Source organism: Mytilus galloprovincialis, chromosome 9 (genome assembly GCF_965363235.1).
Source record: "Mytilus galloprovincialis chromosome 9, xbMytGall1.hap1.1, whole genome shotgun sequence".
Classification (NCBI taxonomy): domain Eukaryota; kingdom Metazoa; phylum Mollusca; class Bivalvia; order Mytilida; family Mytilidae; genus Mytilus; species Mytilus galloprovincialis.
This window is the reverse complement of record NC_134846.1, coordinates 83,680,468-83,750,920: the sequence shown is the minus strand read 5'-3', so window position 1 is coordinate 83,750,920 and position 70,453 is coordinate 83,680,468. Positions and strand designations below refer to the sequence as shown.

Here is a 70,453-nt window from a genome sequence, read left to right as displayed (position 1 = left end):
ACACGGTAATTAACAACTTGCAGTTATTTTCCATGAACAGTTTTAACGTTTTAATCAATTTTAAAAAGTAAATTACCACTGATATTCGATATATTTATTATTGATTTAAATAAAGTACTTGTATCTTCTTTCAATAAAAAACACGTGTTATGTTACAATGTTTATTGCTAGTCAACACTATACTAGAACTGCATAACATAACCGGAAATAAACATCCGACTCCATACAGATGTATCGGGATTATTCTTCGTTGAATTCTTAAATTCGTGGTTCGCTCTGAACCACGAAACCCACGAAAATTGGTATACCACGAATAAAAATGAATCCACAGTAGTCACCAAATTTTGAATTGTTTAGTGAAAGAACGTCATCTATATAGCGGGAAGTAAAGTTAAAGGATATTGCTAACTTCTTATCTTTCTTCCTAAGAAGTTCCTGCATGAAGTCAGCCTCATATTAATAAAGAAACAAGTCAGCAAGTAGAGAGGCACAGTTTGTTCCCATTGGGATGCCGACAGTCTGTTGAAAAACACGTCCTCCGAACGTAACAAATATGTTGTCAATCAAGAAATCAAGCATATTGATAATATCAGTTTCAGAGATTTTTTTGTTTGAATCAGAGTGATTCTTTACAAAGTAGGATTAATCCCTCCCTAAGGCAAGATACTTGTATCTACGTTGGCCATTCTTTTTTATAAAGCAAAGTAATACCAACTCTTTTAATTTGTCTTTTAGTTTGGAATGTGGAATACTTGTGTAAAGAGTAGAAAAGTCAAATGTTTTAATACTGTTACAAGATGAAAGAGAGTTAGATTGTATGTACTCTAAAAGATCCTTGGAATTTTTAATTTTAAGTATCCACATCTGATTCACGCCACCTCTAGAATAGGCAGTTTCACAATAACTTTGAAGCCCGTCTTTGATTGCTGATAAAATAGATGTTAATAATTTAGAAACCTTCTGCCTGTCGAAACATTTATTTTTTGCATTCCTCAAGTCCTTACTTCTATGACTGTCCATGGCGGTAAAAAACTAAATCTTTGTGATGAGATTTAGTTGATTTCAGTCTCTGATTAATGAATTGATTTGTCCTTTAACTAGATGCCAGCTTCTGCGAGTTCCTTCAGTTTTTGGTTGGGTTTGTGTTGCTTAGTCTTTAGTTGCCTATGTTACGTTTTCCGTGTGTTACTTTTCCACGTCAGTTTTAATCTAGCGGCGTACTGCAGTACATGATATATAAGGCATGAAGATGTTATTGTTACAGATCAGCTAAAGATACCAAAGGGACCGTCAAACTCATAAATCCAAAACAAACTGACAATGACATGGCTAAAAATGAAACGGACAAACAAACAGCACACACGACACAACACAGAAAACTAAAGAATAAACAACACGAACCCCATCAAAAAACTAGAGGTGACCTCAGGTGCTCCGGAAGGGTAAGCAGATCCTGCTCCACATGTAGACGATTAACGCCCATAGAAGACTGGCTCATCAACTTTCTGCCCTGATACTGGTGATTTGGTTTAAGATCACCAGACCTAGTGATTTGGTCTATGATCACCAGACCCAGTGATTTGGTCTAAGATCACCAGACCTAGTGATTTGGTCTAATGCGGTAGCTCACCTTCGAGGAAAAAATGACGGGATTGTGGTTACGACCATTGGAACGTGCATTGTCCATCGTTTCCTCTTATCTGAAGTGTGAGTTGATTAAAAGTGTCTCGTTTGTTGACAATACATTACTAGTCATTTGAATTGTGTCAAGCCTGTGACATTAATGTCTCGGAAATTAGACACAGCAAACCTACATGCTGTCGTTGGTTGTGGCTCCAGCGTCTTCGTCATTTAGATCGTTAGGTTCTCGTTTGATATTTTTTTTTTTACATTTGTCATTTCGTATCTTTCATAACTTACTATACGATTAAGGTTTTTTTCTCATTGTGGAAGAGCATTCAGTTATATATAGTTGTTAACTTTTACGTCGTTACCGAACTAAACTGTTTTGACCTTATAAATGTGTTAACCTCAATGAATTGTTATAAAACTTGTACAGGAATTAATCTTCTAAATCAAGATAAAGCATCTACAAGATCTACAGAAAAACAGAAACATGAATTTTTTATAGTTAACATTTTACTTTTACGCTGACAGCAACAATTTCAGGCGTGACAGAGGGTTCCGTTGAATCATTTACGAATTTATCATACTACTGCTTCTATTTAAGAACCAAGGAAAATAAACGGCCGGACCAAGTTGTGTTGGGTTGTAAGTCTCCCTTATGTCCGAAATATTATTAATTTGATTAATTGATTGAGTCGACAACTTGTTTATTTGAAGATGAGGTAAAACAACGTGACTATTATGGGAAAAAAACAGGTCTCTTTTTAAATCGATTTCCATATTTTGTTTGTTAAATGTGATTCGGTTGTGCGAGTTATTTTATATGAAAAGGGGGAACGGCAGTCAAATATCTGAAAACGTACTTAAAAAATAACAATATTTCGGACATAAGGGGATATACACCCGCCCTTTAGTGAGGCAGTTTATTTTCCTTAGTTCTCAAACGAAATCAGTACTATACTAAATTCGTGAAGGATTCTACGGAACCCTTTGTCTCGGGTGAGATTGCTGTTGACTCTAAAAAGTTTATTTTTGCAATAACATACAAGATTTAAAAATAGATTTTTCTGTAAATGCTTTATCTTGATCTAAAAGATAAACTATACAACGATACACGGTTAATAACATAAATGGAGATTTACAAATTAATCAGGACAGAAAAGTTTTATTAACTGCAAAACAAAACTCTCAGAAATTTTCTTCGTGTCTTTTTGTTGTTGGTATATACAAGTACCCGGCCATGTCCACTCTGTGTATTATTTCTTTTTGCATCAATCGGAGGAGTTTTTTTTTTCAATTGATTTTTAGCTCACCTGGCCCGAAGGGCCAAGTGAGCTTTTCCCATCACTTTGCGTCCAGCGTCCGTCGTCGTCCGTCGTCTGTCGTCCGTCGTCCGTCGTCCGTCGTCCGTCGTCGTTAACTTTTACAAAAATCTTCTCCTCTGAAACTACTGGGCCAAATTGAACCAAACTTGGCCACAATCATCATTGGGGTATCTAGTTTTAAAAATGTGTGGCGTGACCCGGTCAACCAACCAAGATGGCCGCCACGGCTAAAAATAGAACATAGGGGTAAAATGCAGTTTTTGGCTTATAACTCAAAAACCAAAGCATTTAGAGGAAATCTGACACGGGGGTAAATATGTTTATCAGGTCAAGATCTATCTGCCCTGAAATTTTCAGATGAATCGGTCAACCCGTTGTTGGGTTGCTGCCCCTGAATTGGTCATTTTGAGGAAATTTTGCTGTTTTTGGTTATTATCTTGAATATTATTATAGATAGAGATAAACTGTAAACAGCAATAATGTTCGGCAAAGTTAGATTTACAAATAAGTCAACATGACCGAAATGGTCAGTTGACCCCTTTAGGAGTTATTGCCCTTTATAGTCAATTTTTAACCATTTTTCATAAATATAAGTAATCTTTTACAAAAATCTTCTCCTCTGAAACTACTGGGCCAAATTGAACCAAACTTGGCCACAATCATCATTGGGGTATCTAGTTTAAAAAATGTGTGGCGTGACTCGGTCAACCAACCAAGATGGCCGCCACGGCTAAAAATAGAACATAGGGGTAAAATGCAATTTTTGGCTTATAACTCAAAAACCAAAGCATTTAGAGGAAATCTGACATGGGGTAAATATGTTTATCAGGTCAAGATCTATCTGCCCTGAAATTTTCAGATGAATCGGTCAACCCGTTGTTGGGTTACTGCCCCTGAATTGGTCATTTTGAGGAAATTTTGCTGTTTTTAGCTCACCTGGCCCGAAGGGCCAAGTGAGCTTTTCCCATCACTTGGCGTCCGTCGTCCGTCGTCCGTCGTCCGTCGTCGTCGTCCGTCGTCGTTAACTTTTACAAAAATCTTCTCCTCTGAAACTACTGGGCCAAATTAATCCAAACTTGGCCACAATCATCTTTGGGGTATCTAGTTTAAAAAATGTTTGGCGTGACCCGGTCAACCAACCACGATGGCCGCCACGGCTAAAAATAGAACATAGTGGTAAAATGCAGTTTTTGGCTTATAACTCAAAAACCAAAGCATTTAGAGGAAATCTGATGTGGGGTAAAAATGTTTATCAGGTCAAGATCTATCTGCCCTGAAATTTTCAGATGAATCGGTCAACCTGTTGTTGGGTTGCTGCCCCTGAATTGGTAATTTTGAGGAAATTTTTGCCGTTTTTAGCTCACCTGGCCCGAAGGGCCAAGTGAGCTTTTCCCATCACTTTGCGTCCGGCGTCCGTCGTCGTCGTCGTCGTCCGTCGTCTGTCGTCCGTCGTCGTTAACTTTTACAAAAATCTTCTCCTCTGAAACTACTGGGCCAAATTGAACCAAACTTGGCCACAATCATCATTGGGGTATCTAGTTCAAAAAATGTGTGGCGTGACCCGGTCAACCAACCAAGATGGCCGCCACGGCTAAAAATAGAACATAGTGGTAAAATGCAGTTTTTGGCTTATAACTCAAAAACCAAAGCATTTAGAGGAAATCTGACATGGGGTAAATATGTTTATCAGGTCAAGATCTATCTGCCCTGAAATTTTCAGATGAATCGGTCAACCCGTTGTTGGGTTGCTGCCCCTGAATTGCTCATTTTGAGGAAATTTTGCTGTTTTTGGTTATTATCTTGAATATTATTATAGATAGAGATAAACTGTAAACAGCAATAATGTTCATCAAAGTAAGATTTACAAATAAGTCAACATGACCGAAATGGTCAGTTGACCCCTTTAGGAGTTATTGCCCTTTATAGTCAATTTTTAACCATTTTTCGTAAATCTTAGTTATCTTTTACAAAAATCTTCTCCTCTGAAACTACTGGGCCAAATTAATTCAAACTTAACCACAATCATCTTTGAGGTACCTTGTTTGAAAAAGGTGTCCGATGACCTGGCCATCCAACCAAGATGGCCACCATGGCTAAAAATAGAACAGGGGTAAAATGTAGTTTTTTGCTTATAACTCTGAAACCAAATCATTTAGAGGAAATCTGACAAGGAGTTAAATTGTTAATCAAGTCAATATATATCTGCCCTGAAATATTCAAATGAATTGGACAACCGGTTGTTGGGTTGCTGCCCTCCAATTGGTAATTTTTAAAGAAATTTTGCTGTTTTTGGTTATTATCTTGAATACTATTATAGATAGCGATAAACTGTAAACAGCGATAATGTTCATCAAAGTAAGATCTACAAATAAGTCCACATGACCTAAATGGTCAATTGACCCCTTAAGGAGTTATTGCCTTTTATAGTCAATTTTTTTTTCTCTGTTACTAATGGGCAAAGTTCATTATAGATATAATTGTAAGAAGCAAGAATGTTCAGTAAAGTAAGAACTTCAAACACATCAGCATCACCAAAATACAATTTTGTCATGAATCCATTTGTGTCCTTTGTTTAATATGCACATAGACCAAGGTGAGCGACACAGGCTCTTTAGAGCCTCTAGTTGGTTATTATCTTGAATATTATTATAGATAGAAATAAACTGTAAACAGCAATAATGTTCAGCAAAGTTAGATTTACAAATAAGTCACCATGACCGAAATGGTCAGTTGACCCCTTAAGGAGTTATTGCCCTTTATAGTAAATTTTTAACCATTTTTCATAAATCTAAGTAATCTTTTACAAAAATCTTCTCCTCTGAAACTAATGGGCCAAATTAATCCAAAGTTGGCCACAATCATCTTTGGGGTATCTAGTTTAAAAAATGTGTGGCGTGACCCGGTCAACCAACCAAGATGGCCGCCACAGCTAAAAATAGAACATAGGGGTAAAATGCAATTTTTGGCTTATATCTCAAAAACCAAAACATTTAGAGGAAATCTGACAGGAGTAAAAATGTTTATCAGGTCAAGATCTATCTGCCCTGAAATTTCCAGATGAATCGGTCAACCTGTTGTTGGGTTGCTGCCCCTGAATTGGTAATTTTGAGGAAATTTTGCTGTTTTTGGTTATTATCTTGAATATTATTATAGATAGAGATAAACTGTAAACATCATAATGCTCAGCAAAGTAAGATTTACAAATAAGTCAACATGACCGAAATGGTCAGTTGACCCCTTTAGGAGTTATTGCCCTTTATAGTCAATTTTTAACCATTTTTCGTAAATCTTAGTTATCTTTTACAAAAATCTTCTCCTCTGAAACTACTGGGCCAAATTAATTCAAACTTGGCCACAATCATCTTTGAGGTACCTTGTTTGAAAAATGTGTCCGATGACCTGGCAATCCAACCAAGATGGCCACCACGGCTAAAAATAGAACAGGGGTAAAATGTAGTTTTTTGCTTATAACTCTGAAACCCAAATCATTTAGAGGAAATCTGACAAGGAGTTAAATTGTTAATCAAGTCAATATATATCTGCCCTGAAATATTCAAATGAATTGGACAACCGGTTGTTGGGTTGCTGCCCTCCAATTGGTAATTTTTAATGAAATTTTGCTGTTTTTGGTTATTATCTTGAATACTATTATAGATAGCGATAAACTGTAAACAGCGATAATGTTCATCAAAGTAAGATCTACAAATAAGTCCACATGACCTAAATGGTCAATTGACCCCTTAAGGAGTTATTGCCCTTTATAGTCAATTTTTAACAATTTTTATTAATTTGGTAAATTTATGTAAATTTTTACCAAATATTTTTCTCTGTTACTAATGGGCAAAGTTCATTATAGATATAATTGTAAGAAGCAAGAATGTTCAGTAAAGTAAGAACTTCAAACACATCACCATCACCAAAATACAATTTTGTCATGAATCCATTTGTGTCCTTTGTTTAATATGCACATAGACCAAGGTGAGCGACACAGGCTCTTTAGAGCCTCTAGTTAAAGTGCAGTCTTATGTTGTAATGTTACACCACTGTCTTTGGTTATGAGAGGGTAAGGATCCCGCTAACAAGTTTAACCCCGCCACATTCTATATGTATGTGCCTGTCCGCTGTCAGGAGCCTGTTATTCAGTGGTTGTCTTTTGATACATATTTGTTTTTCGTTCACTTTTTGTTCATTAATAAGTTCGTTAGAGTTTCCGTTTGAATTGTTTTACATTTATCATTTCGGGGTCTTTTATAGTGGACTAGCCAGTATGGGCTTTTCTCATTGTTGAAGGCCGTACGGTAACTTATAATTGTAAATTTCTGTGTCATTTGGTCTGTTATGAAAAGTTGTCTCATTGGCAATTATACCACGTCTTCTTTCTTTATATTTATATAAAAAGAAGATGTGGTACGATAACCAATAAGACATATCTCCAAAACATACCAAATCACTGAGAAGTAAACAGCTCTATATTGTCTTTAACGATTAGCAAAACTTCTACCGCATAGAAAGCTATGAAAGATCCCGAAAGGTGAGAAGGTAAGAAGAAAAAAAATGAGAAACATAACAATCTTAAAGACAAAGACACCGACGACTGAATAAAGATTTGCTTTGTCTCACTTCATTAATGTTACAGGCTTGATACAAATCAAATGGCTAGTACTTTATTGACAACAAATGGAACATTTTAATCATCTCACACTTAATTACAGGGAAACAACAGATAATATATGTTCCAATTATCGAAACCATAATTCCTTCTGCATTCGACCAAACCACTGGGTTTGTAATTTCACGATGACTCACGTTGAGCAGGATCAACTCACTCTTCGAGATCTTCGCCGGATTTTGATGAATTTATATTGGCCAGTAATACCGATCTATTGAGTTATCCAGCTACAACTGGTTTTTTTTTATGGTTTTTATTGTGCAGTGACACGACGGTCCAAGGTTTGGGTTAGGGTTGAGCGCATACAGACATGTTTGACTCCGCCACATTCTTCATATGCCAGTCACAAGTCAAGAGCCTGTAGTTCAATGGATGCCGTTGGTTTATGTGTTTCATATTTGTTTTTTGTAAATTGTTTTGTTATAAATAAGGCGTATACATTTTTCGTTTGAATTGTTTCACATTTCCACGTTGTGGTCTTTCATAGCCGACTATACGGTTTGTTAAAGGCCGGACAAGTGCCTATGACTGCTGACATCCTCTTCATTAAAACTTTTGTAGCTAGTTGTTTCATTGGCAATCAAACCACATCTCACAACTTTATTGAGTAGTGGCGTCGGCGTCTTCGTCATTTAGATTGTTAGGTTTCCCGCTTGTGTAGTTTTACATGTCATTTCGGATTCTTTCATAGCTTTCTATGTGGAAAAGGTTTTGCAGATCTTCTTGTTTTTATTTAGCTAGCGGATATCTCCCCGTGCACAATTTACTGCGATTCTACATACTAGATACTTGGGAAAAGGACATTTTTTTGGCAATGAGTAAAACTGTTTTGTAAATCTCCATAAATAGTTATAGGAGCTAATATTTTAGATCATACAAGATTAAAAAAAATATTTTCTTTTTGTAGATGCTTTGATTTAATAGATCAAAATAAATTAAGCATCTACAGAAAAAAACACTATTTTTTTAAATCTTGTATGTTACAGAAAAATTTACTTTTTATAGACAAAATTACAATTTTACACTGACAATCTCATACAACAGAAAGTTCCGTTGAATCCTTCACGCCTTTTTCATTATACTGATTCCATTTGAGAACTAAGGAAAATTTAACAGCCTGACTAAATGGTGGGGTATATCGCTTTATGTCCGAAATATTGTTATTTTTTAGTACTTTTTCAGATATTTGACTGCCGTTCCCCCTTTTCATACAAAATTACTCGCACAACTGAAGCACATTAAACAAACGAAATATGAAAATCGATTTAAAGATAGACCTATGTTTTTCCAAGTAGTCACATGGTTTTACCTCATCTTCAAATAAACAAGTTGCCGACTTTATCAATTAAGTTGAATTCATCATGTCGACTTTTTATTACTATGTCATTACATTTATATTAGCAAGTCGACATTGTTATGCAATTATTTCTTTATCATTCCGACAAGTAAACTCCACATGATGATTAGATTCCGGCTTATAACACACAACATAACTAATAATTCCGACTTATTAGCAACAAAATATCTTTACAAGGGGTGTACCATATGCGCTTCCATGATTTGATTATGAGTATCATATGCGCTTTCATGGTAAGCAAATCCTGCTCCACATGTGGCACCCGTCGTGTTGCTCATGTTATTCCAAACCCGGTAAGTAGTCTAATTCTATAGGTCTTATTTGTGAAAAGGGAACGGGATTGTAGTTACGCCATAAGGAACATATTCGATATCATCTGTGAAACGGATATTTCATAAGGTCAACCAACTCGTTATGGCGTCTGTAAAATTTATGAAGGGATGATTTCAACTTCACCATTTGGAACTCTTGGTTTAATACCTTCCTTTTCTCTCTATCAAGGAAATCATTATAGGAAATACATCTCCGGAATATCTTATCAGTGGGTAGATATATTCTCCGTATGCAGGCGCTGCTGGAATCTTGCTACATAAAAATGGAAAGTTCACAATTGGGAAGCTGAAATCATCTCTTCTGTCGTAAAGTTTTGTTTTCAACCAACCCTCATTTTCAATTTCTAGATGTAAGTCAAGATATCAGGCAGACTTAACAGTGTCTGTTGTATCCTTTATCTTAAGTTCGATGGAATAGATGCCTTCAACATAGTCACCCAAATTTTGATTTTTTTTTTAATGAGAGAAGATCACCTATATAGCGGAAAGTAAAGTTGAAGGATATTTCTAACTTCTTTTTTTCCTTTCAAAGAAGTTTCTGTATCAAGCCAGCCTCATAAGAATAAAGGAACAAGTCGGAAGGATGAATGCACAATTGGTTCCCATGGGAATGCCGATAGTTTGTTGAAAAAAACACGTCCTCCAAAAGTAACAAACATGATGTCAATCAAAAAATCAAGCATCTTGGTAATGTCAGTTTCGGAAAATTTCTAGCTTGAATCACAGTGATGTTTTACAAAGTAGATTTATCCATCCCTAAGATCCATCCCTAAGACAAGATATTTGTATCTTTGTTGGCTATTCTTTTTTATGGAACAAAACAATACCAACTCTTTCAATTGGGAAATGGGGAATACTTGTGTGAAGTGTAGAAAAGTCAAATGTTTAAATACACTCATCATAGATACCAGGAATAAAATTTAATATTTACGCCAAACGCACGTTTCGTCTACAAAAGATTCATCAGTGACGCTCGAATCAAAAATGTTATAAAAGGCCAAATAAAGTACGAAGCTGAAGAGCAATGAGGACCAAAAATTCCTAAAAGTATTGCAAGATGAAAGAGTCTTAGATTGTATGTACTCTAAAAACGCTTTGGATTTTTTTTAGAATCCACATCTGATTCACGACACTTCTAGAATAGGCAGTTCCAGTTCAAAATAACTTTGAAGCCGGCTTTGATTGCTGAAAAAATTGATGTTTATAATTTAGAAAGAGGTTTCGTGGAGCACTTTGAAGACCCAGGAATATTCTGTTGTTTGTATGGACACTTATGTGATTTAGGTATCCAATACAGTGATGGAAGACCCAGTCTTTACCTTTGGATGAAATTCCAAAGGAACATATAACAGACCTATGATTATCCAGGATTTCCTCTTGGTAAGTGTCGTGGGGTATATCTAAATTAATAACGATGTGTTTGAATACACACCAATGTAGTTTATTATCATGTGCTTTAAATGCCTGTCGTAAACTAAGAACCTGTAATGCAGTGGTTTTTGATTGGCGGAGAGAACCACCAAACTTTCGGCAGTAAAAAAAAGACAATCATAATCACGTGCGGGGTCCGATCTTAAAATATCGGTGTTGGCAGGATAGTGAGACGGTAGTTCCGACTACTTCAACCTCTCGGCCACCGAAGTCTCGCGGTTTTGGTTGACTTCTTGACTGTGGTAATTGTGTTTCAAATTTTATTTGTAGCATACCGGTATCTGGCCAGTATTTTTTTCTTCTGATTTATTTCATATTTGGTAATGAATCGGGTCTTTTATAGGTTACTATATGGTTTTGATTATGCTTATATATAAAGACCATACGTTGACCTGTGATATGTTCAAAGTATTAGTCATCAGTCTTTATTGGATAATTGTCTCATTAAATAATATTATAGATAATCTACAAATCATCTATCTAAATCAGACAATATTCAACAGGACATCATCCTTTCAATAGACAAAATATTGACTGATTATAATCTGACCAGTGACAACTGCAAAATCATTTTTAAGCAACCATTACGAAAAGATCTTAAACGATAAATCTATTAACTAGCTTCTATAAAGTAACAGCCGGAAGGTGTTGGAAAGAGGGCACGTTGGGTAGGGTCGTAAGTTTACGTGTATTTTATAAAGGTGTTAAAATGGTTCTGTTTTGTGCAGCGACCTTGACACATCATGTTGGTTTTATCAAAACGCACAACTTTTTTTGAATCCACAACATACTTTTTGAAAATTAGGTGGTTAGATATTCCAGCATCCAGGTAGTTACTACATCAAGAACTTTTTCGTGAAATCAATGCTGACCAAGAATTAGAATCCACGACAATGGCGATGATTGCAGTTTTTCTATTGTTAGCAGTCTTTCTGGTGGTTCACCTTTTGATGAACCAGAGGTTTGTCAAAGAAGTTCTCGTTCTTTTTCTAAAAAAGTTTATCGGAAGGTACCAAGACCTTGTTAATAAATATTCCATATCAACTTCACAAATAATACATGATGGTCTTGATGTATAGATTTTGCGTACTGATGTTGTTTATCATCTTAACAACGTGTTTTATTGTTCTTTCGTTTGTCTTTGTTCTATTATTAATATAACGTTTACTGTTGGATTGTTCTATGTGATATCCATTTAACGTGGCTCGGTACTTAAACATCCCGTCAATGTGTTTGTATTGTCTTTCATTTTTTGCTGGTGTGTTTTGTATATGCGACTTTTTGTATTTCTTTGGTTCTTATAACGTGACTCTGTACTTTTAAAGATCCCGTCAGTATGATATTGTTCTATTTTATGTCATTATGATAAATTTCTATTATGAATTACAAAATACGTTGAACCATAAACGTCAAAATCATTCAATCGCGTAGTGGAATAAATTATTTGTGGATTCTTATAAATTCTATACAAATTTTGGACTATTTTAAATCTCGGTCTATTTCTGAGAGTTATTCTTACATAGTTTTGATTTTTTAACCCTGTATGCGAACATTGCCTACGTGAAATTTTAAAATTGTTTGTATATACATTGAACGACAACTATATGTGACGTATAAAAATTTTCTGACGTCAGACACGCGAATCAATGATTGTGTTTTTAGATAAATGTTAAATTGTTCTTTTTAAAATTGTTACACGATGATGACTGATGTACCCATATTTTGACAATTTTATTCATTATGTCTGTTTAGTTCACGCATCATTGTAAATATAACGGAATTTGATGAGACTGTCATCAAGGTGAGAGGGTTAGCGTTATAAACCCAGGTTTAATCCACCATTTTCTACATATGAAAATGCCTGTACCAAGTGAGGAATATGACAGTTCTTGTCCATTCGTTTTTTATGTGTAATGTTATTTGATTTTGCCATGTGATTATGGACTTTCGATTAGATTTTCCTCTAAGTTCAGTATTTTTGTAATTTTACTTTTTAGATATTTTGAAAATCTTACGACTACGGTAAACTTGTTGTATATGTTTTTTGAATCTAACATTTGCATATTTTTAATTTTGTAAATTTATTACATGTCCTTATAATGCTTAAAGACAATACTAGTACATAAGATTATCTATTTCGTCATAGTATTTCTCTAAAAGACACCAGAAGGACATTCAAACTCAGATCGAAAATAAACTGACAACGCCATTGCTAAAAAAGAAAAAGACAAACAGACAAATAATAGTACACACGACCCAAGAAAGAAATCTTAATACTAAACAACAAAAAACAACCACAAACTCGGGATGATCTAAGATGTTCTGGAAGGGTAAGCAGATCGTGCTCCACATGTTGCACCCGTCGTGTTGCTCATGTTATTACAAACCCGGTAAATAGTCTAATTCGATAGGTCTTATTTGTGAAAAGGGAACGGGATTGTAGTATCGACATAAGGAACATATCCGATATCATTTGTGAAACGGATATTCAATAAAGGTCAACCAACTCGTGATTGCGTCCGTAAAATTTACGGAGGAATGATTTCAACTTCACCATTTGAAATTCTTGGTTTAATATCTTCCTTTTGAGCAGCAACCCTCTATCATGAACATCATGATAGAAAATACAAGCCCGGGAAAATGGTAGATATATTCTCCGTATGCATGAGCTGCTAGAATCTTGCTACATAGAAGTCGAAAGTTCGCAATTGGGAAGGTGGAATCATCTCTCCTGTCGTAAAGTTTTGTTTTTCAACTAACCATCATTGTCAATTTCTAGATGTAAGTCAAGATATCAGGCAGACTTAACTGTATCTGTTGTATTCGTTATCTCTAGTACGATGGGAAAGATGCGTTCAACATGGTCACATAATAGGTTTCGTGTAGCACTTTGAAGACCCAGGTATATTCTGTTGTTTGTAAGGACACTTATGTAATTAAGGTTTCCAAAACAGTGATGAAAGATCCAGTCTTCATCTTGGGATAAAATTCCGAAGGAGCATAGAACAGATTATCCAGGTAAGTGTCGTGGGGGTATATCTAAGTTTATAACGATGTGTTAGAATACACACCAATGCAGTTTGTTATCGCGGGCTGTAATTGCCTAAACAAGTAGCCTGTAAGGCAGTGGTTTTCGGTGATAGATTTATTAATCAATTGGTGATAAATTATTAGTCATCAGTCTTTATTGTATAATTGTCTCACTAAATAATATTACAGATAATCTACAAATCATCTATCTAAATCAGACAATATTCAACAAGACATCATCCTTTTAATAGACAAAAGATTGACCAATAATAATCTGACCAGCGACAACTGCAAAATCATTTAAGCATCTCTTGTATAATATTCTATTAGCTAGCTTCTATAAAATAACACCCGGAAGGTGTTGGAAAGTTTATAAATGTGTTTCAGTGGTTCTGTGTTGCGCAGCGACCTTGACTCATCGTGATGGTATTATCAAAACGCACGACTTTTTATTTAATCCACAACATACTTTTTGAGTTAGGTGGTTAGGTATTCCAGCAGACAGGTGGTTTTACATCAAGACCTTTTTCGTGAAATCAATGCTGACCAGGAACTTGAATCCACGACAATGGCGATGATAGCAGTTTTTCTATTGTTAGCAGTTTTTCTATTGATAGCAGTTTTTCTATTGTTAGCAGTTTTTCTATTGATAGCAGTTTTTCTGTTGATTAAGATCTCTTCGTAACGTTCTTCGATTACCTTTTTTAACAAAATGTGCAATGCAAAGAAGGGTATGTTTTCCCGACTGGATACATGTATCATCCTGTAAGTGTTAAAGGCAGAATATTCTGTGTTAAGTGTTTGTTGTTTTATATATACGTATTTAAGCTTTTCTCGGATTCCATTGATATCTTCTTAGTCTCTCTCTCTCTCGTTAACTTTAGAGAATATACTGAATGTGGGACATTGCCAGCATGCAGGAAAAGTCATTTTTTTAATTTTAAAAGAGTATTCAAATGTTATGTAGTTGTATGACAAGTTTTGTGTACTTATTACTTTATACTGTACAAATTCCTTGTGAATCAAGGAGACATATTAATACAATCAAAACGTTGAATGGATAAAAGAATCAAACTCGTCAACTTCATTGGCAATAGTGCTACTTTTGTTTGCACCTGTCCTAAGTCATGAACATGTTGTTCAGTGGTTGTCTTTGTTTATGTGGTTCATAAGTGTTTCTTGCTTCTTATATAGATTAGAGCGTTTGTTTTCCTTTTTGAATAATTATACACTTTTATTGTGGGGCCCTTTGTAGCTTGGCGTTTGGTGTGCACCAAGGGTTTGTGTTGAAGGTCGTACTTTGGCTTATAACGGTTTACTTTTACAAATTTTGACTTGGATGGAGAGTTTTCTTATTGCCAATCATACCATTTTTTCTTATATCTATAATATACAAATTTGACCAGACAACGAAAATCAGTCCTTTTTCACACGATATTCATCTGATCCCCGCCCTGGTCAAAACATATATATGAAAATTGATTTGATTTTTTTTTTTTTCGCTTAGTATGTGCCATTTAGGAGTGAGAACAAAGTCTGATCATTCAACGTCAGAAAAGTATATTCGCATACAACGACATATTTTCATACGGACTTGTACGGTATTCTATACAACGTTTAAAATTCGGATGAATATTTCGGTCACGAAAAGGTAGATACTTATTCCTTTTTAAATTATGTCACATTATCATGTGTTGGTGTAATTCTTACCACTGGAAGTTAGACAACAATGTAAACATTCCTTCATTAAAAGACATGCAAATAGTCAGCCGGTAACATAGTCTCGATTTAGGAGATAACTGTATTGTATTTTAAGCTCCGACGGCATCAATTGGGGATTTGATGGTCGCAAATTAAGTTTACTGGCGACGCGTTAGCGGAGACAGTAAACGGGTATTTGCGACCATCAAATCCCTAATTGATGCCGTCGAAGCTTAAAATGCAATATTGTAATCTCCATTCTAATGAAACTGACAGAAAATAACGTTAAAACATGTATTTAAAATCTGTCATATGCCGTCTGCGCTTGCGCGTACGTCCCATAGCATCAATTGTCAATTGATGCCATTTAAGAAAGTGACGTTATCCAATCAAAATGAACGTTACAAACGTTGTTGCATTAGAATTGGCAATAGTAAGCCGGCATCGTAGCCTCGGTTTGGTAATAGTCAGCCAGCAACGTATTCTCGGTTTGACAATAGTATGCCGACCCGGCAACGTAGTCTCGGTTTGAAAAACTGGGAGCACAATTAAATGAATCAGATACCTCAAAATGATAACTTTCCAAATGGTTGTGTCATTTCACTTGTTCGTTCTCAATAAGAGGTTATATTATCAAAATGATTTGAATATGTGCTTGCAACTTATTTTCGATTAAAAACTATCATCAAGCTTACCTTTACACAATGAATATATGTACTTAGATAGAAGTTCGTGTAAGTACGCGCACTGCTATATAATTAAAGATTATGGAGAGATTTGCCCCCGTAAGACTTTTGTAATCAGCTAATTAATATCAAAGCATTCCTCAGAGTATAATTAAATCATGAATGTATTACTCAATACACTTATGAAACTTAGTTTAAAAGTTTGTTGAACTCCAAAACTGTGAAGTCATTCTTACTTCGTCATAGCATGTAAGAAGTGATATCCAACAAATTGTAATAATAGAGAAAAAGACAAATCGAAACCAATCAAAACAGACGTATATCATATAAACTCCAATCAAAACAAACGTATATCATATAAATTCTCATCAAAACGGAAGTATATCATATAAACTCCCGTTAAAACAAACATATATCATACAAAGTCCAATATAAACAAACGTATATCATATAAACTCAAATCAAAACAGACGTGTATGATATAAACTCCAATCAAAACAAACCGTATATTAAATAAACTAATATCAAAACAGACGTATATCATATAAACTCCAATCAAAACAGACGTATGTCATATAAACTCCAATCAAAACAGACGTATATCTTACAAACTCCCATCAAAACAGACGTATATCGTATAAAATCCAATCGAAACAGACGTACATCATACAAACTTCAATCGAAACAGACGTATATCATATAAACACCTATTAAAACAGACTTTTATCATACAAACTTCCATCAAAAGAGACGTAAATCATACAAACTCCGCTCAAAACAGACGTATGACATACAAACTCCTATCAAAAGAGACGTATATCGTACAAGCTTCAATCAAAACAAACCTTTATCGTACAAACTCCCATCAAAAAAGAGCTATCTTCAAAACAGACGAGTGACATACACACTTCCCTTAAAACAGACGTATGACGTACACACTCCCATCCTTACAGTGTCGTATATCTTACAAATTATCATAAAAAATATGCGTATGGAAGAGAAACCTCCATCATTACAGGCGTTTTGGGGGAAACCTCCATCAAAAACAAACGTATGGCATGAAACCTTAATCAAAATCAGACGTTAAGGAAAAAATAACTTATTCAAAAGCACACTTTTTAGGGGGAGGTGAGGGGTAACCTCATTTAAAAACAAAGATATGACATTAAAACTCCCATAAAAACAGACGTAAGGATAAGAAACATATATCAAAATCAGATGTTTGGAATAAAAAAAAACTCAATCAAAAACAGAATTATGACATAGAAACTTTATTGATGTCAATAATTAATTCCAAGGTACCACAACAACATTCTCCTTAAAACTCCCTTTTCTCCTTTATTATTGTTCATTTCAATGCCTATATTATTTGTATCCATGCATGCATCCTTACATAGTTGAACTGTATAACGCCTAAATGACACCTTTATGTTTAATTTTACACGTAATGGTCGGTTTGTTGAATTGAAACTCTATATTATATATTAATGTTTACATTGTCTAAAGATAGCAATCTAAATCGATATCTTAATGTCTTTTATCATAGAAAAAAACTTACAATATTCAACTTCAAGCATATAGCCTTCTGATCATGTATTCAACATATAAGAAAGACGTCAGGGTGTCTTTAAGCACGAAGATATGCACCACGACGCATAAAACTCTTCGGTTATATCATTAATCATTGCCAATTATTATCAAAGTTGGTTTAAATTTGTGTAATTCAATTTTTTATTGATCGTTAATGAACCCTTAGCATATACCAAAAACCATATATAATGTCTACTCATACAATAATAATGCAAAAATTAGTATAATTAACAATAATCATTGCGATCCATCACAAGTACCATAATTCCAATATTTCTGATATTCTGACGCATGTTGATTGGTTAATCAGTCTGGTATTGACACTTCGACACAGGTGAATGCGTTCACACTTGACAAAGAAGTTGAGAGCGGAATGAATGCACCCTTGCTGCGTGAAGAAACTGATACAACATCTCTGAGATAAATAAGTCAGTCGCTCATCAGTTGTGGGAGTAGTAACATGACAAACAAAATCAAACGATCATAAGACAATGGATATACATTTTGTTTAAAAGTTTGTGCGTTTAGTTTATTTTTGTTATTTATTTAAAATGAAGATTCCAAGGATTTCCGTATTTTTGCATCAATTATTTATATTTACATTACTGCGGAAGCTGACGTCTGCTACCAGTACGATTCCACATAAAACATCAGATGATATTTACTCTGACCCATGTAAAGCAGGTAAGTCAATCAATAATTGACCACCAATTGATTTATAACACCTGCCATTAATGATTGACCATTGATTTGACATAACAGTTTATCTTTAATGTCATTGATTTATCCTATTTTCATAACTTGTCACAAAAGTTTAATTTAAATCTCTTCACGGAAATATTATGTATTTCATTCTCCGTTTTTTTAATCGGGGTAAATATGAATGTGTGATTTTGATCGATTTTTTAATTATACCATTTTTGAGATTGATGTCTCGTTTGTGAGATTTTTATTGAACCTCCTTTGTCCTAAACAAAGACATCAATAAAGCTATATACCCCGTACTGAAGTTGTGTTGGAACGCCCCTTTTAAGCGGGCTACTTTGTTGCAGTGACTCTATTCAGTTTAGCATTGTATTCCTAAATTCAACGAAGATAAATCTCCTTCTTATTTTCAACAATTTACCCGAAGGGTTTAAAATGTCACAATGTTAATGAAAATTTTAAGTTTTTTTTCAGACGTAACGTTCATTTAATTGCTATATTTGAAAGAGTGGATTATAGTCCTAACTATGAAATTGGAAAACGTAAAATGTAAACAATTTTAAAAGACTTTTTAGTCGGACATTGTTAGATATTTGAATGTCCAAATTTTGTTAATCTTTTATTTATTAATCTTATCGACCATGAGTAAAAAATACCTCTGTGCAAATTTTTATTACAACACTTTTATCTCGTGTATTTGAAATGAATACTTACTAGCAATGCTGCATTGAATGATGTTAATATTTGAAGCTATTTTTTTTTCTTAATGTAGATATTATATATAATATATTATTATCAAGATATCACACAAAACTACTTATGTAGGTCTGATAAAAAAAAGACGTTTCCTTTTTTTTTTCAAGATCAGATCATTATCGTTGATTTTGACTTCCAACGCTTTTTAAAATTCATAACACAAGTGTCAAGCTGACAGTGACTAAGAAAACCTTCAGAATCACTGATTTTAAAGTTATACTTTAAATTATTACTAAAGATGTCCTCTCTAACAATTTGTGAGACAAACGTTGAAATGATTCTTAATTCTCTTTAACTTTATAAATCCTCAAAATTATAACAGCAAGAACATACATGGTAAACGATTAAAATTTGAGATAAAAAGTTACATTTTTCGTTTTATTTTCATCTTGACATACTTAGAAATGCCATTGTGCAGGTTCGTTACCTATCAGTGGAGATCTAACACTCGGATATCATTCAATCTGACTATCAAACACAGGTCTGTAATTGGCTTATCACAATTAATCAGGGAAAAAAATGTACCCTTTGACCTAAATGAAAGATCTTCGTAATTGATAAACCAAAATTAAACGTAGTTTCGATATTTTTAAATGTATGGAGACTCTAGTGAAACAATTAATTTATTGTCTTATATACATGATATACATGCATCAGGGACAGTCTATACTATAGAAAAACCCTGCATGCACGTAGTATTATATAGATATATTACAGAAATTAATACATATTTTTTGCAAGGTTTCAGTATTTGCTTCTTTTATTTAGCTGAGTCGCATTCACAGAATACTATAGTGACATTGACAAATTGATTTTTTTTTGTTTGGCCAATTGTGATTTATGAAATTATCTATCCTGGTTGTCTGTGGTGTGATTTTGTATGAATGGAGTTATTTATGGGTATATTCGAGTGTACGTAAAACAAAGACTCTAAATATGTCTTCGCGACACGCGACAGATTAGCGATGAAGATAACATTGGTGATAACATTCCATTCCAAATCAGAGCACTAATTTAAAGTACAAAATTAGCATTTTCAATTAAGATATTTAATTTACACGCCATGATCACGTTCCACATGTTTTTGAATAGGAAGCGTTATCAGGGGGATGACCTTTGCAATATTTACCAATTTATATTACAGTATTGGCTTTTTTTTTATAAAGAAAGTACCATGCTTGATCATAGTGATAACAAAGCGAAAGTAATTCTTTTTTACCATCACTTGAATACATATTATTTTTTTCGTCCAGAAAAAGCATTAGATATTTGACACTGAACGATAAGCAACCGACAATCAGCCAATATTTATTTTTTTCTTATTCTGAATGTGCATGAAATATTTGACACTGGACAATAAAAAAAACCTACAATCAATCAATCAATATATATATTATTATTATTTATAGCCGTGATTCTCAATTTCGCTACATTGACGTAATCGTTCTGAATATCCATCTAATATTTGCCGCAATACATTATAAAGCTTATGATCAAACAATTGTAAATTAGTCAAGACTTTATCAGGAACACTAAGTGATCACACAGGATGGATAGCCAAAACATTTTTTCTTAAATCTGGATCAAAGGAATGGCCACAATATTGTTTAGCCTATTTTCTCCAGCTGGAGCCCTTTGTTTGAGTAGCTTCTATCAACGTTTTTAAAATACAAATGGATACACGTGCAGTGTGATATGTTACAATTGCACGTAATTAGGGTAATAAAATGGTATATAAAAAAGATGGACTAATCACAAGCATCAACTGTAGCTAGGTTTCTTTGAGTACAAGAAAATATAAACCAACTGTTTGGTACCTACATAGGATGGAATAGTTCAGGTGCATAAAAGCCACAAACAATCATTAAGGCAAATTTCTTTCATAATTTTGGGGAACTTTAATTAGTATATTCGTACAGGTGCTCTGATTTAAGTTGAACTAAATCAATCGAACAGACACAGATTGTTTATGTATGATAAACAGGTGTTCGGTATAGTTCCTCTTAGCCTGTACGCCAATACCAGATCTTTCACCCCAGCACACCTGATGATTTATATAGCAGCATCAATGTTATAGATAAATCGTCATCATAATGTCGCTTAAACGATCATTGTTACAAACTATGATTGATACCATAGATCAGGACAGAAATTTCATTACCCTAACACCATTATTGTCCATTATACACAAATTCGTTTAATATGAATTTCGGATTCTGTCAAATATCTATCAATTTATTCCTTTTTATAATACTATCTTTAATTAAAACGTCTTAGAGTTGGGTCAGTTTACTGTTTGTCTCTCTGCATAACATTTACAATAGACAATAGACATTGAAATATTTGTCTGGGTCTGTTTCGGTAGATATTTCCTGGAAAGTCATACATAAACAGGAAATTAGAGGAATCTTTGGCGAAAAAATCTGTTCATGACGTCAGCAGCACAATTTCTGGTACAGTGCCTCACGGACAGTGTTTTGTATACATTGTTTATATAAACTACTGAATTATCTTATAACTTGGTACTTGTAAACAACTTAACAGGTTTCTTTGCCTTGAAGTGTTCGCATTATGACATACATATAAATCAGCATTCATAACAACTCATCTGATTATATTTCACGTTTTGTGAATTGTCGCCCGCTCTTATCTGAACTATGCAACAAGCGATGATTTCAGTTTTCATATTCTGAACTTTCCTTGTGTATGTTATAATATGTAGTGAAACGTCTCTGCCGGAACACCTTAGATCGCTTCCGTCTTTTACTGAGGTTGATGTTTCATTGCTGAACATGATTGATTAGGAGATTTGAATACCACATTCTTTTTTACCATCACTTGAATACATATTATTTTTTCGTCCAGAAAAAGCATTAGATATTTGCCACTGAACGATAAGCAACCGACAATCAATCAATATTTTATTTTTTTCTTATTCTGAATGTGCATGAAATGTTTGCTACTGGACAATAAGAAACCTACAATCAATCAATATATATTATATTTCCTACGTCCTTTTAATATGCTGATATTATTTTTTATAGCCGTGATTCTTAATTGCGCTACATTGACGTAATCGTTCTGAATATCCATCTAATATTTGCCGCAATACATTTTAAAGCTTATGATATCTACTTTTTACGGTGATATTTATAGAGCCCGTAAATCTAGGCATGATCCTTGTTAACTTATTGATCATTTGAATAAACTTATTCGTAAATAATAACTTTTAATATATCATTTAATAGGTGTGCTCTTATTGTCTCTTTTACCCTTTCTATAATGGTGTGTTCTGAAAATTGTATTTGCTTTAAAAATTTTAATGCTATGTACAATGTATTACATAATTTGCTATATATTAAAGTTGGAGTAAAGTAAATGCTACATTTTTTTTTAAATGTAACATTTGCAGTAATAGCCATTGTACTTTCTATAAATATAGCATTTGCAGCAATACATGTACGTATTGAATATGCATGAAAGAGTTCAGCATTTGCATATTCATAATGCGCTATCTAAATACTTTTTGTCCTAATCATACACCACAAGAAACATCTGAGGTGGTAGTTTACCCCAGTTTTGACGATGTTCGTGCATTATCTTGAAGTTTTCTGTGTAGTGTTATGCAGACATATTGTTTGTCTTTTCATCTTATAGCAATGTTACTGCGTGTCTTTCTTTGATTGCAGAGTTTTGGTTGTATGCATTTGTATTAGGAACAAGTGATACGGTTTTGAAGTCTAGGACGACCATCGATAATAACGTTGTAAACTCACGTAGTAGTATTGTATAATATTAAGCCTGCCATTAAAGACAGCTCTATTTGATACCAGCTTATGATCGCTTTTTGTGTTATAGTCTTATTTCCCACTGTAACTGGGCTTAAATTCAATTAATACTGACAAACTATCAACTAGAAAATATTGCTAACGTCAAGGTGGGTGTTCCGGTCTGCTAATCCAATCAAATCTTGTCTTGCAGACAGTTATTTTGATATTGCATCAGTGAAAGCCCGATAAAAGTGTCAATTATTACACCATTTGTTCTATAATCTTATTATCTATTGGATAGAAAAACATTTGCAAGGATAAGGTATATATTTGTTCTGGTGCAATATAAGTGATTCCTGCGTATCAATACTCTCTGGCAGAAAATTTATATTGCGTCTGGGGAGAAATGTGCTTTTTGACTTATGATTGTTTTGTCTGAAAGTCAAGCGATTTTCCGGGTACCCTTATCTTTTATGTTGCTCAGATAACTTAATTACCTACAGAAAATATGAGATGCTTAAAGATTGGTTCTGAGTTTATAAAGTAAGCTATATCACATAGGATTCTCTTAGGAACTATTCTCATCCTAAGAGTAAATGGAGACCTGTCCCATGAAAATATAAAAATACTCGGTGGAAATCAGATTGACAGAATATAAAATGACCAAGAAGAAAAGATACATACCGCAATAAAATTGACACTGCACATAAAACTGAAGAACACAAGGGTACACAGTTCAGATATGTCACTGAATCTGTCGTATTGTTCTTGGCATTTATATTAATTAAATTCCAGCTATGAAGTTATACCTATTATGTGATCGATGCCAACGACCCCGATGTTAAAGACGGCACCAGACACCAAGTTTTCTTTTACCTTGAACGAATAAAATTAGATGACTGTTTTACATTATACTGTCCTGTAGCAATTCTGATTACGATATTCTAATCATGAATTTATCATGTCTAAATAGTAATGTACCTATGTTTCCATTGAGTAAATTTGCCTTGTCTAAATAAAGGCAACAGTAGTATACCGCTGTTCAAAACTCATAAATCCATGGACAAAAAACAAAATCGGGGTAACAAACTAAAACCGAGGGAAACGCATTAAATATAAGAGGAGAACAACGACACAACACTAAAATGTAACACACACAGAAACGGACCAAGCATCAGACAAAATCCCACGAGAATAACACATATAACATCAAAACCAAATACATGAATTTGGGATAGACAAGTACCGTGACACGTCTTATCGCAATGTGAAATTACACTAAAAAATAAGAGAAAACAAATGACGCAACGTTAAAATGTAACACACACAGAAACGAACAATAATATAACAATGGCCATATTCCTGACTTGGTACAGGACATTTTTAAAGGAAAAAATGGTGGGTTGAACCTGGTTTTGTGGCATGCCAAACCTCGCACTTTAATGGCTATGTTAAATATAACATTGAAATGACAACATAATTTTACAGGACTACAATACAAATAAATAGGAGAACGTATTAGACAAAGAAACACATGATTAATGGATAACAAAAAACATCAGGTTTAAAATTCAATACGTCAAAAACGCGCCTTGTCCACACAAGACTCACCAGTGACGCCCAGATATAAAAGATCGAAAGTGAAAAAAACGGGTACAAAGTTGTACAGCACTGAAGATCAAAAGTTGAAAAAGGTTGTGTCAAATACGGCTAAACAGTTATGTACCTATGTTTCCGTTGATTAAATTTGCCTTGTCTAAATAGTAATGTACCTATGTTTCCATTGAGTAAATTTGCCTTGTTTGATTAGTAATGTACCTATGTTTCCATTGAGTAAATTTACCTCGTCTATATAGTAATGCACCTATGTTTCCATTGAGTAAATTTGCCTTGTTTGAATAGTAATGCACCTATGTTTCCGTTGAGTAAATTTGCCTCGTCTATATAGTAATGCACCTATGTTTCCGTTGAGTAAATTTTCCTTGTCTAAATAGTAATGCACCTATGTTTCCATTGAGTAAATTTACAATTGAGTAAATTTGCCTTGTCTAAATAGTAATGTACCGATGTTTCTGTTGAGTAAATTTGCCATTGAGTAAATTTGCCGCGTCTATATAGTAATGCACCTATGTTTCCATTGAGTAAATTTGCCTAGTTTGAATAGTAATGCACCTATGTTTCCGTTGAGTAAATTTGCCTCGTCTATATAGTAATGCACCTATGTTTCCGTTGAGTAAATTTGCCTCGTCTAAATAATAATGCACCTATGTTTCCGTTGAGTAAATTTGCCTCGTCTAAATAGTAATGTACCTATGTTTCCATTGAGTAAATTTGCCTCGTCTAAATAGTAATGTACCTATGTTTCCATTGAGTAAATTTACCTCGTCTATATAGTAATGCACCTATGTTTCCGTTGAGTAAATTTTCCTTGTCTAAATAGTAATGCACCTATGTTTCCATTGAGTAAATTTGCCTTGTCTAAATAGTAATGTACCGATGTTTCTGTTGAGTAAATTTGCCATTGAGCAAATTTGCCTTGTCTGTATAGTAATGCACCTATGTTTCCATTGAGTAAATTTGCCTTGTTTGAATAGTAATGCACCTATGTTTCCGTTGAGTAAATTTGCCTCGTCTAAATAGTAATGCACCTATGTTTCCGTTGAGTAAATTTGCCTCGTCTAAATAGTAATGTACCTATGTTTCCATTGAGTAAATTTACCTCGTCTATATAGTAATGCACCTATGTTTCCGTTGAGTAAATTTTCCTTGTCTAAATAGTAATGCACCTATGTTTCCATTGAGTAAATTTGCCATTGAGTAAATGTGCCTTGTCTAAATAGTAAGGTACCGATGTTTCTGTTGAGTAAATTTGCCATTGAGTAAATTTGCCGCGTCTATATAGTAATGTACCTATGTTTCCATTGAGTAAATTTTCCTTTTCTGAATAGTAATGTACCTATGTTTCCATTTAGTAAATTTGCCATTGAGTAAATTTGCCTTGTCTAAATAGTAATGTACCGATGTTTCTGTTGAGTAAATTTGCCGCGTCTATAAAGTAATGCACCTATGTTTCCATTGAGTAAATTTGCCTTGTTTGAATAGTAATGCACCTATGTTTCCGTTGAGTAAATTTTCCTTGTCTAAATAGTAATGCACCTATGTTTCCATTGAGTAAATTTGCCTTGTCTAAATAGTAATGTACCGATGTTTCTGTTGAGTAAATTTGCCATTGAGTAAATTTGCCGCGTCTATATAGTAATGTACCTATGTTTCCATTGAGTAAATTTTCCTTGTCTGACTAGTAATGTACCTATGTTTCCATTGAGTAAATTGTCCTTGTCTGAATAGTAATGTACCTATGTTTCCATTGAGTAAATTTGCCATTGAGTAAATTTGCCTTGTCTAAATAGTAATGTACCGATGTTTCTGTTGAGTAAATTTGCCATTGAGTAAATTTGCCGCGTCTATATAGTAATGCACCTATGTTTCCATTGAGTAAATTTGCCTAGTTTGAATAGTAATGCACCTATGTTTCCGTTGAGTAAATTTGCCTCGTCTATATAGTAATGCACCTATGTTTCCGTTGAGTAAATTTGCCTGTCTAAATAATAATGCACCTATGTTTTCGTTGAGTAAATTTGCTTCGTCTAAATAGTAATGTACCTATGTTTCCATTGAGTAAATTTGCCTCGTCTAAATAGTAATGTAGCTATGTTTCCATTGAGTAAATTTACCTCGTCTATATAGTAATGCACCTATGTTTCCGTTGAGTAAATTTTCCTTGTCTAAATAGTAATGCACCTATGTTTCCATTGATTAAATTTGCCATTGAGTAAATTTGCCTTGTCTATATAGTAATGCACCTATGTTTCCGTTGAGTAAATTTTCCTTGTCTAAATAGTAATGCACCTATGTTTCCATTGATTAAATTTGCCATTGAGTAAATTTGCCTTGTCTAAATAGTAATGTACCGATGTTTCCATTGAGTAAATTTACCTCGTCTATATAGTAATATACCTATGTTTCCATTGAGTAAATTTTCCTTGTGTGAATAGTAATGTAGCTATGTTTCCATTGAGTAAATTTGCCATTGAGTAAATTTGCCTTGTCTAAATAGTAACGTACCGATGTTTCTGTTGAGTAAATTTGCCGCGTCTATATAGTAATGCATCTATGTTTCCATTGAGTAAATTTGCCTTGTTTGAATAGTAATGCACCTATGTTTCCGTTGAGTAAATTTGCCTCGTCTAAATAGTAATGCACCTATGTTTCCGTTGAGTAAATGTTCCTTGTTTAAATAGTAATGTACCTATGTTTCCATTGAGTAAATTTGCCATTGAGTAAATTTGCCTTGTCTAAATAGTATTGTACCGATGTTTCCGTTGAGTAAATTTGCTTTGTCTAAATAGTAATGCACCTTTGTTTCCGACGAATTTATGATCAGTACACTCAGTAAATTGATAAACGGAATAAGTCACGGACGGGATCAGTTTCAGTCACTATTCAATGCCGTTCAGTGATTTATATTAAATCATTACGTGCAATGATAGGTCATGTCGATAACTAACGATAATCAATGATAGGTCATGTCGATACCTAACGATTTCAATGATATCTCATGTCGATAATTATTTTCAATGATAGGTCAAGTCGATAACTAACGATATTCAGTGATAGGTCATGTCGATAACTAACGATGTTCAATGATATCTCATGTCGATAATTATATTCAATGATAGGTAATGTCGATAACTAACGGTATTCAATGATAGGTCATGTCAATAACTACCGATATTCAATGATAGGTCATGTCGATAACTAATTTTTGTCAACGACATCGCATGTCGATAACTAACGATGTTCAATGACAGGTAATGTCGATACCTAACGGTGTTTAATGATAGATGTTAAATTATTACGTTCAATGATAGGTCATGTGTTCAATGATAAGTAAAAAGTAATGCTGTTTGAAGATAGGTTACATCGTATGTCGTTCAATGCTAGGTCATAAATCATAAAATTAAAAGGTAAGTCATAAATTATGACGTCCAATGAAAAGCTATAACTAACGATGTTCAATGATAAAACATACTGAGAACTCATGCCGTTCAACGATCGGTCATTACTAATGACGTTCAATCATAGGTTATAACTAATGACGTTCAATCATAGATCATAACTAATGACGTTCAATGATAGTTCAAGAATAGGTCATAACTAATGACGTGCAATGATAGGTCATTCATAACTAATGACGTTCAATTATAGGTCATAACTAATGACGTTTAATGATAGGTCATAACTAATGACGTTCAAGGATAGTTCAAGGATAGGTCATAACTAATGACGTGCAATGATAGGTCATAACTAATGACGTTCAATCATAGTCATAACTAATGACGTTCAAAGATAGTTCAAGGATAGGTCATAACTATTAACGTGCAATGATAGGTCATAACTAATGACGTTCAAAGATAGTTCAAGGATAGGTCATAATTAATGACGTTTAATGATAGGTTATAACTGATGACGTTCAAGAATAGTTCAAGTATAGGTCATAACTAATGACGTGCAATGATAGATCATACCTAATGACATTCAAGGATAGTTCAAAGATAGGTCATAACTAATGACGTTCAAGGATAGTTCAATGATAGGTCATAACTAATGACGTTCAATGATAGTTCAATGATAGGTCATAACTAATGACGTGCAATGATAGGTCATAACTAATGACGTTCAATCATAGTCATAACTAATGACGTTCAAAGATAGTTAAAGGATAGGTCATAATTAATGACGTTTAATGATAGGTTATAACTGATGACGTTCAAGAATAGTTCAAGTATAACTAATGACGTGCAATGATAGGTCATACCTAATGACATTCAAGGATAGTTCAAAGATAGGTCATAACTAATGACGTTCAAGGATAGTTCAATGATAGGTCATAACTAATGACGTGCAATGATAGGTCATAACTTATGACGTGCAAGGATAGGTCATAACTAATGACATGCAATGATAGTTCAAGGATAGGTAATAACTAATGACGAGCAATGATAGTTCAAGGATAGATCATAACTAATGACGTGCAATGATAGTTCAAGGATAGGTAATAACTAATGACGAGCAATGATAGTTCAAGGATAGGTAATAACTAATGACGAGCAATGATAGTTTAAGGATAGGTAATAACTAATGACGAGCAATGATAGTTCAAGGATAGATCATAACTAATGACGTGCAATGATAGTTCAAGGATAGATCATAACTAATGACGTGCAATGATAGTTCGAGGATAGATCATAACTAATGACGTGCAATGATAGTTCAAGGATAGATCATAACTAATGACGTGCAATGATAGTTCAAGGATAGGTAATAACTAATGACGAGCAATGATAGTTCAAGGATAGGTAATAACTAATGACGAGCAATGATAGTTTAAGGATAGGTAATAACTAATGACGAGCAATGATAGTTCAAGGATAGATCATAACTAATGACGTGCAATGATAGTTCGAGGATAGATCATAACTAATGACGTGCAATGATAGTTCGAGGATAGATCATAACTAATGACGAGCAATGATAGTTCAAGGATAGGTAATAACTAATGACGAGCAATGATAGTTTAAGGATAGGTAATAACTAATGACGAGCAATGATAGTTCGAGGATAGATCATAACTAATGACGTGCAATGATAGTTCGAGGATAGATCATAACTAATGACGTGCAATGATAGTTCGAGGATAGATCATAACTAATGACGTGCAATGATAGTTCAAGGATAGAACATAACTAATGACGTGCAATGATAGTTCAAGGATAGGTAATAACTAATGACGTGCAATGATAGTTCAAGGATAGGTAATAACTAATGACGTGCAATGATAGTTCAAGGATAGGTCATAACTAATGACGTGCAATGATAGTTCAAGGATAGGTCATAACTAATGACGTGCAATGATAGTTCGAGGATAGATAATAACTAATGACGTGCAATGATAGTTCAATCATATGACATAACTAATGACGTGCAAAGATAGGTCATAACTAATGACGTTAAACATTGGTCAAAACTTATGACGTTCAATGATAAGCCACACATAACCACGTTCAAAGAGATCATAGGTCATATGGATAATTTAACTAATGACGTTAAAAATATGTCATAACAAAAAAGTCAAAATGCGATCAATGATGGCCTTTTCAAATCTGTTGGGCATTGTAGGCCTCTTTCTTCTTTTTTTTAACTTCCATTCTCGCATCGTATATGAGCTGGTGCTAAGTGTCATGTTGAACTTGCAGTGCTATTTTTTCGTGTTGTAATTTTGAAAGAATTAAAAACAAAGATTTTTTTCTTTACTATTGACTTTGTGGCATGAATATATTATAAACTGTGTTTCGCCTTCATTATAAAACGCATTTCAATTGTATTTATTTTCAGTGGCATACAGTGGTGATATAGCATTGACAGACACTGACCTCAAATATACAAAAAATAAATACATAAAGGGAGGTAATAAGGAAGATCCTTTACACGAGTTGCAAATAGAAGATCGACGACCAGAACGTTTAGAACCAGTTGATACAGACTTATATGAAAATAATGAAAGTACATTTAAACAAAATACTAAAAAAAATATAAGGAAACAAAAAAGACTAAATAGAAAATTAAAAAGGCGAAGACGTAGGAGAAAGTGTAATAAGTGAGTATTGTTTGTTATTTTACTTAAAACTTATATAATAATTTGTGTTCAACGTTGCTATCAATAGCAATAGTAGAAAGTATATGCTTTCTTAAGAGACAAAAATCTGAAATAAATAATTGAAATATATTAATGAAAAGAACAGTTTGATTATTTACCAGCTGACTAACCATGTCATGATAAATTATTAACGTTTATTATTACTCAGGTATATTAAATAATGTAACGGATTTTTTACAATTACGTAAACTGATGATTTCATACATTTAATCTGCGTAAAGAATTATTAATGTGCAACATCCGTTACGCTGGTGAAAATGGATTCACAGTGCCAGGGTGATCTGGAGTTCGGTAGTTAGATTATTAACAAATGGAATGTCTTACGAATTTAGTCGTTGAAGATATATGACGTCAATTGGCCACCAACATATTATCAAAATCTTGAATAAATAAATTTATTTTGGCAATTGCTCATTTGAACTTTAGTGCATCTGTTTGCTTCTCAAATATAACACTGTCGCAGGTGATTCCATTCTGATGAATTCAGATAGACGTCATGTGTTTATTCTATGTAAGTGGTAGAAGATGTAACCGATATTACAGAGCCTCGTTCTGATATCATCTATATATCCTTTACATTACATGACAAACACTGTAACAATACATACTCATATACCTATCGAATATATAATTATGAACTTGTTGCATCACAAGAGAGTTGTAAGTCTGCTTCTGTTGGGTTATTTTCTACTCGCCTACTGCGAATGTGGTAGGATACGACACACGGATTCTTAACCGGTGACATTGACGCTAGTTATTTGTACAAAATGTTGTACTTAGCTTAACATTTCAGAATTCTGAAGCTAGCAGATGTGGACATCCCTTTCAAAAATATCTATGCCATATCACAGATACTATATTAATAAATAAGGCAAATACATTTAGTGTTTAGACCTATGTACAGGACGTACATGCAGATGCGTCTTATAACTTTCATCTGACCTTGACCTCATTTTCATGGTTCATTGCTTAACAATATTTGAGCTATAGAATGATCATTAGGTGCAAGTGTCTGTCCGACAGTATTCGTCTGACCTTGAAATTAGAATTCGAACTTCTCCTGAAATATGACATATCTCTATTTGGGTATGATTTCGCTGTATTGTACTGTATGTGTTACCTCTGAATTATGAAGATAATTAAGATACATCGTGTAATAGCTTAGTTTTCTCAATAGAGACACATTTGCTTTATAGATACATGCAGGTATACACCATGATAAAAATCCCACAGATTACTTTCAAAATTTTATTTTCCCTTACCTCTGAAAGGGTCATTAAATTTGTTTTATATTCTAAAATCTGTCTTTAGATAAGAAGGTTTATCTTGTACTTCCGATGCATTGCCAGCTATTTAGAACGGAAATAACCATGTTAGTTTTCTGTTTAATTTACTTATCAGTTTATCTATTTGGTACATCAATGGATACTAAGTTAATTCTTAAATCCATTCAGTTGCGCACGTATATTTTCTCAGTGCTTTAAGACTTTGCATTGTACACATTTTACTGTCCATAGTCTTTTTTATTATACGACCCCAAAATTTGTTTGGGATCGTATAATGGTATGATGTCGCCGTCTGTGTCGTCCGACACATTGGTTTCCGGATAATAACTTTAGTATAAGTGAATAGATCTTTATGATTTTTTTTCAGAAGGTTTAAAACCACAAAGGGAAGGTTGGGATCGATTTTGGGGATGATGGTCCCAACCGTTTGGGGCCCAAAAGGGGCCAAAAACATGCATTTTTCTAGTTTCCAAACAATCAAGACAATAACTTGTGTTTAAGTGTATGGATCTCTCTGAAATTGTACTACAAGGTTCAATACTACAAAGGAAAGCATGGGATTTAGTTTCAGGGTTATTGCTCTAAGGGGGTTTCAAAAAGTTGGTGGGGGGGGGGGTGTTAACCATTTTTTTAAGGGATTCCTTTTTTTTCAAAATTCCAAATTTTGAGAAGTTTTAAGAAGAAATCTTCAATTGCACAGTTTTGTGCAATAGATTTGTTAGATCTTTGACCACATTAATTTTGTGACAAAAAGCTATATTATGTCAAAAAGTTGATCACAATCCAAATTCAGACAGTATCAAGCTTGAATATTGTGACAAAATCTGCCCAAACTGTTCAAAGTTCATCCACTGGGGTCGTATAAAGTTGTGCCCTGCGGAGCACCTGGTTACTTATTTTATTGATGACCGAAAATAACAAAAGGTCAACAAAAATCATAGGTCATAATATCAGACAAAACCATGGACCAAAAAAACGGATTATCGTCTCAAAACACCACACCGCACAGAAAACTAAAGACAGAGCAAAAGGAAAGCCATTATAACCATATTAGGATAATCCGACTCTGTTCTACTTGTGGGTACTCCTCGCGTCGGTAATGGTAAGTAAAAGTTGAGTGTTCAATCGGATTCGGGGATGTCTAACTCGAGGATGTAGCTTTTATCGGCTTCTGACGTCGCTGACCTTGAAGTCATAAAACTTTCGAGTATTTTTTATTTTGTACTCATACTCAATCAATGGATATTACTTGTTCAGTCATCGCGTGTTTTATTATTATTATCTAGGTCTATTCCTGAAGTAATCCTATTGTGTGCTCTGTTAATATGGTTTATTTTGAAACATACTTTTACGGGTCAAGTATATTTATATTTATCATCTTATCTATAATTTCTAAATGTCCGTATGGATAACTGTGCGTCGAGTATGACGCTTTATTTAACATTGTGTTAACCACACAGTAAGGTCAATTTTATCAAATGCCTTATTTCGGTTGTTTTCGATTAATTCACTAGTGCCATCTTTGACAAAGACAAAAACAATTCTTCTGATTGACAAAATAGTTAATCAATCGAATACAAGACATTTTTTTCAAACCTTTTATTTTCCTAGTAACCTATACTATAATTCTGTATTGATAATTAACGTTCAAGTAGGTTTGTGTTTAGATTATTGACACAACAAAAACAATATACGTATAATGGATGATAATCATCGATACAGTGCTAATTGATGGTCTTAAAGAAAACTCCAATCAAACCAATATCTGTTCACGCTTACTGGAATGTCGGCTTTAAATAGCCAGACCGAACAATTAACATACTAGCACAAAAGCAATAACCACGAAATCATTTTCATCTATCACTCACATAAACAAAATTGTTAAAGCAGTCGCGGATATAAATGTTTACGGATTTGATTGATTAAAACAATACAAACAGATTATGGTGCTGTTTTGGGACAGACGGAATTTTAGAGAAATACAGTTAATGGATTTTCAGTGAAGAAGACTTAATGTGAATTCCTAACATTTGTCGTCTGTTGAGATTCTATCACAGATGGGAAGAAGTATGTCTAGTAATGATTTGACACATCATGCTTAGTACGGATGCTTCACAAAACTAATTATTTTAATCCATTTTTTTTTACTTTGAAAACAACTCTACCATTGATCAGAAACATATAATATGTCTCTGTATTCATTGAGGTTTTCAGTTCTCTCGGGCATATTTGATACCTTTGGTATCTGTAGCGTTTTATTCCGGTATAGCTATTTTGTTTGGTTGCCTTTTTAATTTTTTTATTTTATGCTGGTCTTACAATACATACATTTTCATTTTTTTCTTAATCTTCGACCACTTATAAGATTGCACATGAAGCACATATTCGGTGAAATAAAATAAAACTGCATTCGATGGTCCTCTTTTGTCTCGGTATAATTAAAAAAAACTTCCATCTCCTAAATGTTGATTTCTGTTTTTATAGGAATAAATTATGCAGGAAATCTATGAAGAAAAATCATCAAAAGAAACGAAGAACAAAAAAACAACGAAAACAGAGGAGAAAGCATATAAAGCAACACTTGTTTAATAATGTAAATATAACTGATACTTCAGACTTCAGCTCAACAACACGGGTACGCAGGTCTTTGTTGTCATCACGGATACGCCGAGCGGCCACAGCGAGACCTGAAAGACTTTGGGACTTCGGAATCATTCCATATGAAATTGAAACAAACTTTAGTGGTCAACATAAAGCCTTGTTTAAATTAGCCATGAGACATTGGGAAAATTACACATGCTTGTCTTTCATAGAAAAACAACCAGAACATACCAATTATATTGTGTTTACAGAGAAACCCTGTGGGTATGTATAGGTTGTTATCTTACTAATATCTTCTGTAGTTTGATAACAAGACTAAAAACACAAGTAAAACCATGATAAAGAAAAATATTGAAATTTAATACTTGTTTTGAGGCTGAAAGGCTATATTTAAATGTATACAACTACCGATGGATGTGAATTAAATCAGTTGTATCAATATAACTATACAAAATAGGGTTTACTGTTAATTTGATATCAACATACTAAAGCACAAAAGCGAACACCGGCTTAGGGTGTTTACACGTTTGTTTTTACTTTCATCGAACAGATTCCGATATTTGTACAATTACAAATCAGTTTAATATAACCTAATATCTATTAGATATATAAATGGTGCTACTAGAGAGGAAATGATAATGTATCATAGTATTACAAGACTATAACTCATACTAACACGTCTAAACAGATTATAGACAAATATTTTTCATTGAAGAAGAGAACTGTAAGCTGCTTCTTGAAACTTAATCATAACCAATCATTAAAGTCGACATAGGGTGTGTAAGAGAGGCGAAAGATACCAAAGGGGCATTCAAATTCATAAGTCGAAAATATACTGATATCGCCATGGCTGACCTATTTCTGACTTGATACAGGCATTTTTTTTGTTTAAAAAATGGTGGAGTAAAACTGGTTTTAAAGCTTGCTAAACCTCTCACTTGTATGACAGTCGCATCAAATTCCATTATATTAACAATGATGTTTCTAGTTGGGTCTCACTCTATACAAGATCCGTATGCACTTTATCTTATTTTACAAATAAGTAGGTTAATTTCAACTTTTTGGGTCAAAACATCCAGTCATCTGTGCTTCCCTCGTACAAAAACCTCTTCCCAAATCTAGAACAAAATTGTTTCGTTGAAAGTCTACACCTGATATGAATTAAACCTTATAGATGTTTTCTTATAGCAGTAAGAGTATTTTTTAAATAGTTGTTGTTTTTACAAGGTGTTGCTCTTTTGTTGGCAAGAGAGGCAATGGAGAACAAGCCATTTCTATAGGTAAAAACTGTGATAAGTTTGGAATAGTAGTTCATGAATTAGGACATGTTATTGGATTCTGGCATGAGCACACTAGGCCTGACAGAGATGACCACGTGGAAATTATTACCAAAAATATTATGCCCGGTAAGTACGAGATTGTACTTTAATATGAAAATAAGAAGATGTGGTATAAATGTCATTGAGACAACTACACACCAGAAACCAACCGACACACATATAGGCAACTTGTGAAGATTTTTAATTCAAATTATTCCAAACTATTACTAAGTTATAGCGATTTAGCTGATGAAATAGGGTTTGGTAAATATGCTATCATAAAATGACGAGTTGCATTTAAAACAAAAAATGGTGAAATGTTTATAGCAATTTGATAGTTTTGTTAATCTTATCTCTGTTTTGTTTTTTTTTATTTTTGCATTTCAAGGTTGCTTTTTCTAAAGAAAATGTTGAATTAACGCCTATCTGATAAAGATAACTTTTTTGTTTCATATAAAAATGTAGGATAACACTGTTCCTAGATGATATGTTTAGGTAATTAGTCATCAGAAAACATGCTGTAAAATAAATTGTATCTCAGTATGTTGTTTTGTCTATGATTTTCCATGTGTACTCCTTGACTCTGACAGATATTGTGCAATAGGTTTTTGCAGCTTAATACATTCTTTACAGTAAAACGTTCGTTCTGTTTGATAAAAGCAGCTGCAATAGATTGATTATCAACGCAAATCAAATGGTTACAAGAAAAAACAAAACGTATATGTTTCAAAGGTTGCTGTTAAGATGAGGTTGTGTTATGTAGGGATTGACGAACAGGGTGCAAAGAACTAAGAAATAATTTTGTGAAACCAACAAATAAAATATGGCATGCCAAAAAATTACAATAACGTACCAATTGTTCTGCACTAGATACACACTTCGACAGTCAATGTTTCTACAGTGATGCTTGTGACCAATTAATTTGAAAATTCAAAGTTCATCAAAAATATGAAAAGTTGTATACATAGTCTTTTTGAATATCATTATAAAATTTGTATATTTTTCGCTTTTTATTAGGACAAGAGTACAATTTTGACAAACAACCCGAGAGTGAGGTTAACTCCCTTGGAATGGAGTATGACTATGGTAGTATTATGCACTATGCTCGAAATACCTTTGCGCGTGCTACATACGTGGATACCATACTACCTCGTAAAAAACAAGAAATGATAATCAGACCAACGATAGGACAACGAGTAAAACTGAGTACAGGAGATATCGCTCAAGCCAACGCACTCTACAGATGTCCAAGTAGGTTTTTATATGAAAAGATAAAATATCATCGCTAAGTTTTTTTGTATAGTATCTTTTTATTTCCTACGATTTCCTTCTATCAAAGGCAACAATAAGAAGATTTTAAGAAAAATTGTGGGTTCATTCTAAAAATGAGACTAAAACTACCATTATTCAACACAGAATTGTAGCAAAGTTTGTAGTACATGTATAAATGTTATAAATAACTTTTTGTTTATGTCAGTGGTGCTATCATTTGATAAGCAGATAATCTTTGCAACAAGAACAGAACTATTTCCTTGTAGTGTTATCAGAACATAGAAATGTACAAATCAATCATTCATTAGTAATGGCTGCTATTTCCTACAACTAGCATCCCATTTATCATATAGTTCATTCATTAACACAAGAAAGTGCAATTGTTTATATGCCAGACAATACACATTATCACCAGACTGCACCATGCACTTCCGTAATTACATAGATATTATGATAAAACACACCTGGTACCCTTCATAATTTATAGCTATTTGTCTTCATTAGAACTCTATTATTCAAGCTACAATAACTATTATTAAGTCATTTATATGACACACTTGTAGGATAATAGTTTATGCGTACTTAAACCATCGGATGGGGAGATTGATACAATTATGTGTAAAATGACATTGTGCAATATTAGAAATGTGATTATCTCCGTTTTCAACTGTAACATAGTAACCTTTTTCCCTTCTGTCGTAGGATAAAGTTAGTCGTACCTGTAGTCAATCTTTTAAATTTCGATATTTGCTACCTACATTGTATTTATCAACTTTATTTTGCCTTTTCTTTATACTGACATATCATAAATGAAGAAAGGGGTGAAGCAAATATAAACCTTTTTTTCATTATTTCTATCAAATGTTTTTGTTCGACTTATGATTTTTAAACCCCGACTTGTACTTTTATTTATTGTTTTACATATTTAGTCTACGTATTTGATGCTATTCCTTGCATGTTATTAATATACAGAAATATTGACTCGGATGGGGAGTTCTGTAAGATACATGGGTTAGCTTTGAATAATCATTTGGAAGAAGATTAAGGAACAACATAAACCTTGTGTTAGCTTCAGGAAAAACTGATATTACTGCTTTATATTTTTAGGGTGTGGTAGAACCCTTCAAGAATCCATAGATGAGTTTTCCCATACACCATCCAATGGTAAAGAGGAAATTTGTCAATGGAGGATCTCAGCGACACATGGTGAAAAAATCATCCTGAATATTACTGCCTTAGACATACCAGAAACATCATCATGTGAAACAGATTACTTGGAAGTCAGGGACGGTTATTATGTGAAATCAGAAATCTTAGGTAAATAAAGTCGTAAAAGAGGAACAACAATTATTGTAATAATCATTTAACTGCCTTATGGCTAAAATAAATACTCGTGAAAAACCGAAAGCTTATTCTGATAACGATTTCACATAGATTGCTTCGTATGGCTTTTCAGCAATTTTCTGGTAAATATGTATGTCTATTATCAGTAAAAAAATGAAGAGAGAATCGAAATACTGACAGCTTACACAGAAATACTATTGAAAAATCTTAGAATAAATAATTATTTGGTAAATAGTAAGTACTGATATAAACTGAAAAAAAAGATAGATGTATTCATAAAAGTTGCAGAAGAGATTTATCAGTTTGTACAGCACGGTCCAATTGTCGTAATGAATTTATTTACAACCAGCGGGTTGATGCCACTACTGTTGAAGTTTTTTTATTCCACGAGGGTATACTGTGTTGACATGAATTATCATTGATATGTGCATACTTATAAATTGTTTACAAAACAACATTTTTGAAATACTAAGGGTTATCTGCATCAGGCATAGATTACCTTATAGCTGTATTTGTCAAAACTTTTAGGAATTTTTGGTCTTCAATGTTTTTCAATTTCGTACTTTATTTGGCATTTAACTTTTTTTATTCTAGCGTCACTGATGATTCTTTTGTAGACGAAACGCGCGTCTTGCGCAAATACAAAATTTCAATTCTATTATCTATGATGACGTTTATATATACACATTTATTGCTAAAAGCTAGTGGCATGGCAAAAATGTATGAAACTGCAACATTTTCATGCAAGAGAAAATATTTTTTATCATAGTTGTAATCCATAACGTGTGATTCATTTCTCCCTCTAATTACTACAGGAACACTTGCCATGACTCCTGGTATTAAGGAGATCGTGTACCTTAAAAGATGTTTAGTTAACTAAAATACACAACATACAACTACTAAATTTCCTCTCTTTTTTTTTTATTTTGGCAAGGTATATGAGTGCAAAAATTAAATTCCGAAAATCTCTTTTGACGAATTTTGTTGAAGTTTGCATTGTGAAGCTTTGTGTGATTTGTGTATCAAACAACTTGGTTGAGTGGTGTTTTTAGAGGGAGGGGGGTGGTTGTCGTTCTATCTTAATTTTGTCTTTTCTCGGAAATCCTTACAATCCCACTATTTCAGTCTATTTTATAACTTTCTAAAAGGTCAAAAAAATCCCTTTAAAGACAATTTATTCCTTTCTGGTATCCCTTTAGGAATGTTAATGATTTTATAGGATTTTTCAGAATAAAATTTTAATTTTTTAGTTAGTTTTGATATATCTTGAATAGTGTTTCATTGATGTTCAATTTTGCAGGACGGTACTGTGGAAGTGTGCCACCATCCACACTGATATCAACAGACAGTCGTCTATGGTTGGAGTTCAGATCAAGTAAAGGAGTCGGGAAAGGATTCAATGCGCAGTACGAAGGTATCAAGTTAATAAAGTTGTAAACAAATATCACTTTGAATGAGTAGCTTCTAAAATAAAGATTAAAGATTAAATGTTGTATAAGATGACATTGTTCACTATAAAAGAGGGACGAACGATGCCAGTGGGACAGTCAAACTCATAAATCGAAAATAAACTGATAACGCCATGGCTAAAAATGAAAAAGACAAACAGACAAACAATAGTACATATGACACAACATAGAAAAACTAAAGAATAAGCAACACGAACCCCACCAAAAACTAGGGGTGATATAACTTTCTTGATATTTACTTTTGAATAAAGATTTTAATATGAATAAATGTATGAAATACAAAACTTCATAAAAAGACCACCAACATGTCTGAAAAATATCTAAACACGAAAACTTAATTTTATGAAAAATATCACAGGTATTTGCAGGATAAATCTTTCATTATGTAATAAAGCATGATTTGGTAACCTAGATAAACGTGCTGTGGAATAAATGAGGCAAATGAGAATGCTATAGGTCTTTCCATTGACCATTGTTGAATAAGACCATACCATATTAAACAAAAATACATGTGTGATTGGAACTCATTTATGGAGACTAATAGGTCAAAAGTTGTTTATTCTTTTAAAATTGGTATGTTATATACGCGCGTAGTATGTTTCTATTGTCTTCAAAATTCTGCACTGATACTTGATTTTTTGTTCCATTTGTCGTGCATCTTTTGTATTTATTTCCTGTTTTTTTCTATATAAATTTTCGTGTTCTTATTTCAAGGGTTCCTTCAGTTCTTTTTTTTTTTCTGTTTGATGTTTTTCCCTCAGTTTTGGTTTGTAGCCGGATTTATTTCAGTCAAATCTATTTATAACAATTGAACATCTGTATAGGTGACACGGTAGTTTTTCCTGGCCAATAAGGGATAATGATAGCCTTTTAAGGATTTTCACCACTTTCTAGCACTGCCAAAATTCTACATACACAGTTAACTGAAGTACTTTCCTTATACTTATCAGAAATAAATTTGAATATGTATCATGACCGTTTAATATTTTTGCTATTTTTTAAAACCTAAGGATGTTAGTGCTTCTAGGTCTTTTATCATGCAGTGAATACAAAATTTAAAAAAAATTTCATATATTCATCTCACCTGTATGTAAAATTATTTTATATTTTTCTACACCTGATTCATCCCTAAAGCAGTTTGGGAAAGTATGTTCAATTGATACTGTAATTTGTCCAATCGCAATATTCAGATATATTGACCTAAGTAGGGTACACAAAAGAGCAACTTAAATTCTGGAATGTAAATACCATCGTGCTACCTGTACTATTGCCTTTATTTAGAGGACTTTTTATTATTTTGGTACCTGACTTCGTTCTCATATAGTATATGATGAAAAAGAAACTTATCAACAATATCGCCACTTAAAATTGAATGTTTATCTTATGGTTTTGAACTATTGAATATTAATTCCTATCATACTTACACTTTTATTGGAAAAAAACCAAGATTTTTTTCAGTTTTGAATTAAACTTCATTAGTGTTTCTTAGTTATAAGGAACTGTTATTAAGGAGTTATATTGGGGTGTTTACTTGTATTGATTATCAAATAATGAACTTAACATGTATCCATAACTATTTTACCGGTAAAAATAGAATTCCTGGTGGAACAAGTGTTTAAAAAACTAACTCATTAAATGTATATCAAGATAGAAGTCTGTTGCTGTAATTAGTAACTAATGAAACATACATCATTATGTAAAGATTGAGTTGCTATCCTGTTATCAGTAAAGCGTCGTACTGCTTTGGAGTGCCTCTAGGTATTTTATGTACATTAAAACTCGTCAAAATAATGGAATATTTATTATGCCTTCGATCAATTGAACAACCTTTCCCACTTTCTATTGTATGAACAACTGGGTGATACAGAGTTCTGGTTTGATAAAATGGTTAAGCAGAGTTTGTGGTTTGATAAAGCGTTGATCAGGGAGTTGTGATTACCTCTGGATCATTCATCACAGCTAGTATTGTATTAGTTGTTTTTTACTCTTTCATGGGAACTAAAGGATAATGCATGACTACCCTGTGGTCAGTTTAAACACCAGTCTAAACTTTGCTTTCATTGTTTAAGATTGAACTACAGTACTAAACATGATATACGGGAATTTTTACAACGCAAGACTTTACGTTTCTCGAACAGTTTGGTGAAGCACCAAACATTATAGTTCCAAAACTGAAATAAATCCAAAAAGGAATTAGAGGTAAATGAAGGCAACAGCAGTATACCGCTGTTCGAAAGTCATAAATCGATTAAGAGAAAACAAATCCCGGATACAAACTTAAACCGAATGAAACACATCAACTATGAGAGGAAAACAACGAAACAATAGAAACCCTGCAGCGCAAAAAAACGACAATGCAAAAAAAACAAAAAAATTTTCATCCGATTGGGATTGCACTGTCTTCAATGCAGTGGCTAACTATAAAATCTAATGCCAGATTCGTCTAGTGTTAATATTGCATCAGAAAATTTTGAGTTATAAATGAATCACTGAGAATTGGTAAAATGTATGTTATAAATCATGTTCATACATGCCAACTATCACTATATGCGGTAGATTTCCCCCTTGAAAGCTTCCAAATTAAAATTTTGAAAGAGCAATTGTATCTTCAATTTTAAAACAAAACTATCAATTTAACCAGGGTTTTACCATTGTAAAAGTATGAAGAAGCAAAAAATTAAATTTAAAATCCCCTTTAAAGACTATAAGAGCCGTCTTTCACATTAAACCTCCATGAGTGTTTTACAATGTCGGCAGGCGTGCATTCGAGTACGAATTACCATTGAGTTGTAAAATGGTTAGTATCTAATATGGGTTTTATTTTAAGCTATCTGCGGTGGAGAGATACTGAAAGACCGAGGAACACTAACTAGTCCTAACTATCCCGATGATTATAAACCAAACAAAGAATGTGTGTGGAAAATCACAACAGAAGACGGTTTCTCTGTAGCACTAAAGTTCCAATCTTTTGAAGTAAGCCTATAGAATATATTTTGTTCTCTCGATGTTTATCTTTCAAGATAAAAGTAATTAAGTGGTTACATCAATAAGGCAACATCACAACGACAGAACCACGAAACGATTATTTCGTTTTAATTATAAACAACCTTACTTTGAGGAATGATGTTCATAAATAACAAATGAATTATAATATTACAAACAAAAGAAAGAAAGAATTGCAAAAAAAAGATGAATAAAAGCTAAACCTGTGTCGACATCTTTGTCATTTAGAGAATGGAAACACCGCAGCTTGTTTTACGGGTTTTCATCTTTTCTTGATGTTAATAAAGGGGTATAATTGTAGATAAATTGCAATACAAAAATGTATACTGCTACCTTACTTATTATGATCTTTTATATATGAATCTTTTATTGTTTTCAGATAGAAACACATGACAAATGTGTATATGATTACCTTGAGATCCGTGATGGACATGACGAAAACTCGCCAGAAATCGGACGTTACTGTGGTTACAAAATACCGGAGGATATCAAATCTTCAGGAAATAAACTTTACGTTAAATTTGTGTCTGATGGTTCCGTACAAAAGGCTGGCTTTGCTGCGTCGTTCGTTAAAGGTGAGAAACAAGATATTTTGGTAGATAAACAATTAAAAGAAAAAATAAAACTTCATAAATTTTATGCGTCCGATTGTATTTACTTGATTAACCTTCGTAAGGAACATTGAAATATTTGAAAGCCAAGAACAGATAAGTTACGAAACACGTGAACGGAGTTTAATTTGGTAAAATGGTCCTTTAAATTATAACCAATTGCATATAAGGTTAATTTTGCCTATTTTCGACAATGTATTAATAGACTACCAATATGTTAGTTATACAATTTTACGTTTTACTCGTGAACGTCATCAGATACCAGGTTTGTAATGCAATTGGTCAAACACATGTGTTTTCTTCTGCCATCAGCCATCAGTCATTATGCTTGTCACTTGGTACGGGACATTTTATACAGGCGCGATAGTTTTTGAAAATATTCTAAAGTTCTTGCAAAATGCAATTTAACTAAACATATTACATTAATAATCAAAACCTTAATGATTCATATCCTGAATCAACAGCTAAAGAACAATCCGATCGAAATATACATAGTACATATAAGTTGAATATGCTCATTTATTCAGTTCTGTTCGGCGCCGATAAGTGATCACGCGAATTGTATTACGCCAGGCCTAACTGACACAAAAAGGAAGTTGTGCCAGAATGCAAAAAGTAAAAAAAAAATACCGATTTCTCAGGTAATTTCAAATCGAAAAGTAAAATGGCAAAATCAAAAGCTCAAATACCTGGTGGATTAAACCTGGTTTTATAGCTAGCAAAACCTCCCACTTGTACGTAAGTCGCATAAAATTCCATGATATTGACAACGTTTGAACAAAACAAACAGACATAATAACGATAAGTAAACATGTCAAAAATAAGGGTAAAAGATTGTTTTGAACAAGGATAATGCAAGACTACTATCATCAGCCAACAGATACCAGGCTTATTATTTAGTATGACAAACACGAGTATCGTCTTCAGTTATAACCAATCGAATACCAGGCTTTAAAATAGTACATAAAGCGAAACCACACGTGTCGTCTGCTATAATTTTCATTGTATACCGTTCTTGTAATTTAGTACGCATGTTGTTTGCTATAGTCGTCAGGTATGAGACTAATGATTAGAACGTCATTCGTCTATTATATACATTACATACATATACCATCGTCGTTTGAATAATGTTACCCCGGTTTCAGCTAAGGAACACAAGTTTTGGAAACCAAAATGAACAAATGTCGGTCTTTGATTTAAATTTAGTTTTTTTACCAATCATTTTGAGCGATAACATCTTCAAACCATTCCATTTGCGTATTTACAAAAAGAGATGGTAACACTTCTTTATGAATATGTGTTTCAGTCTTTAGTATGATATAGATGAAACTTTAAGTCGAATCAATAATCTTTTGACGATTTTTATATCACTAGCTCAACAGTTTTAAATTAAACTTCCAATGTGGCAATGTTTATTTACTTTTTTTGGTTTACTTTTTTGTGTTTCATTTGAACTTTTAACACTCGTAAGTAGCAGATTATAATTATTGGAAATATAGCAGTTATTTTGATTGGAATTGGGATTTTGAATTTTAAATATCAATAAGCATGCTATAAGTATATACTCTGGTCTGCTATTGTATATTTTAAATTAGCTTGAAAGGCTGTTAAAGCTATTGGTGAAGACTGCTTACAAAAGAAAACATACGTTTATGTATATTTCTTTCTTTGAAAACCTATTTGTGTAATTTTGATTTTATCGAAAACTAAGAGTATTGATGGGATGTTTTTTTTATCGAAAACTAGGTGTATTGATGGATCTTTTTATCGAAAACTAAGTGTATTGATGGGATCTTTTTATCGAAAACTAAGTGTATTGATGGGATTTTTGGAAAGAAGAATCTTTACTATTAATTTTTTGTTTAACTTTATTGCATGGAATTGACATATAATAAATTTCTCTTTTGCATGTTTATGAATAACTGAATATGTAGAATGTAATCATTTACTTCAATAAAATTTGGAACGGGACTTTTTTACTTTTAGGTAGATGTGTATTGACCAAATGTTGCTATGAATACAACGAGTAATAGAACATTGAAACGATTGATTCATAATAGAGCAACCCGAGTTGACATTGTAATATATTACTCAGTCTGCAGTTTTCTAGTTGGTATCTTCCTGAAAAAAGAATAATATGGTTTATATAATACTGATGCTTATCGTAGGAAGTTTGATGGTGATTATCATGTCCAATCAGTCTCGATGGTCTCGTGTGTTACTTTTGATTCCTTGTCTCTTGTACTTCCTAGACCATTTGATCCTTTATGTTGAATTTCTCACAAAATATTGTTGGGCGAATGATCAGTCAGTGTAATACGTATTTTTGTTTAAGGATTATATCTCCTCTTAATAGTTGTAATGATATAAAAAGTTTAATGACGTATGCTTAATGAATGAACATAATATGTTGCATTCGAAGTGCTTTCCTGAATTTACCTTCAACATCAGGATTGCTCAATCCCAAGATATCCAAGGTTGTTTGAATAGTGGAATACATGAGGAGCTATTCAACCGAAAGAGACATAAAAAATTAATCAAATCCATCTTAAAGTAAACTATATCTGAGGCTATTTGGGCTGTATCGCTTTGAAATTGTTTTAATCATTTTATGTAATGGTGGACATTTGAGTCCTGCTCTCTTGCAAATGAAAACCTCTTTTCAACACTGCAGATAATTCGCTTGACTGTTTTACTGTCACGACAAGAGCCTCTGATTTTTTTTTTAATTTAAGAGGTCATGTGTAACACTTCGGAAGAACTTTTCAAAAATACCAGGCTTATTATACCCCCGCTTTGAAAAAAAGGGGGTATACTGTTTTACCTCTGTCTGTCCATCCATCCATCCATCCGTCAGTCCGTCAGTCCGTCCGTCCCATGAATATTTTCGTCGCATTTTTCTCAGGAACTACTTGACAAGGATTTCTGAAAGGAGTAGGTCCGGTAAGGGCCGATTTTGGCCTCAAATATCAGGTTCATCTAACGCAAGATTTTGGACATTTTTTAAACACTTTATTTCAATTGATTCAATTAGTTTATGTAAACGATTTTAACTGATTTAGTATTTAAAAACGCTCCGATTCAAGCTTAAATATGAAAAATCTATCAAATATGCCCAAAAAGTCACTTTTCAGTTATTTTTTGTCAAAATGGAAGTGGCTGCATCCGTGTCCATCCTCAACCTTTATATATGTTATGTAATATCATCAAATACAACTTACATTTCAATATTATGAATGAACACGAATGCGGCCACTTTCATTTAAGACGGAAATCGTCTAAAATTTAACTAAAATGCTAAAATTGTGAAGATTTCAGTAATTTATAATTACTTAATGATGCTACTACCCGATATATGTGCATTGTATTGTCAAAAACAGCCTATATTTATGTAGTAGAAGCATTCTACTTTCCAGAAAATAGCTAAAAGATTACATTTTCACAATTTTGTAAAACTGCTATATTTTGGGGCAAAAAAGGGTTCTTACTGAACCTACTCCTTTGGTTTCGGGGTTTATATTAGTTAGTTATACCGTGTGGTGCGTTTTCAGATTCATCACTCAACAACTTCGTGTTTACCGAACACTTGTATCATTTTACACATAATAGCCATGCTGAAAATTTTCGTCACATTTTTCTAATGAACTACTTGACGCGGATTTCTGAAATTTGGTTTCAGGGTTTATTTTAGTCAGCTTCACCGTGTGATGCATTTTCAGACACATCACTCAACAGCTTCCTGTTTACCGAACACTTGTATCATTTTACACATAATAGTCAAGTTGAAAATTTTCGTCACATTTTCCTCAGGAACTACTTGACAAGGATTTCTGAAATTTGGTTTCAATGTTTATATTAGTTAGTTATACCGTGGGATGCGTTTTCAGATTCATCACGCAACAACTTCCTGATTACCGAACACTTGTATCATTTTACACATTATAGCCAAGTTGAAAATTTCCGTCACATTTTCTCAGGAACTACTTGACAAGGATTTCTGAGATTTGGTTTCAGAGTTTATATTAGTCAGCTATACCGTGTGATGCGTTTTCGGATACATCACTCAACAACTTCTAGTTTACCGAAATATTTCGGCGGGGGTATCATAAGTGAGCAATAGCTCGCAGTTTTACTTGTGCTTTATTTTTAGCTCACCTGACCTGAAAGGTCAAGTGAGCTTTTCTCATCACTTGGCGTCCGTCGTCCGTCGTCCTGCGTCCGTCGTCCGTCGTCCGTCGTCTGTCGTCCGTCGTCCGTAAACTTTTACAAAAATTTTCTCCTCTGAAACTACTGGGCCAAATTCTACCAAACTTGGCCACAATCATCCTTGGGGTATCTAGTTTAAAAAATGTGTGGCGTGACCTGGCCAACCAACCAAGATGGCCGCCATGGCTATAAATAGAACACAGGGGTAAAATGTATATTTTGGCTTATATCTTTGTAACCAAAGCATTTAGAGCAAATCTGACATGGGGTAAAATTGTTGATCAGGTCAAGATCTATCTGCCCTGAAATTTTCAGACGAATCGGACAACCTGTTGTTGGGTTGCTGCCCCTGAAATGGTTATTTTAAGAAAATTTTGCAGTTTTTGGTAATTATCTTGAATACTGTTATAGATAGATATAAACTGTAAACAGCAATAATGTTCAGCAAAGTATGACCTACAAATAAGTCAACATGACCAAAATTGTCAGTCAACCCCTTAAAGAGTTATTGCCCTTTATAGTAAATTTTTAACAACTTTTCGTCATTTTTTGCAACTTTTCTAAAAATCTTCTTCTCTAAAACTACTTTGCCAAATTTAACCAAACTTGGCCACAATTATCATTGTGGTTTATAGTTTTAAAAATGTGTCCGACGACCCAGCCTACCAAACAAAATGGCCGACATGGCTTAAATTAGAACATAGTGGTAAAAAGCAGTTTTTGCTTTATATCTTTGAAACTAAGACATTAAGGGCAAATCTTTCAAGATTTAAATGTCCATCAGAATAAGATATATCCCCTCACAAATTTTCAGATGAATCTGACAACCTGTTGTTGGGTTGCTGCCCTAAAATGTGTAATTTTAAGGAAATTTTGCAGTTTTTGGTTATTATCTTGAATACTATTATAGATAGAGATAAACTATAAACAGCAATAATGTTCAGCAAAGTAAGATCTACAAATAAGTCAGCATGATCAAAATTGTAAGAGGACCCCTTAAGGAGTTATTGCCCTTTATAGTCAATATTGAACAACTTTTTGTCATTTTTGTAACTTATATAAAAATCTTTTCTAAAACTACTTGGCCAAATTTAACCAAACTTGGCCACAATCATAATACTAGGATATCTATTTAAAAAAAGCGTCTAATGACCCTGCCTACCAACGAAGATGGACGGCATCAGTAAACACGGTAACAGGTGAGCGACACAGGCTCTTGAGAGCCTCTAGTTTATATTAGACGTGTGTTTTTGTTGCAAAAGACCCATCAGCAACACGTTAATTAAAAAAGTTAAAAGAACAAGTAAAGCACGAACATGACGAGCACTGAGAACACAACATTCCGAAAAGTTTTGCCACATACAACGAACGCAACAGTAAAGTACCTGGCCTGTAGGGTCAATTTATTTTACCGATTAAGCTTGCCGATTTATATGACTTCTGATTCCTGCGTTTTTCCAAAAAGTATCAAGATCATTGTTTTTTAAGCTACCAATTATCATCGCCATGTATTAAATCTTTAACTTACAACCAGAAAATTATCAGAACAAATTACCAGCAAGGTTCCTTTTGTTATATATCTTTTATTATTGTTTAATTTTGATGAGGTTATGATAAACCATGTAGAATTATACACATACATACACACACACACACACACACACACACAAACAATATTTGACATAAAACAAAAAACAATTCTACATATATTCAAAGTTTGCTTTTAGAAAAATTGGAATGTTAAACATTGCTGAAGCTGTTCATCAAGCTTTACGTATTTCTTAGATGCTGAAACATATTTTTCTAATATCAACATAATATGTGTGGAATGTTATGTACTTGTACAAAACGTAATGATTGAAGATAACTGTCTGATTTTTTTTACGAATTATCTGTATTAAATATATGAAGAATTCAAATCTAATTTAGTTCATGAATATGTAAAAATGTAAATTTGATAATTGCGAAAAGTACTGCATTAAAGATCGTGACTGATTATACTAAATGGATAATTTAACATAATTATGTAATAGCCCGATATTGTCATATTATTATCACCTTTTTATCTTTCATATTCAAAGATAATTTGAAAACAAAAAAATGTATCATAGTTATGAAGGACACATTATTAAAAATATAGTTAATACATTCGACATTGAAAACGTACTTCACCTTTACTTCAAGTCCGTGCAAGCCCACGTAAGCATTCGGTCATATTTTCAAAATTACAGACGAAACGAATGTTGAACTAAAAAAGAGGTGAAAGATACACAGCGAGCATTAGTTATGATTTTACTTTATCAATACACAGGGAGCATTAGTTGTGATTTTACTTTATCAAATACTAGTTTATCAGTACTATTATAACACTACGGATATTTTTTTTCTTTTGCAATTTTGAATATAGTTAGCAAGTCCTCTTCACTTATGTATATTTTCGTTTTTTTTTAACAATTATACAAGACCCGTTTCCTATGAGCATCTTAATTACTATTAGCTTGCTTTCAGTAAGTGCAAGCATTCTTTAATACGGTATTGCATATAATTGGGTGGGGTTTTTTTTCTCGCGCGCTTTTTTTTTTATATCTATGTATATAAACTCATTATAGATACCAGGACTAAATTTTGTATATACGCCAGATGCGCGTTTCGTCTACAAAAGACTCATCAGTGACGTCAGCCAGTATTATAGCGTCATCAAAAAGTTAACTGTAAGGTTTTGTTGTAAAATGTTTTATTTTCCATTTGTTAAACTAATGCAATGACTTTTGATTTTTACTGCGATTTCTGTCTGATCATTGTGACGTAAACCCAAGTCCTATATTCATCTTTATTTTTCAGCCCTAACTCGTGTATGATTAATGAAATTTTTGTAACTTTAAGTATGACGAAGTTTGAAAGCAAATCACAATATTGATAAAATATGATGTTATTTTTTACTCATTTTGATTGATTCTATCCTTTATCTGTGTTTTTATAGAATATGATGAATGTGCCACTGATGATCATGGCTGTGGACACATTTGTGTAAACACATTGGGAAGCTACAAATGCGAATGTAAAATCGGTTACGAATTACATAGTGATGGAAAGAAATGTGAAGGTATGTCATATAGACCAGTTTATATATCAGTTTAGTCAGTAGATAAGATGGGCAATTTGATAGTGATCGTTCTTGTTCATGTAATATTACCGATTACATATTCAGTTCCCTGTTACATTTTCTTCAAGGACTACGGAACATCTCCTTTGTTAAATATTCAAAAAAATTTCAATATAGATCATATATGTTTCTTTTTTTTTTTGGATATTATATTTTTATTGCACTCTATTGCTGTTAACAATTTACTAAGTGTACAGCATTGCACTAAGTATCCCTGATATATTAGTTATATGGTATCCAGGGAGAATATCTAATATATGTTTCTACATTAGACATTTTATATTTTGAATTGATTGTACTTAAATCAGTATATGAATACATATCCCTCAATTGGATATATATGTTCGGGCTTACATTTAGATATATATGTTCGGGCTTACATTTAGATATATATGTTCGGGCTTACATTTACGGCATGCTATGATGTATATATGAAGTAATTATATTGTTGACTGTAAACGGTTGCTGGATAGGTATGTTTCAAAAGTCTGCTTAAATGATACACACTCTAATACACGGACAGTGATTTATATTTGTGTTCATCAATTTTTGTTTGTTTTAGGGATTGTTTTAATTTTGGCTGTTAAGCAGGTGGGATATATCTCTATTGGGGGTTTGTTGTATTTGTAATAAACCCATGTGATTATTTGAAGAACAAAAATAATTTCCAACTTTCTATATAAATGTTTAAATTTATTATTACATTCTAATTTTAAATTGATTTTTTTTTGTAGACGCTTGTGGTGGTTATATCGATTTATCCAATGGTACAATACAGAGTCCATCATTCCCAGATTTATACCCGCCCAATAAGAATTGTGTTTGGCAAATTGTAGCACCGGACCAATACCGTATAACACTTAACTTAACTCATTTCGATATGGAAGGAAATAATGTTAGTACACATAGCCTGGTAATGTTTTTAATACTTTATGCTTGATTTCCTGCTAAACCTGCTTCGTTTGCTGCTTGGAAAGGTAAAAGACGTTAGTTGTCCTGCCTGTTTGGTACTTACAAATAATAAAATTCTCCGTCAGTAGAGAAAAAAAGTGACATATTTTCACTTAGAAACATATGCTTAATGAATGCATATACTTGCTTCGTAAGCTTATGAGTTTTGCAAATAAATAGTTAGGTTATTTCTTGTTCAAAGGGATGTCGTCGTTACAAAAATATGCATGTTAACATTAGAGAATCATTTGTTTCGATGTATTAACATGAAAATTATCATTTCTTTTATTTCTTATTTCTTCAAAGTGTATATCAAGATCAGACAATGCTCAGTCGTTATTGGTTAGCGATGAATGTATTCCGGCTTACACTGTCGACGTGCTCATTCTGTTTGGAGGTCTTACGATTCCCTCATGGTTTTTTTATTGGTTTCTATGTTCACAATTTATGAGTTTGAGCATCGGTCAATCTGCAGTTATCTTTGTTTTACTGTAAATGTAATAAATTAAGTAATGTGTAACACGATGTGTGTAATGTGTTTACCCTTTCGGAGCTTATGAAATTATAACAATTGATATTAACGCAGATCTATTTCCACCAGGTTAAGTTCTAAGTGATTTCAGTTTGTGGTTTATGGAATGTTTATTGTTTGTTCATACAACTTTCTGGTGTTGCTTTAATTATTGTACTTCAACCTTCCAATGGTTGATTTCTTCTTATATCACAGTTGTTCGGTATCTTCAACTTTTTATAGAGAAACTTTCATTTCACAAAACTAAATATCGCTCAAGTCTTTAAAAAAACCCATCTTCTTTCATATTCATTGTAAAACATTATAGATCTACCAAAAAATGTCACGTTCTGTGTAAATGACAGATAGTATACTGTTAACAAAAAGTAACTAAAGTTGAAAAACATCATTAAAGTAGCTGCACTTGATCAAGTACTAGATATTTTCTCTACCATCTAGATATAGTTATTAGTACAACATAATTTTTACTTCATTTCATACTAAATGACATACAATATGAAAACATTGTGCCATTGCGAAAACTAAAAAATGTAATTATCTTGCATATAAATTACTATAGATAAGAATTAATAGAATTTGCCAATTATATCAGATGAAAAAAATTGTATTATTACGGAATTCTATATTCGAATCATGTATGTGTAAATATTACTCTGAAAACTCTAGGTAAACAATTTATGGGTCAAAGATGTATTACAATAATGTTTGAATGAAAATGTAGCAAAATAAAGAGCAAACAATTAAATTTATTTGGTTATCATATTGTGGCAATACTAAAATTACTAGTATATTACATTCGAAACATTCATTTTCCAGCAAGAATGTGAGTATGATTCAGTGCGGGTAAGTAGTGGAGTAGGGGCAGAAGCCACAGTTCATGGTATCTTTTGTGGATCGCTTCTTCCAGTTCCAATAACATCAGATGGTAACACACTCAGGATAGAATTCAACTCCGACAACTCCGTACAGAAAACTGGATTCAAAGCTCTTTTCTCAACAGGTTCGTCCAGTCAATGTTAATATCAAACATAAACCTAGAGATGAAACGTAGTTAATTTAAGCGAGTTAATGTGTCGATTTCAAATGGCATAACACAAGGACGAATATTTGTGATAGCACCTATATATATTTATAACTGGAAGTGGGTTGGTAATCCTGTCGATTTTAAGAAATCACTTCGTAAAGCACCCATGCGATGTTATTCAAGAACAATACTTAATACTCCTATTTTCATATTGTTCTTACACCTCTCCTTTACCAATATCATTGATGTTCCTTTATGACTTTGTATATTAATGATTTTTTCAATTAGACAGCAACCATTTGATTTTCTGGGGGGGGGGGGGGGGGGGGCTATGTTTTTTTTGGAAAAAAAAGTTTGTTTCCAGTTTTTGGAGAGAAAAAATAATTTGTTTTTGATTCTGAGAAAAAAAAATTGTTTGTTTCACCCTCAGCTGCCACTATATGTAATGCTAAAATTGAAAGAAAAAATTGTTTTCGACTTGTCAGGAAAAAAATAGATTGTTTTTCGCCGCAGGCGAAAAAAAAATTTGTCCAGAAAAAAAAACCATAGCCCCCCCCCCCCCCAGAAAATCAAATGGTTGCTGCCTTATGGCCAACATTATAATAGATGGTCGTGGGCAAATACAAATATTTTTACATAGCTCTGTACCGGTATGACATGCTCTTGGTTTGAAGTATGATGTATGCATGATTCATTTGATAATAAGTTTTTGCAATTCACATTTTGTCAAGCCCTTGTTTCTGGACTGTCGATTAGTTTATGTTGCAGGTCTATATGAGCTTACTTGTAGTCCCGCGCCAGATAATAATTAAAGACTATTTGTTCATTTGTATCTGTTTTTTTTTTTCGTTGAACTACCTTCATGTGAAAATTATATTTATGTATTCATATCAAGTGATTGTGGAATTCCTTTTCAGACAAAGATGAATGTGCTATCAATAGAGGAGGCTGCCAGCATATTTGTAAGAATACTGTTGGAAGTTATGAGTGCGCATGTCACAATGGCTACACCCTTCATGAGAACCAGCACGACTGTAAAGAAGGTGAATATAATGAAAAATATTATTATTGACCTAAAGACATCAGATATTACGTACAGTTAGTATCAAGTTCCAGTATGCATTAAGTAAATTTACTTAATTTGTAGCTTTAAATAAAAATCATCGAACTGTTTGTTCTGCTCGCGTTTGTCGCAGAGTGAAGCATTTTGAAGTACTTTAGCTCATTTATTAAAAATTTATAAGACTTCTAAGCTAATAGCTCAAGTATAAAAGTCTATTCTTAGTAACTATTCTAGCAAAATCATAGCCTCATGATAACATGCATCTTGTTTTTTTACTATTAACAGGTGGATGTCAGCATAGAATTAATGATCCCGACGGTGAAATAAGTAGTCCAAACTGGCCGGACTTCTATCAGAGTAGGAAGGACTGTGTTTGGTATTTCAGAACAACACAAGGCCATCGAATTAAATTAGAGTTTAATCAGTTTGAGATCGAACCCCATCCCGAGTGTAACTACGATCATATAGAGATATTTGATGGAGACAGTAGCAATGCTAGGAGTTTAGGCAAATATTGCGGAAGTAAAACACCCAGACCGATCCTGTCCAGTGGCAATACTATGTTTATGTTATTCTACTCAGACGCTTCAGTCCAACGGAAAGGATTCCTTGCTCAATATTCTTCAGGTTACTACTGTTTTTTTTTTCAATTTTATTGTAATGTCACTTCCTAAATATATGTTTTATTGTAATGTCACTTCCTAAATATATGTTTTATTGTAATGTCACTTCCTAAATATATGTTTTATTAAAAAGAAGATTTAGTATGATTGCCAATGAGACAACTGTCCACAAGAGAATAAAATGACACAGAAATTAACAACTATAGGTCAACGGTACGGCCTTCTTTAATGAGCAAAGACAATACTGCATAGTCAGCTATAAAAGGCCCCGATATGACAATGTAAAACAATTCAAACGAGAAAACTAACGGCCTTATTTATATAAAGAAATGAACGAAAAACAAATATGTAATACATGTCAGTTAACTGCTAGTAGTAGTCTGTTGTTATTTATGTATTATTGTCATTTTGTTTATTTTCTTTGGTTACATCTTCTGACATCAGACTCGGACTTCTCTTGGACTGAATTTTAATGTGCGTATTGTTATGCGTTTACTTTTCTACATTGGCTAGTGGTATAGGGGGAGGGTTGAGATCTCACAAACATGTTTAACCCCGCCGCATTTTGCGCCTGTCCCAAGTCAGGAGCCTCTGGCCTTTGTTAGTCTTGTATTATTTTAATTTTAGTTTCTTGTGTACAATTTGGAAATTAGTATGGCGTTCATTATCACTGCACTAGTATATATTTGTTTAGGGGTCAGCTGAAGGACGCCTCCGGGTGCGGGAATTTCTCGCTACATTGAAGACCTGTTGGTGACCTTCTGCTGTTGTTTTTTTTTTTCTATGGTCGGGTTGTTGTCTCTTTGGCACATTCCCCATTTCCATTCTTAATTTTATACACAAACAACAACCACTGAATTATAGGCTCCTGAATTCATTGGTACGCTGAAGATTTCTAATTGGTCGATTTTAAGATTGATATAGATAAAAAGAGGTGGTATGATTGTCAATAAGACACTATCCACCAAAGACCAATAAGCGTGGATTTTAACAATTAAAAGGTTCTGTGTGACCATAAACAGTGTGTAAAGACGTATAGTCGTGGATTGTAACAATTAAAAGGTTCTGTGTGACCATAAACAGTGTGTAAAGACGTATAGTCGTGGATTGTAACAATTAAAAGGTTCTGTGTGACCATAAACAGTGTGTAAAGACGTATAGTCGTGGATTGTAACAATTAAAAGGTTCTGTGTGACCATAAACAGTGAGTAAAGACGTATAGTCGTAGAATTCTATCAGTTCACAAATTTTTCAGGATAATGATTTATTTCGATAGAGATGTTTGTGAGGCACAACGTGACAATGATTCATCCATTGAAATTAACCGATATAGAAATGCATATATCAACATATGATATTAAACGGTATGACAAGGGTCAACATAAGTTGCATATTTCATTTAAATATCTTATTTTTCTCACGTTGTATCCATTTGATAAACATTTTTCATAATCTGAAGGAAATCTATTTCAGTCTGTGGGTGTAGATTAATAGCACAAGAAACCCAGCAGTATTTGTACTCCCATGCTAAATTCGGAGATCAAAACTATGACAATAAAATGGAATGTGAATGGAGAATCAGAGCATCCAAAGGAAAACACGTTAAATTCTATTTTGTATCGTTTGAAATCGAAGATGAAAGTGAATGCGAGTAAGTATTTTTAAGTCATGAAACGGTAGGATGGTTTTCTTCTCTTTCTCCATGTCATTTATTCCTGAAATAATTGCATACGGTGCCGTAGACCAAATGGAATCCAAATAGATTTTAAACATCATAAAAACCAACAGCCTTTACATAAAATGTACTCATATAATTATCCTGTTGGTTTCTTAATAATTACATTAGATGTATGTTTCATTATAATACTTTATTCTGATTGGCTAACTGCACATCACGTGTTATTCCGTAAGCAGTTGCATTGCTCAATACAACTTTTCATTCATGATAACACGTGGTCTAACAATAAAGTGCACAGGTGAATTAAATAAAAAAATCTATAAAATTCGTGTTTTCATGATCATAGCTAAAAAATGTAATTATAAGTATTGAATGCTTCTTTTTGTAACCTTATAGGGTTGTAAAAGCGTTGACCGTGCGCACATTTTTAGAATGAAGTGCTTCTGCGCTTCATACAAAATGTACTTCGGTCAACGCTTTTACACCCCAATAAATTTACAAAAAGAAGCATTCAATTTTTAAATTAATTTCAGTTTGCTCCTTTTCTCCCCTTCGTTAAATTTTTTTCGCCTTGATTTGATACATGCTCTTGCTATGTAAGACTCTTTTTTTTATTTGAATACAAAAAGAAAAATGTTTTAGTCGATAAAAACATAATAATGATACTTTGTAAGGTTATCAAGCTGTATTGATGAAAAAATGGAAAAAAACTTTCTCATAACCTTATTTTGATAACCAGTACAATGAGTACGACTGTTCTAAAAATGTTGACAAGCTTCAAATATTTAATTTTTGTAAGCTTTCAAGGAATACTTACAGCTGACTTCTAGATCCGCAAATAGCATACTGTTTCTCCAACATTAACCGATATTCATAAGTGGTGTATTAATCTGCCTTTGTAGATCTTCGTATATGTTTGTCGTTTAACTTTTTGTCTTTTTTTCTTTTGGTCTTGACATTGACTATCTTTTTGCTTTGATTTAGTTCATCCAAGGCGTTTTCTTTCATTCATTTCTTTTTGTATCGTTGCTTAAATAAGTCATGAATGTATCCAAACCAAACAAAACACAAGAATTTAACTAAGTTAACAATATCACAACTGGAAAAAAGGGGGGGAGCAATTATAGAATTTCACAATAGAACAACCTCAGATTTGCGATTCAAAGGACAATGCTAGAGTGAATAATAATCCAATAATAAATAAAACTTCTTGAAACCTGTCACATCTAGGAAACAGTTTTAGAAATATAAGATTTGGGAAATAGAGAGACAAATACAAAAAATACAACAACTTAAACATACTTATAGAAATCTTATTGTTTGTATTAGAAGGATGTAATGTTGATGATATCAGAAGTTGAAAAGCTATAAAACAATTAGCGAACGAAACAAATAAACAATATGCGAACTGCTGAATTTGTTTCATCTACAAATAGTCATAGCTGACGCTTGAAAAAAAATGACAGTAGTAGAAAATTGATACAAAAGGAAATGTTTGGTGTTTGTCAATGAGAGAAACTTTGCCAGTTTCTTAAATAGAAGTCATAAATATGACAGTTGTTTTTCATAAATGTAATTTATCGTCTGATTTTGTCATGTTTTTGTACTTACCCTCTTTTTGTATTTACCATGGCGTGGAGCATTTTTGTTATGCCCCACCTACGATAGTAGAGGGGCATTATGTTTTCTGGTCTGTGCCTCCGTTCGTCCGTTCGTCCCGCTTCAGGTTAAAGTTTTTGGTCGAGGTAGTTTTTGATGAAGTTGAAGTCCAATCAATTTGAAACTTAGTACACATGTTCCCTATGATATGATCTTTCTAATTTTAATGTCAAATTAAAGTATTGACCCCAATTTCATGGTCCACTGAACAAAGAAGAAGATAGTGTGAAGCTCAGGTTAAAGTTTTTGGTCAAGGTAGTTTTTGATGAAGTTGAAGTCCAATCAACTTGAAACTTAGTACACATGTTAACTATGATATGATCTTTCTAATTTTAATGCCAAATTAAAGTATTGACCCCAATTTCACGGTCCAGTGAACATGTTAAATGATAGTGCGAGTGGGTCATCCGTGTACTATGGACACATTCTTGTTCTTACTGATTTACATATTATTTATATCGAAAGTCTTTGATGGCATTTTTCCTATAAGGATCACATTTATTTTTAAAACATATACTGACTGAAGATAACGTAAATCTAATTTAAATTGTAACGTATTTTACTGTGATGGAATAATATATATGTAGAGAGAAAAGATATATGTTGAGGTAATCTTTTGACAGTGAAAGCTTCCCATAGATTTCTCCTTTCATCTTGTAACGAAAAAAGCATGTCGATTTCACAGACACATTGCTATGTTAAAAGATCAGGAAAATAACTGCAGAGTTAATTATGAAAAATATGCTTCTCACATGGCAGACAATTTATTTTTGCTTTTTATTGGCAACCTTCAAAGATAACAACATTTTCTTCCTGGATTCTCAAATTAACATTGTTCTGTTTGTAGTAGGTAAAAGTATTCAAAACATGGCATTAATAGTGTAAGCTAATGGGATTCAGATATGTTTTGTTTTTGTGTTTTATTGTTTTTATCAGTGGGTAAACCCTAATGTTAATATGCAGTGTATTAAGATTTGATTCGTCTATATAGAAATATTGTTTTATAAATGTCAATGAAATTATATTTTTTTATTGACAGTTACGACAATGTAGAAATATTTGACGGCGCCTACGATAGAGACCGGCCTATTGCAAGTTATTGTGGAAGCAAGGTTTGTATATTTACCGTTGGAATTATTGGTTGAAAAAAATATCTGTTCGCCTAAAATTAATCGAAATGATGTATGTATGTTTCTTTATTTTCCTAGACACAATAAAACATGCTTTTTAAATCAGTCAAATGTTCAGGTCTTACACACTCCTTCATTCTGTTTTACATCGTAAATTTAATGAAAGCATAAGTTTAACATGTAAAATATAGAATATCATTATGTAACAAAATATAGAAATGATGTCAAGCATTACCCATATTCCCTAGTTTCTTCTAATTAGATTAGTGGGCTTCACATGGTCTTAATTATCCTATTAACTTTCATTTTCATGATCAGTTCTATATAATATGTTTCAGGTGAGCTCATCAAAGTGTTACATTTTATAATAATATCATAATAACATAAGGACGAGTAAAACACGATCCTGCTGGTTTAAACATGCATCTTTTATGTGCTACATTTTATAATTATATCATAATAACGTAAGGGCGAGTAAGAAAAAATCCTACTGGCTTAAACATACATCTTTTATGTGGGTTTTATGATGAAGTATAGCGGTTAGAAATTCCTGCTTTCATATTGCTTCATTATATCTCGGTGAGTGGAAGATCTGTCTGATATTTTTATACCAGGTATAAAAAAAAAGAAAAAAAAAACAAAAGATATAATACAGAACGTCATTCGTGCAAATCACTAAGTTCTGCCACTGTGCTATAGAAATGTTTATAAAATGGTAGTTCGTTTTGTATTTTTTTAATTTCATTGCTCATTTCATGATGTAATTTCGTTTCCATTTGCCACTACTTAGAATATGTGAAGTCTACAATAATTTCATATGGTCAATATCTAAAACAGTTTGTACTCGTTTACAGTAACATGGTCGGGTTTTTTTTTACAAGGTTTCAGTAGTACCCATTTTGTTCCTCAACATCATATGATTTTAAAGAGACGGGTGTTCTGCATTAAATGAGACAGTAACCACTCGGACATAAATAAATAAATAAAATTACATATATGTCAACATACGATTTTCAACAATGGATAGGTGAATATACAATATCAGAGGCGGATTTAGAGGGGGGCCCAGGGGGCCCGGGCCCCCCTTTTTGGAAAAAAAATTGGTTGCCTATATAGGGAATCACTGAAGCGTGACTGGAGCGGGCCCCCTCTTAGGTCAGTCAGTGGGCCCCCACTTATGTAAATTTCTGGATCCGCCATTGAATATGTCTTTGAAGAATTGGAATGAATTTAAAAAAGAGTTGAAAAGATATGTTATCAACTGCAAATTCCTCAAAAAATTTAAAAAGGAGTTGAAAAGATATGTTATCAACTGCAAATTCCTCAAAAGACAAAAACCAAAACGATATGACAAATGACACAATCAATACGAAATGACAAAAATTCTGAGATATGAAATAAGACGGGCCTTGGCAATGTTCTTGACTTTAAAGTGGTATATGAATAGTTGTGTTGTTCTATACTTATAACAGATTAACGGAGCGGGCCCCCTCTTAGGTCAGTCAGTGGGCCCCCACTTATGTAAATTTCTGGATCCGCCATTGAATATGTCTTTGAAGAATTGGAATGAATTTAAAAAAGAGTTGAAAAGATATGTTATCAACTGCAAATTCCTCAAAAAATTTAAAAAGGAGTTGAAAAGATATGTTATCAACTGCAAATTCCTCAAAAGACAAAAACCAAAACGATATGACAAATGACACAATCAATACGAAATGACAAAAATTCTGAGATATGAAATAAGACGGGCCTTGGCAATGTTCTTGACTTTAAAGTGGTATATGAATAGTTGTGTTGTTCTATACTTATAACAGATTAACGTGTATTTCAGATTCCAAAAGAGGTTATCTCTTCGGGAGAAGATTTGTTGGTGAGGTTTCGTTCTGATGATACTATAAATTGGAAAGGATTTTCTGCGATATATATTGAAACCGAGTCAGAATTTGATGAGTTTGGGGAGACGAAAGAACTGCCGCTACTGGAGTGATGACTTTTTAATAATGAAATTCCATTTCAAAGTAAAAGAAGTAAATTCTTGTAATTCCTTTGTTGTCTTAGAGGTTAACGAGCAGACAACAGTTAACAAGGAAAATGTGTTTGTTGTTGGGACATTCTTTTTCGATGATAGTATAGACATTCTTTAATTTAGTCTTCAGGGAAAAGGACACAAAATTCAAGATATTGACAATTGTTGATGTATGTAAACTGTATTGTGTTGCACTATGTATAGTTTTTGAAAGAAAATTTAAAGTGGTTTTTATTCATTTTTATGCAGCTGTGCTAAGTACTTGCATTTTTTATGCAACTGTGCGAAGTATTTGCATAGTCCGTATAGGATTTATATTTCCTCTATGTGAGGAGTTTTTGTTGTGTTTGTTTGCATGACTTAACGAGGATGAATATAACTTGTCTCATATTTGTTATGGATATGTTGTTGATTATTTGTTATAATTTACTGTTGTATATACACATATGTAACAATCAAGAATTGATGTCAGCAATAAACTAAATAACTTCTTTGTAATATAATTATTTTAGTGATTTTATATGTTGTATTATAACAGATTGTATTATATGGAAAAGTATACACAGGTGCAAAGAACAACTCAGGGTTGATCAGCATTAATGACAACAACTAATATTTCATTAGATAAAGATTTGCTTCTTCTAATATTCCCTCAAAAATGATCGTGATGATCATATCGTCAAGGCCTTGTTCGTCCGTCCTTCTGTTTGTTCTTCCTACACATATAGAAAAAAAGGTAAATTCTTGTAATTCCTTTGTTTCCGAATATGCAATTGTGTGTCCTAAACTTTTAAAGGAATGGGAGGGATCATATTGAAATAATACTAGATAAATCGAAACAAGTCTGCAAGAAGAGGAGCACAATGGATTCCCCTGGGAATATCAATTGTTTGTTAAAAAACACGTCCTCAAAACGTTAACAAAACTGTTGTCAAAATTCAGTAATAAACATTAAATAATATTCCCATTTGTTTGGGAAGTTAAATAAAGGCAACAGTGGCATACCCCTGTTCAAAATTCATAAATCGATGAAGCGAAAACAATTCCGGATTACAAAATAAAAACCGGGGAAAACACATCAACTAAAAGAGGAAAACAACCGAACAAAAGAAACACTAAACTACAACAAAAACCAACGCCAACATACATAGAACTAGTTGAAAAAGTAACATTCAGTCAGACAATCAAATGTTTGTGCCTAGCTGTTACCAATGTTTTTCATCTATCAATAATTACGTTTGTCTTTTAAAATATTTTTTTTATTAGGTCACCATAATCAAAATTATTTTATAAACACGTACTGTGCACCCTCAAATCAGTTTCTTGTGATTATGTACAACATAATGCCAACCTCAACATTGTGATTATTCATATACATGTATTGCTAACTATATTTGGTCGTGACTGTCATTCAGTTTCAATATAGCACAAACTTCAAAAAGTAAATGTAAAGAAAAAAGAAATTCCAAAAACATGGTAAATTGTCCCAGTCAGTAATTTACGTTAAAAGAAGTAAGTAGTTGTTTATCGATGCTCGTCCATCGACTGAATAGTTATCACAGATCTATTTTGACTTGCGTCATTTTCAGATGCGCATGAAATAGAACATCGAATATGGCAAATTGATCTCCTGAACAGGTTCTTTTTTAACAGTTTAGTCATTGTATTGGTAAAGGAATAAATTAAATTTCATTAGGAATTTTTCGGTATTAATTTATGTTACTCATTTGTATGTTAAAACTTGTTTTGTAATGGATTTATAAGGAAGAACGTTGCAAGGAATCATTTTCTCTACATTAATGCATTAATGCTGTCAACAATTAGTTTAAAAATTCCTAGTTTTTTTTATAAAGTGCAATCAAACCTCTTATGCGACTTTTTTATATATATATATCTTCCTGGTTTTATCACTACTTTTGAAAGATAAAACAATTTAGTGCAATGAGGTGAACATTTTAGTATTATACTATACTCAGATATTCAAGTCACAAAATTAAATGTAATTGTAAAACCATACTTGTCTAGAAAATTATTTGATCAATTGTGCATGGCGTTTAAATCTGTTATTTTCTTAAATGTACAATAACGAACAAAGGAAGATAACTCAAAATTCATAATGAATAAATTTGATTTAAATTTCACATTGCAAAATTAAAGCAATATTTACACTTCTGTGCTCACAATGATTTTCCGACTACATTTGATTTGATTATTGAAGAGGAAAAAAATCATCAAAGGAAACAGGCTTATTATTTGGTAAACAAGATGCACTTTTCAGATACCTTAGACTCATCAATGGCGTTCGAATAAAAACAAAAATGGAAAACCAAAACTAATATTAGGTTAAAGAACTATATAGAAAATTGGAAAATGTTGTACCAAATACGACTAAAAACTTCATCATAGATATAATGCTTGTAGTTTTGTACGCGAGACTCGCGTTTAGTATACAAAAAACTCATTAGTGACTCTCATATCAAAAAAAAAAATTAAAAGATCAAATAAATAACAAAGTTAAAGAGTATTCGTAATAAGAGACTATATTGAGCATAATTAGAGCTTGTCCCGTCATTCTCAACCTCAAGTAAATAGTTATTGTGTCTCATTCGCCCAGAGATGTGAAAAAGATATAGAACTGTTATTACTAACAACCTCATCATAGATACCAGGGTTGAAACTTTGTATTTGCGCCAGGCGTATTTCCTCTACAAATGACTCATCAGTGACGCTCGAATAAAAAACGTTAAAAAGGCCAAATACAGAACGAAGTTGACTAGCATTGAGGGCCAAAAATTCCTAAAAGCTTTGTCAAATACATCTAAGGTAATCTATTCCTGAGTAAAAGGCCTTAGTTTTTTTTTTTAATTTTGTAAAAAGTTAATTTATAATTATGAACATATCAATGATAACTCAAGTCAACACAAACGTGCTGACTACTGGGCTGGTGATGCTCTCGGGGAATTAAAACTAAACAAGAAGTGTCATCGACCCAGTGATTGTTAATAAACTAATCATAGGTACTAGGATTTGCCAGTAAGCACTTTTTTACAGAATTTAAAAGGATGGGCATCAATTAGTTTTTTTTAATGAAAATATATTAAGAATGCACCGGTCCATCCCTCTGATAAATATTGAACGGTATCTAAGTAGTCATTCCTTATACACTGACATGATTTATGGGAAATATTTAAAAATGTCCCTTTGATAAATGAAGAAATTTATGGTTTTTGGTGTTTCTGATGACGGCAATACATGAAAAGCGGTTCCAATACACGAAATTTATAATGTTTCTATTCTAACTTCAACATGGTACTATCTACTTTCGAGAAACTCCCACTATGACATGTGTTGTAATACATTAATCGCCTCAGCTACTGAAAAATGTAAAATAGCAAAAATACAGAAGTCCAAGGAAAATTGAAAACGTTAAGTTCTTTAACAAATTGCAGTATCAAAAGCTCATACACATCAAACGGATTAAGACTAACAGTCACATTCCTGACTAGGTACATGCATTTCCTAAGATATTAAATGGTGACTTGAACCTAGTTTATAGCTAGCTAAACCTCTTGTTTAACAGTCGCTTATAATTCCATTATAATAACAACAACGTGTGAGCAAAACTAACAAACATAATAAGTAAAATTGTCAATGTCTGTCAATATATATACCTACTTATACAGAGTGGTAATACGTCTGTGTGTCCGTAAGTTTATTTCAATTTAACACCAACCTCAACTTGATAAAATATGAAAATAATGGGGAAAAAGTACCTATTCAAGATTTCTACTATTTCAAAGCCAAATGTCATAAATCATTTAAACGACAAGTCCTCTATAAAATGGCAAAATCAAAATCTCAAACACAACTAACGAATGGATTACAACTGTCATATTCCTGACTTGTGCATGTTCAATACACTAACGTGCATTGCCTGTTAATTTTTGTCAAAGAACATTAAAAATATCATCTGTTTGATATGACGGATGGATATGTTAGTGGATAGCCATACAAAGTTACTCTATAACTATCAACGACCTTGTCAATTCACTCTGATTCTTCAAAAATGGCAATTATTCGTGTGCATTGATATACAGTTGCATTAACTAGGTAATATCCAAGTAAGTACATCTTTGTTTGATTAATACACCGCTTATTTGCACATGGTAATCAGTTTGTACATTATTTTCAGTGGTTTTCAATATACTGTCAATTTGAACAAGTTAATGTATCAACATATTTAACAGGTTCGTTTTCAATTTCTTTTTATCATGGTTCTTGATATCTTTCAAAATGATTTTAGTATAGTTCTTGATCTCAATCAAAATCAGATCATTTGACTTCGTACTTTATTTGGCCTTTTTAACTTTTCTGTTTGATGTTACTGATGAGTCTTTTGTAGACAAAACGAACGTCTGGTGCCCGATCTTGTAATAGTTATATTTATGATGATTTTGTATGGACCCCTTTTCTTGTCCCTTATAATCTGAACCAAAGTAACTATGAGTTGAGAGTACTTTCTATGCATGCAAGGTTTGGCTTCATTTCACTTCAACTGTTCTCAATAAGAAAATCAGCTATTCATATTACTGATAAGCAGTAAGACCAATAACTGTCAATGGCCTTCCCATGAACATTTATTGGAAGTTATGTTTCAATTAATTAAATGGTTTTAAGGGAAAATTGATTATAGAATCACAAAATTGGTCCCTTTTTGTAACCTGGAAGCCCTATTCTACTCCACAACAGGGTCAAATTAACAACACTTAGTAAGTACCTTCTAATAAACAGATATTATATAAACTTCAATATACTCCATATGAAAGAGCTGCTCGAATGTTAAATTTTAAATGAGTTCAAAATGGTAAATTGAAGTCATTTTTATTTAAAACAAGAGTGTATATGCTGATTGTCATGCCTCCTTTTACTGATCAAGATGTTTTTTTCGATAACGGTTGAACACATAAACTTATAATTTCTATTGATTCATAAAAGTGGGGTTAAGGTCCTAGGAACCCTGTGAACCGGTCATGTACTATACAATGAATCATTACACCAATAATAGTTGACATATTGATTATACTAGTTGTATCTAAAACGAATTAAATTTAGAGACCCAAACGGTATGAAAACAAGAGTAACGTGAGGTCAATTTAAGATGAATCCTCAAACCCAGACAACTAACTTTCATTCCATGCGCATCTAGCATACAAAGCTATAAGCTTGTTATCTTTGGTGAGTATATTTTTACAACGACTCAGTCCTTGCCCAGGTTGTTGGAGGTTTCCTATTCGGAGGTATCACAAGCCCATCAGTCAATACTTATTTGTTGACATGTGTTATCATTGATATTCATTGTTATACATATAAACTTTATAATACCAACTTACTATTTACAAAACTTTGATTTGATCAAAATATGAAGGGTGTTCTAACACAGGAATAGATTACTGTATCAGTATTTAGCACAATCTTTCAGAATGTTTGCCCTAGTTCTCGACTTCGTACTTTATTAAGCTTTATATTCAATGGGATAAGCATCACCATGCAGTCAATTCATGTAAAGATTAAATATGATTAAAAAAACTGTTGCATAAAGGTTTCTTTGCTCACAGAGATGGGTCCGATTACTTTCAATGTAATTGATTAAATAACAATTACTTTGTCATTTGTACAATTAAATTAAATTAATGATTACATCATTTCTGAAAGTGTCTGATTAAATTATTGATTACATTGGCAAAGTAATCATGATTACATCTGATTACAATGAATTTAAAAAAGAAAATATTTTTAATGATGTGAATGAATAAGCGTTTAATATATCTAGAGCATTTTTAGAAAGGATTTTGTTTGATATATTTTAAAATGATAACTTCAAACTTCATCTTTTTAATAAACCACAAAAGCTTACTACATACATATACATGAACGTTGTTTCACTGGTTATGACCCATTACACTTAACCATCATTGATCTCTGAATTATTTTGACTTCAATTGAATATAGATTTATAAAGAGTTTGATGTTTACCTTCTGACCTCTTGCAAACTTTATATGTATTTCAAGGTGCTGTTTATGAAAGTTAAAATATTGACGAAATAAAGTTACCAGTTAAAAACTATGTAAAATTTTAATGGAATCAAGTAATCAAATTGTAAACATAAACTAGTACTAAAATCATTGCATTGTACATGTCCAGTCCAAATACATACACGAATTTGCTTATTTTAAACAAGATATTTGTCCAACTTTCATGACTTTTAATTTAGTTTGTGCTAATTAGATAAATTTCCACATGTCTGGATAATCTCTTTTCATATATATTGTCCTACAGCTTTACTCAATTGGTAATTGTAATCAAAACAAACCTTAAATTGGTTTCCTACACACTCATGATGAGTGTATTTACAACCACTGGGTCGATTCCACTGCTGATGGAGATTTATTTCCCCGAGGGTATCACCAGCCCAGTAGTCAGTACTTTTGTGCTGACATGAATATCATTGATTTGGTTATATTTATAAATTAACTGTTTACAAAATTTTGAATTTTTGAAATACTAAGGCTTTTCTACCTCAGGCATAGATTACTTTAGCTGTATTTGGCAAAACTTTTAGGAATTTTGGTCTCCAATGCTCTTCAACTTCGTACTTTATTTGGCTTTTTTAACATTTTTGGATTCTAGCGTCACTGATGAGTCTTTTGAAGACGCGCGCGACTGGCGTATATACAAAATTTAGTCCTGGTATCTATGATGAGTTTATTTCCATACCAAAAGCTTAAGAAGAATCCTGCTTATTTTCTGGCAAACAAAATATCCAATGAAGATTTTTAAGACAGTGTCATCAAGATAGCATGGGTACAATATTAATGAAAAGGCGTTGGAAATAGATTGGGCATGTGATCAGGAGATATAAAAATTCCATCACTAGAACAGCTCTACATTGGACTCCAGAAGGAAGGCGTAAGCGAGGACGACCAAAGAACACATGGAGACGTACTGTAGAAGGAGAACTGAAGTCCATGAAAAAAACATGGGGAACAGTAGAAAAGATGGCCAAAGACAGACTGACTTCATTGGATATTTTGTTTGACCAGAAAATACGCAGGATTCTTCTTAAGCTTTTGATATGGAAAATTGACAGTTTGTTTAATTTAATGACCATAAACACAGTTTAAGATTTTTTTCATTGTAATCAAAATGTAATCATAATGTAATCAGGATTACAGGGTATTTTGAAAAGTAAATGATTAAATTAAATTACTTGTAATCAGACTTTTGACTGATTATTGATTACAATGATTACTTAAAAAATTGTAATCAATTACAGCTGATTAAAGATTACAATTACAATTACCCCAAGTCTGTTTGCTCATCACTTACTTCCAGTATTTGAATGGCATTCCTTTCATAAATGAACAAAACAGAACATGCAGCACATTATAGAAATTGCAGAACTATTAATTAAAACTAGAGGCTCTAAAGAGCATGTGTCGCTCACCTGTATTTACTAATGCTTTGGAAATCATGTAAAATAATGTTAACATCATAATTTATAGTATAAGATATTATTAGATACTATAATAATATCTAAGATAGTAGCAAATCAAAGCACCAAGGGTGCTATAGGCAGTTAATCAAAAACCCAAAGGCAAACTTGGCCAAGTTCAGATGAATAGTGTAAAGAATTAGTGAAAATATTTATCTCAGGCATTGTTCTCAGCTATTTCTAAAGTATCAAATAATGCTTGTACAGTAATGTTTACGCTATGCAATCCTACCACTTTCAAAAGTTATTTCCAATTTATATTTATAAAGATGCCAATGTCTGAGATTATGCACATACACTGTCCCATGTAATTAGGGGAGAGTTTTATGCCAGTTAAGACGTTTAAGCCGCCACACTGTATGTACCTGTCCATAGTGAGGACCCACTAATGTGGTGATTGTTGCTGTATATCATATTTATTTTTCATAATTGTTATGTACATTTTTTAGATTTTAATTTCTTGTGCATACTTCTGATTTCTGTCCATTATCAATGATTATCACTGAAATAGTATACCTTGTTGTTATTATGTTAAGGGGCCAGCGAAAGCAAACCGGGTGTGGGAGTTTCTCCCTGCATTGAACAGGTTGGAACAAACCCTCTATATGATGATTATACCTGTATAGAGGGATAATCCTTCTATCATGTCTATAGAGGGGTAAAATTATCCCTCTATAGAGGGGTGTTTTTGTTAAGACTGGATTTAATTCAAAATAGGGCAGAATGGCATTCTCTACTTATTATGGCAGTAACCTGGAACAGTTTTGCACCAATTGATGTAATTGATTTAATATGCACATGCCCAGTTTGATGCTTATCTGACTAAATATAAAATCTATTGTTCACCATGATTGAAAGCTGTGATGATCAGGTAAATTCTACTCACTTATGCCTCACTGAACAGAATTTCTATTGTTAGATTTGTAACCGGAGAGCACGAATTTCATTACAAAATTGCTTGTCTCCACCGGGACTCGAACCCGGTACCTCTGTGTTACAAGGCAGCGCGTATACCGACTGAGCTAAAGAAGTACTTCCTTAGCTCAACCGCTTACGGCTGACTAAGTAGCTACCAAATGTTCTAAGGGAAGCAATCCCGTCACACTTCCCCCACCTCAAGAGTCATCATACCATTATGAATCTCATACAAACATACCCTAGCTAGAATTCCTCTCTAACTACCGT

General features: G+C 33.0%; 1 protein-coding gene across 2 annotated transcripts; it reads left to right on the top strand.

Moving 5' to 3' along the window:
• Positions 1 to 18,086: 18,086 nt before the first annotated feature.
• On the top strand, positions 18,087 to 62,208 carry LOC143046175 (tolloid-like protein 2). Of its 2 annotated transcripts, none has more exons than XM_076219219.1 (17): positions 18,087 to 18,431; positions 30,434 to 30,695; positions 34,526 to 34,906; positions 35,870 to 36,048; positions 36,979 to 37,212; positions 38,341 to 38,550; positions 39,878 to 39,991; positions 42,874 to 43,019; positions 43,429 to 43,624; positions 50,847 to 50,969; positions 51,764 to 51,924; positions 53,329 to 53,512; positions 54,454 to 54,579; positions 54,885 to 55,226; positions 56,696 to 56,873; positions 59,599 to 59,671; positions 61,521 to 62,208. In XM_076219219.1, exons 1-17 carry the CDS (start codon positions 18,299 to 18,301, stop codon positions 61,674 to 61,676), a joined length of 3,198 nt encoding a protein of 1,065 aa, XP_076075334.1. In that variant the 5' UTR covers positions 18,087 to 18,298; the 3' UTR covers positions 61,677 to 62,208. The 2 variants fall into 2 exon arrangements, with proteins under 2 accessions (XP_076075334.1, XP_076075333.1); XM_076219218.1 differs by having other exon boundaries at positions 51,764 to 51,942.
• Positions 62,209 to 70,453: the final 8,245 nt, after the last annotated feature.

What these genes read in the sequence shown, in the direction of transcription:
- LOC143046175 (XM_076219218.1), top strand. Translation starts at nt 18,299, where the DNA reads ATGAAGATTCCAAGGATTTCCGTATTTTTGCATCAATTATTTATATTT. An exon ending in ATGTTAGTACACATAGCCTG is followed by an intron (nt 51,943 to 53,328) that starts GTAATGTTTTTA and finishes TTCATTTTCCAG; the next exon opens with CAAGAATGTGAGTATGATTC. An exon ending in CAAGTTATTGTGGAAGCAAG is followed by an intron (nt 59,672 to 61,520) that starts GTTTGTATATTT and finishes CGTGTATTTCAG; the next exon opens with ATTCCAAAAGAGGTTATCTC.